The sequence below is a fragment of the Xiphophorus maculatus genome, chromosome 20 (assembly GCF_002775205.1).
Source record: "Xiphophorus maculatus strain JP 163 A chromosome 20, X_maculatus-5.0-male, whole genome shotgun sequence".
NCBI lineage: Eukaryota > Metazoa > Chordata > Actinopteri > Cyprinodontiformes > Poeciliidae > Xiphophorus > Xiphophorus maculatus.
In genome coordinates this window covers 16,649,362-16,720,775 of record NC_036462.1, presented here as the reverse complement: position 1 = coordinate 16,720,775, position 71,414 = coordinate 16,649,362, and the positions used below count along the sequence as shown (strand labels likewise).

Here is a 71,414-nt window from a genome sequence, read left to right as displayed (position 1 = left end):
TTACAAGTAATCAGTGTTTTATAGAATCACATTTTGCTTCAGGTCTAGAGACCCAAGGTTGAATGAAAGTTGTGTGTAAGCATGAATTTTCAAGTTTTCCTGTAGTACGATCCTTGATTAGGACAATCTAATCCATGAATATTATTGCACTCAAGTCTAATAGGTTCTCCTTCAGAATTTCCCTGTATTTAGCTCCGTCTTGCATCTCATCAACTCTGCTTTTGAAAAATGCATCTCCACAGAATGATACTTCCACTACAATTCCTTATGGCAAGGGATTGCGTTCAGGGTTTGTTAAAACTCTAAGTCCATTTGCTGCTTGGGCCTCCATGACAAGCTGCTAATCATGCTATTTTTTAGCTCAGCTGAACAACAGCCTTCCACTCAGAGATTTATAGTTTACACTCCAGCCTGTAAGAGGGCATTAATGTGTTAGCTAATATGTGTTTTCTACTATAATATTAACCTGTTTTTTGTATGCCTTGTCCACACAACAACAGATCACTCCTCACTGTATTTCTTTAAAGTAAATATCATTGTTGTTTTTTTTCTTCTGCTTATGATCTGACCCATGTCATGTTTTATATCTGCTATGGATTTGATGTCACTGCCTGACTGAGGTAATTACTATTCCTGCTGCCCCACATAGCCAGACTGTTGTGGACAGGTACAGATGAATTAGATGAGTGAGATTAATTTACGTGCCAGATGACGGAGCGAACAGGGCTGAATTAGGCTTTGGTTTTTATCCACACATCAGTTTTTGCCTGCAGGTCAAGCGGTTTAGTTTTATTCTCATCTGACCAAAGTACCTCCACATATTTTCTGTGTAGTAAACTTTAAACCAGACTTACGAAGACTTTCTTTCAACAATGACTTTGTGACTGCATTGTTTGTTAAGTTCTCTTTTCAACAGATTTAAAGTAAAAAGTCTTAATACAATAATATAACAAAGTTTGCTGCACTTGAAATGTTATTGCATGCAAAATGTTTGGTTTTATTGTTGTAAAATTGCCTGTTGGCCTATGAAAGTCATAGTGGTGAGAGGGAAATGGAGGTTGGTGCATTTAGGATGATAATGGCTTGTGGGAAGAAACTGTCCCTGAGTCTGTTTGTCCTGGTTCTAATGCCTGGCGGAGGGCAGCAGGTCAAACAGGTGGTAGGCGGGATGAGTGCTGTCTTGGATGATGCGCTTTGCTCTCCTGAAGCAACAAGAAGTATAAATGTCTTTCAAAGAAGGCAGAGGGCAGCCCACAATCTTCTGCACTGTCTTGATCACTCTCTGGAGCCTCTTCTAATCTGCCTCAGTTCAGTAGCTGAACCACGTCGAGGTACAGTAGGTTAGGATGCTCTCTGTGGAGGATCGGTGGAAGGTTATCAACAGCTTCTGGTAGATGCGATTCCCTCTAAGCAATCTCAGGAAATGCAAATGTTGTACCTTCTTGATGACAGACCAGGACAGAGGAAAGATTTTGGTACCCTGACTCACAGACGAGTAACATAAATGAGCTGCAGCGTCTGTGATCGACGCCATTAAGTAATGTCTTGGTATGTTGGTAATTGTGTTATTCTCTTTTCATTTGTGTAAGATGAAAGAGAAAAAAACTTTATGTTTGAAACTTGAAGTGTTATTCTTTTAATCTAACGGTTTAAACTTCTCCACAACTTTATCCCTGAGCTGTCTGACGTGTTCCTTGATCTTCATGTTGGTGTTTGATCACTAACATTATCTACAAAACCTTTGAGGCCTTCACAGAAAAACCTTAGTTATGCTGAGATTAAATTGCACACAAGAGGGCTCTATTTGCTATATAGGTACATTCTGAGGGCAGTTTAAGTTTAGGGCGCAGTATAAATATCCACACCACAATATTTTAGATTTTTATAAGAAAAAAGTTCAAATCATGAATCCTTTTCCTTCCACTGCAGTATTATGTGCCAAGTCCAGCACAAAAAAATCCCAATGAAATACATTGTAGTTTGTGATTGTAATGTGAAAAAGGGTGAAAAGGGGGTATGAATACTTTTCTAAAACACTATATATTGCTTCAAGGCTTTCCAATAATAGTCAAGCAGTCGATGTGAATGGTCTTTTTCCGACTTAATTATGAAATGGAGTCAAACAGGAAATGGCTACTTTAGCTGCCAAACTGTTTAATCATGTGGCATCTCATGGTTGTATTCAGACTATTTTTCCCACTGCTGTAAATAAAATACCAAATAATTGAATTTATTATGTAATATGGGTTCTTTTCTATCACAAATAGGTGAGAATGGAGTTGTAGAAAAGTTTGGCTATCTTAACATGATTAGTGGAAGTAAGTAATGACAATTCATATAACACATTTCAAATGTTGAGCTTTATTGAAGCTCCAAAGTTTCTTTTCTCTCCAAATTTTAATTCCATATCAGACTCGACAGACATCTTGGCATACCTGAAGGAGATAAAACCAGGAATGATTGTGCTGGTGGCCTCCTTTGATGATGCAGCAACAAAGTAAGCCTGAATCAAAACTTTCCAACATTTAAAAACGATCCAGTGTCACAGAACAGTAACCTTTTCTGCTCATTTGTTGCAGGATGACAGAGGAAATAAGGCAGATGTTTGTCGAGATGGGAAGCACTTTGATCGACTCTGTTAAGCAGAGAGACAACTGGGTGTTTGCTGGAAGAACGGGGATAAAAATCAAAAGCTTCTTTGAGCAGGTCAGTGGACCCTGTCTGTGTCACTTTATTTGTTGTATTTGTGCCAGAAAAGACTTTGAAAATATGCAGAAAAGCAGAGCAGAATACATAAAACAAGTGTTTTTTTCTCTTCCTGCCTCTGTTAGAGAGCTGAGAATGATAACAAAACAAACATTTTCGATGGATGGCCAGAGATGGTGGAGGTGGGCGGCTGTTTCCCAAGAACCACAAGTGTCTAAAAGTTTTCATAAATGGACTTTGAAGATTTTCTTGCAAAAGACTTGAAGCTATGGAAAGTATTTTATTCTGCAGAAGTAAACAAAACACTCTAAATGCATGCTTACCCTTTCTTACATAGTGGCCGCTGCAGTGGGCAACCACTCTAAGTCCACATAAACATTATTAAAAAACATAAAAACATAAACCAGGTGGAACGTAATGCTGGACACTTGGCGAATGTTTTGGCTGTCCCTCTGTTGTACAAAATCCTTATGGGCAAAAAAAATAAAATAAAATAAATAACAATATGAATATAATTGTCACATTTTTTCTTCTCATTTTATACTTGGAGGATTGGAATAAATTACCTGTCCAATGAGGTGGACATTATGCATCACTGGTTATGTTTACTGGTACTGGTAATGTCCTGTTCCTGGAAATACTTGAACAGCAGCACCTGATCCTGCCTGCATCCAAAAACAAAACCAAACAAGCATATTTTTGTTATTAGGCTGTACTTTTGAGATTAGTTCAGTTGTGCATGAAGCAGTTGGTGTATTTTACTTATTTTCTTTTTTTTCACTATGCAAGTCTGAAGACCTATAAGTGGCACAGTGGAGCTTGGTCAAGTGAGCAAAATGTTAGTACCCTAAAGATTCAGAATGAAGGATTAGGAAATAATAGACATCGTGATTCTCAGATGCTGAGTGAGATAAATAAAGTACATGAAAAAGTTGAGGATTTGACATCTGACAAAACTTAAGGACATTATAAAGCAAAATGTTGGATGATAAATAGGATGCTAAAAAAAACAACAATCTGTTGGTTCAGTGTGACTGCCTTGTGGATATGTTCCTTAGTCGTACCAATAGGTTGCTGATTTGGGTCATTTAGTGCTCAGAGGGGCAGGTAAAGCTGTAGAGCTCCAAGAGGAATGATTTGGAAGGGGTGAAAGGAGCATCTAGAAAGTCTCTGTAAACGCTAACACTGAGACCTCTTTCAACGTATTCAACAATACTAGAAAATGGAAAAATGTGTGTGATAGCAATATTTGCAATATTTTAGTTTTTTCCTATTAAATATTATTAGTGTTTTGTAACATTCAGCTAAATCCAAAATGTTTCATAACTTTGGCTGATTTAGGTTTTATAGCAACATTATCTTATTTAAACATTTCCCTACTGACTGTTAACATGACAAATGTTTCTGAGTGGAAAAATTAGAGTCTTGGCTTGAATCTGTGGCTTGAGCTAAAGATTAAGGTGATGACTGGAAGTCCTTCCAACCTCAAAGACTTGCTCTTCAGTATATGAAATCACAAAGTTGAGATTACTGTAATTAAAAGTTTCTTTCAAGTGATTGAGGACAAAAATCATTTTTGAAATTTCAGTTTGAATTAAAATGTAAATAAAAACAGTTACTTTGTTCAATTATCTTTTCTTAAATCATTTCGCACTCATGTGTACCTATTTTAAAACTAAAACACTTTTCTCACATGAGTGAAATGTGGGGACTTTTGAAAAGGCAAATATTTAAAAATGACATAGGAAGAAAGTATTTAATGTATGTTTGTGTCACAAAGACAAGTATTGGCAAATGTTTAACATGTTGAAACTTCATCTTAAAAAGTTTTCACTTTCACAACAGTGATGAGAAAATACAAGACTGCAAGGGACATTGAATCCCTTATGGAATAGTTGGCATTATTATCCAGAAAAGACAAAACTCATGTTTAGTGTAGATTGTGAAGAATCATCTCAGAAGGTTTTCGAACAGCTTCAGGCTGACCTGAGGCTGTCTCCACTGTCTGTCTGAGACTCACGATGAATCAGATGTGTACAGTGTGGAGTGGAAAACAGGAGAAGTTTTATGAGCAAAAGCCAAAGGAGACACCCCCTACTGTAACAGCAGCCCAGAAATGTGAAATTAATGTTTGTTTTAATGAGCCAGTCTTTCTGAAATGCCACAAAAATAGATCTCTTTGGGAATAAAGAGCATCAGTTTGTTTACAGTCAACAAAATGAAGTCCGTGTGGGAAAGCGTTGTCTGTCTTTTGATGCCCTGTGTGTTTTCTCCTCTAACTGTTTTTTGGATAGTCTCTGAGTCATACTTTGATCTTTTTGAATCGTCGTGACTTTGAACACTTATCTAGATGATCATTTTTGGACTTCTTTGAAGACAAATATCTTTGAGTGAATTTTTTACACTGTGTAACTGGGTTAGGGGTCTCAGCGAGACTTTTTGAAGGACCGTTTTGATGTCTTAGCAATGCCATGCAGTTTTTATGCTTATGAGATGTCAACACATCTTCAAAACCTAACTCTGAAAGATATTGCATGGCCTAAGTTTCCTTCTTTAATAAATTCAAAAGATCAAAGTCCATTTTCTTCTGAATTTATTCAGATTCTGACAGGATCCAATACTCCTGTATGTAACCTGTTTGTTTAGAGTGCTGCTTTCCTGGGAGGATAATTATTGGTTGAAAAAGTTTCTATTTATCTCTTTTGCTTGGCAACTGGAGCAAAGAAAGAATTGCCTCAAGTAAACTGTAGAAACTCACCTGCTGATACAAGTGTCTGAGAAAAGTTCAGTACAGAAATTTTTTTTTGTAATTTATTTATTTCATTTCTCCTTTAGTTGAAAAATGTAACTTTCTAGTAGTTGATCCATTCAGTAGGTTGGAGCAGAGACACTTTTTAGGCAGTTCCTTTCTTCTGCTGGATTTGTGGACATTCTGCAGGACGGAGATCCCGGGCCAGATCCAGAACATTTTGGATGGATTATTTTTCCCTTTTGGCCCTGAAACAGCAGGGCCTCCCCAGTGGAGAGGGATGTCTTGGTCTCCCCACCCGGACCTGTGGCTCCTGTGAACTGACCTCAGATAAGCAGACAAAGATGAATGGCTGAATGGACTCTCTCCACCCTGACACCCAGCAGGTCTCTGGCCAGTCACTGAGTTCCTGATTCATGCTGAGAACTTGGCAGTGACCCAGAGTGAGGTGAGTTTTCTCTTGACTTCCTCATGAAACACATCATGTGAGTCATTCTTCAGGAACATTAGGATAACCAAGCATAACCTATGTGACAAAACATCTTTCTCAAAGTTATAAAACAAGCTCTTTAGGTTTAACTCACATTTTCCTGTTTTCTGTGTCTCACTTCTACTTATTTCCCCAAAGGAAGTGAATAATCGGACCAAAAACAGGTCTTTATCAAACTGAAAAGATGCCTGCTGAACAGTGGGCCTCAGAGACTGTTTATGCTGTCATGTCCTATTAATTCCTCTCAGCACAATATCCTCTGTGTGAGACTGGCCAAACAGCAGGACTCCCCCTTCATCAACCAAACAGCTGCTGGCACTGATGCTACCATTAAAGACCTTCCTGCACTTTTATAGATTCTTTTTCTATTTAGATCATTTGCTGCTGTCTCGTGAAATCCAACTAATGATGTAAAGTAGACACTGCGGAGCATTTGTGATGGTAGCAAATTATAGAGAAAGAGGACTATTTTTTTGCGGCGTGTAACTCTCTTTGTAAGAAAGTTGCTGTTTATGTGCAGGCGTTTATAACCGCGTTTCATCATACCTTTCTTTAATAGCTCTTTGGAGCCATTTGGGAAGTCAGGAAGACAAACTTTTGCAGTCATGAAACTAAATGTTTTTCTTTAATTAGTTGATGATGCATCTCAGCTGCCCAGCAGTTCAGAACCTTCTCTCGTGCTTTGTTCTGTTTGTTTTCAGCACACAAATTAGTTCTGCAGTCATGTCTGTGTGACACCTAAACTGCCTTTCTATGAAGCTGTGTTGTTTTTTAAAAAGGGTCTTTGGCACTTTGAAGCACAGATTTTGTCATAAGTGTGTAGGACATGATTCATTAAACAGTTAGTGCACTGGTTTTGTTAAAATAAACCAAGTGAATAGATGAAACTGATAGAAAGAGAGTTTTAAATGATCTGAAGACTGATGACAGCCAGCTGAAGGTTATAGCTCCTGCTAGTAAGTAAGCACATACATTCTATTTATCAGACAGTTTTAAAAGAAAAAAGCACAAAATGCCTCACACAAAGCCAGAGGAAAATTAATAAAACATGATGAAAAAGACAAAAAACTTTTTCCGCAGAACCGATTTACATGATTTTCAGTTGAACTGTGTGTTATACACGTACAGCAGATCAAAGCTGAAAAAAGTGTTTATATCATTTATAATGATCTCATTAAATCCGACCGAAAATGTAGCATTTTATCAGGGAGTGTGGACACTTTTTATATCCACGACATAAGAATTTAAGAGTTGGTCAGGAATGACCGGGCTTAAGATCCTCTGGGATTTCTAGCAGCTGACCGCAGCCGCTGGGAAACCTTAAATGAAGCCGATGGTGATGGATGCAGCGATCTGAGCTGGCAGCAGTTTTGAGAAGTACGGAAAGAAGAAGTTTCAGAAACTCTAAGTGCTGAAAGGTGAAAAATGAATCAGAAATTGTGAAAAGTTAATGTCTCTGTGGTGGAAGGGCCATTAGATCTCTGGGGCCCGTGTCCCCTCAACCTGACTACAGACTGCAGGCTCTCGGATGTGAACTTCAGGACCAGGTTTGAGATGGAAATAAGAAGAGTTTTAGAAAAGATCTTCACATTTATAGATCTAATGATGCATCTATTAACATGTTTCTTCAAGTCTCCTGATTCTCTGAATAAAGCTCAGACAATTAAATGACAGATATTTTACAATTTTCTTTCAGGAACATTGTCTTAAAATGTCCCTTTACAGTCTTTAATTTGTAGCTGAAACCTTACTTCTCTCTCTTAATAATATTCATAAAATATCCCACTTTTTAAGCCTAAAACAGATTTTTCTTTCCTGTCAAATTTAAAATGAACACAATCAAAATGTTTCATTTTCAGAAATCAATAACTTGCTTTTCCAGTTACATTTTCCACAGTGCCCTGTCTCTTGCTTTTCCATTGTTACAGCACATTCAATGAATTTATTATCAGACAACAAAGGCAGAAGGAAACAGTTTATTCAGCTGTCCTGTCCGAGTCCCACAGGGAGAGTGATTCTTCTCTCGTCAATTAATTCTGCTCAAACTCCATCAAACGAGGATCTCAGTAGGAATCAGACTAGTTCTTGTTTGATCCCCTCATTAATGAGGTAGCTGTTCACCTTGAGGGCGCTCGCTTCACTGGACATGTAGAGCACCAATGGCTTCATTTGTATGTCATCATTAAAACATTGACATGTGCTGCTGTCGTGTGAAATTATTTATTTCTTTCATTAGTTAGTTTATTTAAAACATTTTTGCACACTAGAATTTTGAAATATCCAAAGATATTAAGTATGAGTGCCTGAGGTATTAGGCACTCAGGTGAAAAAAAGAAAGATATTTAATGTGTTTGTATTTTTAAGTAATTTAATATATGTTTTTTGCTAACATATGTAATATTTGATCATGAATACTATTATTAGCATCAATACTAATGTTGCTATTTAATTTATATATATACATTTGTAATAATTAAATTAGTTAATCATTAATTACTTAAATACTAAAATGGATGTTTCTATTTTGGCATGGTGTCAGCTGGACGTTTGGTTTGAAGAATCCAACAGAACCACATCGACTGCAAGAACCAAAGCTGGGATGCTGAGATTCCTAAACCAGACCCCCTCCTGTCCCTGATCTTACCTTGAGGTCCATAAACACCACAAACAGGATCGGTCACAGATAGACATTTTTCACATTTTCCAAAAAGCTGTTTCAGCCTGGCTTGTTAGGTGATTACATTGTTTTTCAGACTACTGTGTATCTGCATGTGGGGGAAAGATAATCGAGTGTCTTCATCCTGTTTTGTTGGTTTCATTTCCAGTTTTGTTTTTCTTTTTTATTAAATTAGTAATCATTGGAGATAGTTACTGACTGTGAATACTGGTTGTCTTGTTATTCTCTGAGCTATTTCCAAACTTACAATGATCAGACCTATCTGTCTTTAATTTCATATTACTTCATTTCTCCCATTTTGAAGGTCGGCTAAAAGAAATGAATCCCTGTGCCGAGTCACATTAGAACCACAATCAGCTTTATTGGCTGTGTCTGTCCAAACAGTCAGAACATTGACTTCAGTTCCTCTATGTAGTTAAAGTATTAATATCTAAATATAAGTATTATAATTTTCTTGGAAATTATTTTATTTTATTAAATAACTACATTTAAAGTGCTATTACAAAAAAGAGTGGATACAACATAAAAAAGTAAGTCACTGATTACTAAATATGTGTGCCTAGATACTAATATACCTAAAAAATGAAAACATTTAGAGGTAACAACAAGTGCAACATGGGATTTTTACCTCCACACTGAATAAATCTGCTTGAATTAAATGTTTTTTGTAAAACTTTCAGTGTGAGTTTGTGGTATTATAAAAAGATCATTGATTTTTTTTTTAACACATCTTAAAATATGGCACTAATAACTGCAATTCAAAATAACTTTGTTTCTAAATATGGGTACAATTATTGAGTGCAAAGAAATTAACATACGTTTCAGAGACTGGACATTTCTGCTCAAAATATCTATTTTTATTGCTCTTATCTGCTATTCCAATTTTCTGAATTGCTAACGTTTTGTTATCTGTAAGCCATACTCATCATTGAATTATTTAATTTCACATATATTGAATCTATGTAAGATATCGGTTTCACTTTGTGAAATAAATCTCAAAGTATAAATGTCCGTTAGGTAATATTCATATATTTAGATTTACCTATATGTAAATCTTTTTGTTTAAAGACAAAAAGAGCGTAATATCTTTCCCCATGAATAAATACCTCATGCATTAAACTGTGAAACAGTTTTACCTCTTGGCATTCTCTTTTGTTGTTTGTCATGATATTGACCTTGTAGCAAATTGAAACTAGGCCACCTTAATAAGTTTGTTAACAGTAGCTCCAACCTGAAAAGAAGGATTGCTTTGTTTTCATTCTCTTTTGGGTCACTTTAATCTGTACTTATCCCTAAAACTGCACCTCTCATCTAAATATCAAACTTCTTTGTTTTGACTTTAAACTTCACATTATAATACCAGCAGCTTGTTGAAGGATAACTCACCCACACAATTTTACTACTGCCTATTTTCAAAGACAAGAAAGGAAACCCAAAACAACTGCGAACTCATAATTTTTGACATCTTCTCCACTTGCTTTTTTTAAATTGAATCTGAAGAACCAAGATAAGAAACATGTCAACACTGCTTCGTCACAAAACTAAATCCTGCTCTGTCAACCAGCTTTATCTCCATTTTAGCATTCGAAAGAAAAAGTACAGTGACAGTGGGTGTTAATAAAGTCAATAAACATTTTAAATATTGTATTTGTCATAGGCATAAACTAGTTGTTAACTTTAAAGTATCACAGAAACTCCACTCAATGATTAATTTTTTTACTTTTCAAGATTATTCTCCTGGTGCACATATGGACACCCTTATGCTTGACACCCTAGGCCGCAGTTCGATGATCGACGTTGTCATCGTTTCATCGGATCTGCGGCCGTATGTCTTGGACACTCGGGTGAAGAGAGGTGCGGAGCTGTCCACTGACCACTACCTGGTGGTGAGTTGGCTCCGGTGGTGGGGGCGAAAGCCGGTCAGACCTGGCAGGCCCAAACGTGTTGTGAGGGTCTGCTGGGAACGTCTGGCGGAATCCCCTGTGAGACGGAGCTTTAACTCCCATCTCCGGCGAAACTTCGAACACGTCCCGGGGGAGGTGGGGGACATGGAGTCTGAGTGGACCGTGTTCCGTGCCTCCATTGTCGAGGCGGCCGATCGGAGCTGTGGCCGCAAGGTTGTCGGTGCCTGTCACGGCGGCAACCCTCGAACCCGCTGGTGGACACCTTCGGTGAGGGATGCCGTCAGGCTGAAGAAGGAGTCCTATCGGGCCTTTTTGGCCTGTGGGACTCCGGAAGCAGCTGATGGGTACCGGCGGGCGAAGCGGCATGCGGCTCGGGCGGTTGCTGAGGCAAAAACTCGGGCGTGGGAGGAGTTTGGAGAGGCCATGGAGAAAGACTTCCGTACGGCTTCGAGGCGATTCTGGTCCACCATCCGGCGTCTCAGGGGGGGGAAGCGGTGCAGCACCAACACTGTTTATAGTGGGGATGGTGTGCTGCTGACCTCTACTCGGGACGTTGTGGGCCGGTGGGCGGAGTACTTCGAAGACCTCCTCAATCCCACCAACATGCCTTCCACTGAGGAAGCGGAGCCTGGGGACTCTGGGTTGGGCTCTCCAATCTCTGGGGGCGAGGTCGCCGAGGTGGTTAAAAAGCTCCTCGGTGGCAAGGCCCCGGGGGTGGATGAGATCCGCCCGGAGTTCCTTAAGGCTCTGGATGTTGTAGGGTTGTGTTGGTTGACGCGACTCTGCAATGTCGCATGGACATCGGGGGCAGTTCCCCTGGATTGGCAGACTGGGGTGGTGGTCCCCCTGTTCAAAAAGGGGGACCGGAGGGTGTGCTCCAATTATAGAGGGGTCACACTCTTAAGCCTCCCTGGCAAGGTCTATTCAGGGGTCCTGGAGAGGAGGGTCCGTCGGATAGTCGAACCTCGGATTCAGGAAGAGCAGTGTGGTTTTCGTCCTGGTCGTGGAACACTGGACCAGCTCTACACCCTCGGCAGGGTCCTGGAGGGTGCATGGGAGTTCGCCCAACCAGTCTACATGTGTTTTGTGGACTTGGAGAAGGCGTTCGACCGTGTCCCTCGGGGAGCCCTGTGGGGGGTTCTCCGGGAGTATGGGGTACCGGGCCCTTTGATACGGGCTGTCAGGTCCCTGTATGACCGGTGTCAGAGTCTGGTCCGCATTGCCGGCAGTAAGTCGGGCTCGTTTCCGGTGAGAGTTGGACTCCGCCAGGGCTGCCCTTTGTCACCGATTCTGTTCATCACTTTCATGGACAGAATTTCTAGGCGCAGCCAAGGTGTTGAGGGGATCCGATTTGGTGGCCTTAGGATCTCATCTCTGCTTTTCGCAGACGATGTGGTCCTTTTGGCTTCATCAGATCGTGATCTGCAGCTCTCGCTGGAGCGGTTCGCAGCCGAGTGTGAAGCGGCCGGGATGGGGATCAGTGCCTCCAAATCCGAGGCCATGGTCTTGAGCCGGAAAAGGGTAGAGTGCCTTCTCCGGGTCAGGGGGGGTGTCCTGCCCCAAGTGGAGGAGTTTAAGTATCTCGGGATCTTGTTCACGAATGGGGGAAGAAGGGAGCTGGAGATCGACAGGCGGATTGGCGCAGCGTCTGCTGTCAAGCGGGCGCTGTACCGGTCCGTCGTGGTGAAGAGAGAGCTGAGCCAAAAAGCGAAGCTCTCGATTTACCGGTCGATCTACGTTCCCACCCTCATCTATGGTCATGAGCTTTGGGTCATGACCGAAAGAACGAGATCGCGGATACAAGCGGCCGAAATGGGTTTTCTCCGTAGGGTGGCTGGGCTCTCCCTTAGAGATAGGGTGAGAAGCTCAGTCATCCGGGAGGGACTCAGAGTAGAGCCGCTGCTCCTTCACATCGAGAGGAGCCAGTTGAGGTGGCTCGGGCATCTGGTCAGGATGCCTCCTGGACGCCTCCCTGGTGAGGTGTTCCGGGCACGTCCCACCGGGAGGAGGCCCCGGGGAAGACCCAGGACACGCTGGAGGGACTATGTCTCTCGGCTGGCCTGGGAACGCCTCGGGATTCCCCCGGAGGAGCTAGAAGAAGTGGCTGGGGAGAGGGAAGTCTGGGCCTCCCTTCTGAAGCTGCTACCCCCGCGACCCGACCTCGGATAAGCGGAAGAAGATGGATGGATGGATGGATGGATTATTCTCCCCTTCAAAACAGCTTCAAGAGGTATGTAAAAAAAATCTGTTTTAACAACAAGCCCAATATGATATTCATTACATAAAAAAACAATAATAGTGAACATATCGCATTATGGTGCAGATTCACCAATGTTAACATGTGGTTGAATACCAAGAGTTTTTGTCTCTTCTATCTCAGCTCCACTGTCAGGCAGAAAGCAGTGATCTTATCAGACCCCACAAACCTCCCTGTCATTTAACAACCTGCAGACACTCCACCAATAACCGTGGATGACCCACAAGAGGTTGGACAGATACACACTGAAAGTCATAAATACTCACAGCCAAGTTTTATTATTTGTATAAATCCTGGAATTTGCTGTCTTTTCAGAGAGGAGAATAGACCAGGAAGGACACTCTGGACACTTGAAAGCTTTGGAGAGGAAAAAACAGGAGGGAAGGGAAAGTGGAGGTCGTCATACCTCCGTGGAGGACTGTGGGAAAAGTAGAGATGGCTAAAAAAAGCAAGACTTTTTATGGAGGTCAACATTTGAAATTTGTGTAAGTATGTCCAATTATCTCAGTTATTTGAACTCACTGCTTACATTTAAGGGGCTAATTGCATGTTTGTGATGATTAAGACCTACAAACTTTTGTTATGCTCATTTATGACCCTTTTGAGACATTTTTTCTCCAGCTATACTTTAAATCCATGCAATTTATCCATATATTTTTTTCTAGTTTTTGTAATGATTCAGGTAGTATACCCATTAAACTATGTTTTCTTCCCTAACTTGTGCCATGACAAGGAAGAAAAATGCATATGTGGGCTGAACGAAGAAGAACTGGACACCGTGACAATGTGATAAGCAGGTGACCATCATCAGGAGGACCAGGCTGGTTGTGGTGTGTACGGTTCTTTCTTGCACTTCTGAGCCCCCTGCTTGTTCAATGAATGAATTGTCTTTATGTAGTACTGTGGGATGAAAGATTGTCCTGTGTTGTGTTTTGATACAGCTCTGACCTTCCTGGGATTCAGGATCTACACTATTTCGCATCCTGCAAATATTAAGCGGGTTTGAAAACTAAATTAATTGATACTTTGATTGTACAGCATGCATTGTAGTTCCGTATTCAGCCAGTGGAGGGCAGCCCAACCTAGTCTTTGTCAATGTACTGAATTTATTCATTCAAGACATGCTATATCTAATTTATTTCGTATAATACAGTTTCCACAGAAATTAACAGATATGCATCACATATAATGAATAAATATCTGTACTGTAACACAATTTTACTGCCTGTCTTGTTTTTATGAATTTTGCCTTTTCATTAAGCAGTCATTTAAAAAAAAAGTTTCAAAGAAAGTTTCATCTCAAGATCCCAAGATCTAAACACAATTACTTAAGTTTTGTTTCTACTGACAAAAAGACAAGGAATGGAAGAAAGTGCCTAACTCCAAATTAAATGTTGTTTAGGACCTCTGTTCTCAATAATAAAAAATACTATGAATCCTGTGTCTGTTTCTTTTAGATATTTTGCCAAACAGGATTAAGTTTGGCTAAATATCAAACATGTGTTATAGAAAAATACACAGTTAAAAGATTGTCAAGCTATAAAAAAATAGTTCTGTGTCATAGAATCAGCGTCAAAAACTTTCGGTTTAGATTTAAAAGCACTAAACAAGATGAGTTCAGTCAATCTGAAAGCTTCTTGTAACAAGTTTCATGAAAAGGAAGCAGAGTGAACGAAAACATTCTTCCCCAATTCAGTCTGAGCAAAAGGGACAGAAAGAAGCAGAAAATTGTGTGAGCGAAAAGTACATTTCTCAGTACAAATATATGCTGGCAGGAGTCCAAGTAGTGCTTTGTAAATAAAACTTAACCAATGTGATTTCCTTGGGGTAGCCAGACCAGGCCATCACACTCGTGAGTATAAATCACAGTGATATACAATATGTACTTATGTCCTTTTTATATCACCAAATTAATTACAAGGTTGCTTAAGGGTGAAAGGTCAATGTGTTGGAGTGACCATCACGAAGAAAATCTGTAGACTGAACAGAAAAGGTGTTTGTGAGAGAGACGGCCTATAAACTTGGCTCCATTTATAGACAGCCCATTCCTTCCTGTCAGGAGAAATGGGCCAAAATTACAACAATCCATTGTCCGCTAGTTAAGAGATTCACAAAAGATTTCATTAGTGTAATACAGTTTAAAAAGCAGCCCCACCCTATACAGAGGATGTGTTTAAGCCTCTGAATTTAAAGAGAAGGAAATCAAATTTCTCACATTATTAACTGAAAATAGGAAAGGTTTATGTAAAATGTATACAGTGTAAGCAAACATCTGTGTCTTCATGGTTCTGGTGAGGTGTGACAGCAATTTTCCCTATTAGTGGTTTAGTTTTATGTATTTCGCTCTCTGTGTAACATAATACCATGTCTTTGTTTATTTTCATTGGAATAATTAGTTTACATTCTCATCCTGCAAAAAAAAAACAAGTAGGTGAAATAGATATGCAGACAAATTTGTCTTTTGAGATGTGCAAAAAGTCTTAAAATTATTATTATTATTATTAGAATCTCATGGGGAAAAAAAATAGAAAAGTCTTTGTTTGAGTACAGTTAGACTGGAGTTGAAAAAATCCCTAATTAAAAAAGTTATTTTACTAAATCCACTAAATCTCCATTGGCATAATTATTCATCCCTCCACTTTTGAATTACATGCAATTCTGAATGTGTACTTCTTCAAATTTAAACATTATCATTCTATAAACATACAGCAATCTAAGATTTTCTGTTTCCAAACATAACATTTCTCAAATCCTCTGGCCACCTGGCTCGGTATGGACTCATGTCTGTCTTGCCAACACAAATAGAAGGATTCTCAGAGATGCAGCAGAGAGAGGCGTCTAAGTCTCTATCACAGCTGTTAGATTGTGTCGACATGACAACCAGTTAGTTGGGAGGCTGTCCTGATATGTTGAGTTTATCCAAAGTTATTTCAACCGGAGCAGTGTGTGTGAGTTAAATGGGACCATTTAATTTTTCAGCAAAAACACCGTTACACACTGGATTGGTACTGATGAAAAATTGGAAAAACTGCCTCTATTAGGTAAAGAGATCTGTAATGCTATGGATATGTTTCTCATCCAAAGGCACTGTGAACTTTGTTGAAGTACATGGTGTCATAAGTTCTTTGAAATACCAGGAACCATAAAAAAGACAATCTGATAGGCTTGATCAACAAATTTCTCTGCTATTTTCACAGCAATAAGATCCAAAACATTTATCTAAATGAAAAAGAATGGTTCATCAAATATAAAGTCAATGTCATCTGCAAGACCAAGAAATGTCTGCACATCTATAACTTTAAACCAAAGCACACTGTAAAGAATGTAAATAGTTATCTGTGACCTGAATTTGTTCACAACTGAATCTGTTTTCTCATTTTACTTTCCATTATAAAGATTGTCTCGTCTCATGACAATACAAACAATGCATAGACAAGGAAGTTTTATTTCATTTCCTGCAGTCATTTCTTTGTGGGTACAAATTGTATTTTCATACAACTTTTTCAATAACCCATGATGCATTGCATCCATACATTTGTAGCTCAAAACAGCTTTTACAAAAAAGGATATACAATATATACTTATATTTATATTTTATATATATATATATATTATATACATGTGTTTCTTTATGCATTTTAGTGTGTTTGTAACAGGTAACAGAAGCTTTAAAAAAAAACAAATAAAAAAAAAAAAACACAGCCGGGTTGAGATAAATCCCAACAGAAAGTCTTTACCAAACATATAATGGCCAGATTATCAAAGTCATCAACATTGGCTATAGTACACTCAACATGAAGCCCTTCAAACACAGTTTGCATATATTCCACATCTACAGCCATGTAAATCCAGAGTGATTTGCCTTTTTTTTTGTACTATGGACCCACACTAACAGCTACATATGAAACAAAACTCTTTAACGAAGAAGGATCAAGTTGATGGGTTAGTTCACTGAGTTTCTAAAGCTTTTTTTTTTCTTGAAACAGAATCCAACATATCATGGGATACATTCTTTTATACCAGTAATGATGTGAAGAATATCAGGATTGTAGGCCTTTTTAATTCAGTGGTGAAGTTGCAGTGATAACATTATGTGTTTTCAATCACTTGTAGAATTGGAGTGGTACAATAAGTAAACAAACAAAATAAATCATGTATCAATCTATGTATGGCTTCAGTGTCTTTTCCTTAAGAGGACAAATGTAAATAGTGCACTCCAGCAGCCAGTTGTTGCTACTTGTACATTTGTTTTTAAGACCTTGCTGAAAATAGATTTAAAAAAATACCAACTTAGTATGATAGCTGATATGTGTTTTTTTTTTCTTTAGTAGGGTCAAAGATGAGGGAAAAAAGCAAGCAGGAAAACAGCCGTAAATAAACATAGTACAGAAAAAAGATCACTCAGAAAGAGACTTGACTGTTCAAGTCAATGCAAATGATAAGTCCACTGTGCTGTGTTGTACTTTGTCAACATTACTTCAGGTGTTAATCACTTCACATTATATAGCTCAAAAATTACATCAGTTTTCAATACAACATAGTAATATTAAATTGTGTGTTTAGACTAATTGATCATCATTCATGTAAACATATTAAACCAGGTCATGCAAACAGTAGACCAAAACTTCTTCCACTAGAGGTGCACAGCACAGAGCAGGCAGAGCGCCCAGACTGAGATCCTCCCGACTCAACATGAGCCGGGTCTGGGCCAGGACAGGAGACTGACAGCCTGTGGATTTCTGTATTTTTATCACTTTATTTATTTTTTTATTGTTTATTTTATTTTTTGCTGAAAACAAAATGGTGAAAGTAAGCATGATGTTTCTGTATTCCACATGGCATAAGAGCTCATGGATATAAAGAGTGGGGATCTCAGTTTGAGCCTCTGATAACAAAACAGCCATAAAACAAACAAACAAAAATGTCTCCTTTTGGATATTCATACATTTCAATGGTTTTCCCCGACAGGAAGCATGCAGACACTTCAGGTCAAAACCACCCATTACTAACCCAGTCTGAGCCAGAATATAGAGTCCAAAAACCCCATGTTTTAATTGCTACTTTCAGATATCTCCATATTGTTTACACAAAGTGGTAATTAGTCAGGAGAAAAAAGAAAAAAATGATAGTTGACAAAATAAAAAAAAACCCTTAATTTTGCAATAATAAACACTCAGCCTTCAGACAGGCAGCTCTTTTATGATCACAAAACACATCTATTGTTAAATTAATTGTTAAATGTTATGTTATTATCCATCTGATCTGAACTTCTTTTTGCAGTGTTTTTATTTCTCATCCACATGAAAACAGCATTTGTTGGGGAAAATGACATTTTAAGGTTGGCATTTTGTATTTCTTCATGAATAGAATATCCAGCCACTAATGCCCACTACATACTTGATAGAAGTAAACTGTATCCAATAAAGAATTAGATTAAATTGGGCTTCACTGGACTGAAGTGCATTTCATTCAGTTAGAAAACGTTTGAGTAAATGAGATGTAAAAATGGGCTGAACTGTGAATCTGGTGGATTATATTGGGACTTAAATATACTGTTTTCAGTTAAAATTATTTAGTAAATTTTAGTCATTTTAGTGATAACTGAGATAAACCAGACTAGTTTTATAAGTAGGGTTTTTAGGTTGAACTGTGTTATGGTGGACTGAATTGGATTATATTTGGGGTTGAAAAAGCTAAAATAAATTAGAGTAAGTATTTACTTGAGCTATATTCAGCTGGAATGAACTGGAGTTAATCTGTCTATTTTTTAACTGAAGTGCATTATATTTAATTGTACATAACAAGTCTGTGTAAGCCTAAATGTTATTAGTCAGTTTACTTTGGTACATTTGGCGGCTTGGAGCTTTTTCTGTAAGCTACAAATGAATGAGCAGAGTTTGAATCCTCCCGTAGTTCTAAGAGCGGTCGTTTGGATCCTGCCAGAGCTTTTTACCGTGTGCGCGGTTCAATAGCAAACAATCATCAAAACTAGCCAGACCGCAGCACATGGTAGACCCAAAAACTTTGTCCTCCAGGTAAGGGATGTTTACTGTTTACTTCGGGGCAAATTTCAACAAACCCACTGAATTGATTGACAGGTGCCATCATACCCATTGAACAAGTGTGCGCGCCTGACATTCAAAGTGCATAACAGTGGTGACTAAACATCCTATGGCCCCCCGACCTCAAAAATGAATCTGATCAAAACACATTACAATAGAACTGCATTCAATTTAATTGAAATGGTTTACTTTATTTAAAATGTTCCCTGAGTGGACTTTTGTTTTGCAGAGGTTCCACACAAACTGAGTTGTTCAGTAGGCATTAAAACATAACTTGAGGGAGAAACAATGTTCAGCTACTTGACTAGAGTCACTTCTTGGATAGCGGCTGGCATTTCATTAAAGAATAAAGAGTAGAAAGACCTGCAGGACTCTCTTTAAGTACCGGTTCCCTTTAAATGGTATTTTCTCTGTAACCTGCCTGGCCAAATTTCTCAGGGAAAGCTGCCAGTATTGTAGAGTGTGTGGGCCAGATGGATGCAGACACAGAAATTATGATTAGAGGTAGATGTTTCACATAATGAGATAACAATTACGATAAAGGACACAGCTTTTAGAACTCCTCTTTGATTGAAACCCACTGTGAAGCTAACATGCTGAACCATTGGTAAAAAAAATTTAAAAACATGCTCTGTTATGGCTGCACAACAAAGATAATTTCATTATAAGGATGGGTTGCTGAGTTAGACCTTTTCAAACTGAAATAACCTCTGCATTCTCAAAGCAGCCTTACAGATTTTTTTCAGTTTTTGGTTTGTTGTCACAACAAATTGTTTCAGCTCACCTGAGTTGATACAAAATGCAGTTCTCAAATGGTAATTTCACTTACTAAAGGTAAAAACTATTCAAACAATGTATCCCTTTGTGAAAAAAGTATTTGGTTGCTAAATTTAACAATCCTTGGCAAAGACTGCCACCAAGCTCTTGGGTTAACCTGCAATGAGTCTTTTTATATCTCAGTAGAAGAATGTTATCTTACTCTACTTTGAAGAATTTTAATTCGGGCACATTGTAGCATTTGAACATTTTAAAAGCCTGATAACTGTTGTTTCACAGGATTTCTGACAGATTTAGGTCCAATCAGCAGTGATATTCACTTTAGATCTCTTATGGAGGACATTTTACTCAGGCATGTGAGGTGTGCAGTGCTCTACACATCAGAAGTGACTTTCTAGATGACAATTTTGGTTGTTTTTTTCTATTTGAGGATAATGACTCTTACTATGGTACAATGTAGGTCCTATAGCTTATGAAAGCTTTTGGACCCTTTACAAACTTAAACTTAGTAATTTTATTTCTCATCTGTTGTTTAATTCCTTTGAGATCTCTTAACCTATGTCACATTCCTTCCTGATTCAGATGGTCTGGTAGTAACTAGCCTTGTATGTGGCTGTAAAATTGAACAACAATGGGGTCAATTGCAGGCAAAGGCTGAGGTTATCCTTTCCCTGTAACTAACCTTGCTTTGGTTAGTTTACCTTAATAATTGAAATCATCACTTTAGAACTCCTTCTTGTATTTCCCCTTGTATCTTTGACAGTATAATTTGCTTAATGATGCAGCAAAACATTGAAGTGTGGCAAAAAAACAACAAAAAAAAAACAATTTGTAATTGGGCAAATACTTTTCTTAAAGAACTGAAGTAATGATTTATTTGAAAATAATAAAATAATTATATATATATATATATATATATATATATATATATATATATATATATATATATATATATATATATATATATATATATATATATATATATATATATATATATACTTGGTTCTTTAAAAAAAAAAGAAAGTAGAGGAGTACTGTTTTCTGGGTATGTGCTCTGGTGGACATTGACTAATATCTACTCTGCCTTACTGGCCAGACTGGGTGGGCGGGTTCTGGGTGCTCCAAAGACACTTAATCATCAGGACACCAGGAGGCTTTGCTCAGATGCGACTGGTTGGCCTGCAGCAGTAGGTGCAGCTTCTCAGGCTGTCCCGATCTGTGCTACCCTCGTTACTTCCACGACGACCATCCTCGTAGTGCGACACTGGGCGATGAAGAGCAGAGCAGCAGAGGAATTAAGAAAAACCCAAGGGTTAGTCATTACGAGTACAACATCAAAGTTAACATAATTTTTTCAGTATATTTAACATGAGAGTATCTGTTTGACTGTGACAGTGCTGCATAATTTAATATGTTGGCAAACCTGTCCAACTAATAAATAAGATTTATGAGTAGGAGGGAAGATATAAGATATGCAACAGAGCAGAATTAATGCAATAACAATTCAAGTCTAGCAACAGCACACAGGGAACAAGCCTTGTGCTTTCTGTAGCAGCAGGACCTTCATCTCACTCATTACCTTTAAAATTGTAATGCTTTACTTTACATCATACACAATCAGAAATTTTGAAAGTTGTAGTCAGGAGCTCATGGCAGGCTTGGATTTAAAGTGTCCCTATCCATTTGTAACAAAACTCTTATAATATGGCAATACTAAAACAAAGTATCACCTGCAACCATTTCTACATCTGTATGCTGCACATGACACACATGATGCTTTACAACTGCAGGTCTTGCAGAGATCTAAATCATTACTTTAGGAGTAACAAATGACAAGGGTTACAATATGTAACACAGTAGCTTGTCTTATAATAGAATACATTCATTCTCAACATGGTTTAAGGGAAACTTAGACTATGCAAATAGGAATAATGGAAGCAAAATACTAGTCTCCAAACAAATACATTACTTCTAAAGAGATACTGCGTGTTGTGAAAGAAAACACACAATCCCATCTGCACAAAAAATTATATAACTGCTTTTGGTGCTTTTTGTCAACATTTGCCAACAGCCTGGGCTGAGTCACAACCAGATCGTCTCTCAAAAATACGGCAGACGGGGCGTCCTGGCAACTAAAGGATTTGTAAATTTAAAAAAAAAATAATAATAATATATATATATATATATATATATATATATATATATATATATATATATATATATATATATATATATATATATATATATATATATATATATATATATATATATATATATATATATCTTACATTGCTCATCATTATTCTGTCCTGTAAACTACACAGTTGGGTAAAGAACTTTGTAAAATAAGCCTGAGATTTCTCTAAAGTTAATGTAGTATCTACCGTTTTCTGTAATCTTAAATATTTTTAAATTGTGATAACATACAATGACTCACTACTTCTATACACACCTGTCAAAATTCCAGATTTTTTGACCACAATGAATAACTTCCAGTCTTTTTTTACTTTCAGTGTCATCACATGTTTCCTTCCCAATTCAGCAGGTAAATAAACCAGATCAGAGGAAAATGCAAGGAGTAAAAAAAATTGTAATAACCTAATTGCATATCCTTAAACTAAAACTTAGTTTGATTTCAATCTTGTTGAGCTCTAAAGGAATGATGTGGTTATTTTGAAAATTAAATTTGGGTAAATATTTTTAAGTCAATGTGGGATGCCTAAAGACTCCAACCACATGAAATCAAAATGCTCAAATTAAATCAAAAGATATTTCAGCAAAGTATTAGTTTAAGGTTATTGCACGTTTGTTATTAATTTTTCCAGCCTACCATTTTTATTCATTGTAAAACAATGAATAAAATTAATTTATTAATTTACACAATATAAATGTAACTTTGAAAATGGTCAAAAGAAAATATGGACATTATTTATCATTTACTTAATTGAAATGTCAAAAAATGATTTCTACCTGAGGTGTGTACTCCACTGTGCAAAAGCAAAATTAAAGACTTCATCTAAAAAAGTCTTTGGGAGGTACCTTCACAAAGCACCTATTTTGCAAGATTTGTCTATTAACCACATACAGCACTGGCCGGTTTGAAGTTGTATTTGCTCGTTGACTATGAGTTGCTGACTTACAGCTCTCCTCCTCCTCGTTCCCCAGTTCATCCTCTTCTTCCTCCACCTCCTCCTCTGGGAGCAGATGTCCATGGCAGGGACTGGTGGGAGTAATCTGACTCGGTCCCTCGAGACTGGTGCCCAGCTGCAGCCTCCGCATGTGTCGCACCACCGCCGTAGCATTGAATGCTTGCTGCAGAAGCCAAAAATACAAGAAAAAAAACCCCAAATATATATATATATATATATATATATATATATATATATATATATATATATATATATATATATATATATATATATATATATATATATATATATACTGTATATATGCTTCCTGTAGGTCAAAGATTCCTCAATTTTTTTCCTTGTATGTTTTCTTCTTTTTGACAGTAATTTGAAATGTGAGTTGTAGAAATAAATATTTCTAATTTAAAATGTTTTTTTTAACAGGTTAACTGAAACATCATGCCAAATATACTCCAGTAAGGAAAATGTAAGAAAATTGTAATTTTTTACTTATTAAAATAAAGTTGGCCAACCAATTAGCAATAAGTGTCTTTGGAGAATTACATAAACAACTGAATAATAAATGTATACAAAAGTACATTCACAGAGTTGGAAAATTTATTTTTGACAGATGCTATCGTGCATATTTTGTAAATCAATTCAAATGACTAAATATCCTTTTATTAACATTGTTCTTACGGTGGCTCTGTTTTACCAGTGATTATGTTTTGCGTGTCTTTTCTAAGCTGTAAATGAAAAAATATTTTGCACATAAAAACTTTACCAGTAAATATGAAAAGATTCTTTAAACTGAACAGTGAAGTGAAAATTGCAAAAATCACAGATGGTGTAGCCCACTAGAGGTTACATTAAATTATTTATGACAAACTCCCACACAGTCATACTGATGTGTAGCAGAAAGTTGCCTCTCAACAAAAGATAAAAAAGAGGCATGTCAGTAAACTTCTGAATGTGTTACGGTTATAGCTGGGATGTTTAATCCTTTGTCACATGGAGAAAATTTGTTAACTTGAAAATCCTTTTTATTTTGTAATATTAATCTCATTATTTTTGCTGCTCAACAGTAAACTAAACACAAAAATAATTTCAGGAGACCAACAATATATTCTGATTTTGGTAGAAAAGTAATCTGTAGATCACTGAAGATCCGAAACATAAAGTAAGTCAGAAGCTGAGCCCAAACACACAGCAAAAAAAGGAACATTATGGGTCAGTTCATGAGCAAGTGAAGACGAATTATGGCCATGTTTGTTTTTAAGAAACATTAGGACCTCTGCTCTGTCCCAGCTTGTACTATTCAGTCCTTTTCTTAATTTCTTTCTCTGCAGAGACACCGTATAAACCAGGGCATCAACATCTCCCCCAGGAAGCTTTAGTAAAACTGTATATTTCTGGGGAGAAGATGGTTATACAGCTGACCTAAAAATAGTAGGAACAGGGCTCACATACAAGAACACAGAGAGATATGTCTACTTGAAAATACTTTCGGGATACAAAGATATAACATTTTTATAGTGGCAAGCCTTAGTCATAAGTTTATAGAAAATGCACTGACTGACAGAAAAAATAAGCAGCCAGACTTGGTTGCTTTGTCATCAGTGAGTGTCAGCTTTTATGTTGAGTCAATATTCCAAAACCAAAATAATTAAACTCAACTATTCTGCAATGGCCCCAAAGTTCCTTCTCTAGCCTGGCAGTGCCAGAGCAATTGTCTGCATGAGTTAAATTGTTTTCATTAACTGCACCAGGGGAGGTGTAGATTTTATGCATGCCTGCTTTGGGTTCAAGAGAAAGAGAGATAGATAAAGATTGACAGAGAGAGAGAAAGATATGTTATTGCTGCTACTTTTCATTCTTGTTTGTGCTGGGATCTCTTAGACCTTTTATCATAGGGAGGTTGTTTTCAATAATAAAAATCTGAGGAGAGATTGAGGGACATTTTAGGTCTGTCAAGGTCTGAAAATTTGCCAGGTGGTGACTAATTTCTGTAAATCCAAAGGAGTGTGTGCAGTGTTTTACTTCAATCTAAAACACTAAATGTATAACGCCATAGTGACGCAATGATTGCCAGTTTTAAAAAAATATATATATATCTAAGTGAGACAAACAGGCAAAGAAGAAAACATGTAATCCAACTCCTGCTGGACCTAAATCTGCTCCTTTCACAGTTTGTTGACTGACCTTCCATTTACTTTTGGCAAAGTTCTTCTTGATTTGAGCACTGACAGATTCATGTATATTCTTGTCCAGAGCTGTGTCACCACATATCCTGAAAAAAATAAAATAAAAATAGAACAGGACACATTAAAGGGACTTTTGCAACATGGTCGCTTGGAGTTTGCTCATCACAAGTGAATTTAACACAACAGACTATTGACACCTGTTTTAATAATCATTTAATTGTTTCACTTTTGGAGTTAAAAGGCTTCATAAATTTTTCTTGAGCTAATCTGAAGGCCGCATGAAGTTTGCAGGACTGCAGAAAATCTGAAATGTCTGTCACACGCCGAATAGTCATCTGACCCCATTGTGTGATTTTTCTCACTTTGTAGCTGAGTTATTGTTTTCACTAACTTCACTAACTTCCTGAGTCCTGTTTCCAAAAGTGTTTGTAGAAGCAGTCAGAATACCTCAGAGATAGAGTTTATATACCTGTGGCCACTGAAGGGATCACCTAAATTCAATGATTTTCATAAGTGTTGTCGATCAGCATATACTGTATCTCTGATTAATGTTACTTTTGTGGAAGACCAATCTAACTCTGAGAGGGGGAGAAGAATAGAGGTGAAACCATAATTTATGACTGTTCTTACTCTTTTCATTGTCTCTCACCATTGATCTCTTTGTAAGTGTTGATTTGTAATCTGCATACTGAACATGGATCTTTCAGTGCTTTATTAAGGTAACTTTGAAATCAGTTTGGGATTTTCAGCATCACAGTGAGGGTTCATTTCTTACCTGGCTCTATCACCACAGTAACATATGAGACAAACTTAATCTGCCCTTTAACAGATTAGGTTTGCAGATTAGAGCTCAAGAGCATAACATCACTTTTTCTCAACCAATGAATGCCAGGAAAAGAATAAATAAATAAATAAAACCTGGTAGTCTGTGAATAGTGTCTTCTTTGTTCTCCTACACATTCTGTCTTTGAACATAATTTGATGAGTTATCTACCTAAAACAGAGATTGTTAATTCTAAAGTTTGCTCCAATTAGAGGTTAATGGGTTAAAACTAATATTAGGGTTGTTTCTTAACTAAAATACCTTAATCTTAAACAATGTTCATGTCGAAACAAGTTCAATCTAATTGCCATCCAGAGTAGAGTTTGGATGGCACAAAATGACCTCAGACATTTGCAATATCTCCACTATTGCTGGGATGAATCCTTTTCATTTTTGTGACTCACTTAGTTCAAGGGGGATTTAGAACAGTCAGGACTGTGGCACATAGATTAAACCAGCAGCTTTTACAACATCAATGTATCAAAACCAACTCATATCCAAATTGAGTAACCCTTTTGTATCACAATTTGAGCAAAATGTTCTGTTTTGGGATTAGTAAGAGTAGATTTCTCAAAGAAAACCCTAATATATTTGAATAAACTTGTTCAGATTAGATTTTCAGCATTAGTCACTAAAGTGACCCTGAATTGAATCTAAAATGACCTCAAAAGGCCACAAATCCCACATTGTTGTCAAGGCTCATCTTAACCTTTTTCTTAATCTAATTTCCCCCAAAACAGAAAGCTTTAAATTTCATACTGAAATTAAAAATATAACTTAAAGCATATGCCATTGGCCTTCTTGCACAGAAAAGTTGCAGCATTATTTATAACAGATACCAAAAATTGTTTGAGTTTCCTACCAAGGATGTTGGAGAGCCTGCTCACAAGTATACCTCTTCATGGGGTCCTTTTCCATCATATGACAGATGAAGTCTTTGGCTGCCAACAAAATTTAGGTTCATGTTATTAAAAAGCACTTGTAATTGTTGTGTCCACTGTAAATATTCTGGAAGTACCTGAATCTGAGATGTCATCCCAGTATGGAGAGTCGAATTCATACTCTGCTTTCAGAATCTGCTCAAATAACTTGGCATCATTTTCGTCGTAAAACGGAGGATATCCACAGAGTCTGGGGGAACAAAGTTACAACTTGATTATTTTCTTTAAAAAAATGTTCATTTGAAAAATAAACAGAAAAGATCAACTCACAAAATGTAAGAAATAACTCCTATGGACCAACAATCCACAGCTTTACTGTATGGTTTCTGAGCGAGGACTTCGGGGGCTGTGAAGCAAACACAATACACAGAGTAAAAAATACACAAGATGTAAGTAATCCTGACCTTTCAGCAAAACTGTATGATCTAACAGGTCACTCTAAGCAAGAACAGAGCTCTTCTGAAGCACTTAGAACTGGCTCAGAAGTGGATAAAGAGCCTCTTACAGTCCATTGAGTAATGAGGAGATGTCAGCTGTAACAGCTCTCATAGAAATGAGAGGAGAAGGTGAAGAGAATCTGAATGACCAGAGAAAGAGCTCCTCACCCACATAACCAGGAGTACCACACGCTGTGGACATGACACTGCCCGCTCCCTCGATCTTCGACAGACCAAAGTCACTGATCATGATCTTGGAGTCCTCGTCCATACTGTAGTACAGTAAATTCTCTGGCTGCAAACAAAACAACGTAGGACCAGTATTATTGTTTGAAAATGGAAAGCAAAGGTAGTGCGTCTGTCTTTAATGAAAGAAGGTACCTTCAAATCTCTGTGGACGATTCCCATATCATGGAGATATTTTACAGCATCCAAGATCTGGTGGATGAGCTGGCTGGCATCCCTCTCCGTGTAGAACCCTTTCTCCACAATCCGGTCGAAAAGTTCCCCACCAGAAACTCTGTCAAAAAGAAAAATATGTAAAAAAACTTAATTAAATAAAAAAACTTACTTTTCTAAAATAACTTTTTAAACTTTTCTTCAGTGAGAAGAATTCATTTCTGAATGTTGTTGGATTAGTTTTTTTTTATTATTATTATTTTTCTGAGTAAACAAAAGTTATTTTTAAAATTTAAGTGTAAATACATTCATTTTGTTTCTAGAGAAAACGTTCCCTCTGCCTGTCCAAAACAATGAACTGTACACCAGCATATGAAGATATCTTGATGAATTGAATATTAATGTATGTCCTAATTTTTTCACATCAATTACATAAGCACTACATAAGGTTCATGAGTGGCATAAGTACGATAAGTTTAAATTTATCGTAGCTCTAAACATCAGCTGTAAAATAAAAAAAAAAGGTTATCTTATTGAAAAGTTTTGTGAAATTTTTTTTTTTAGCTCATTGTTAGTATCTTGTTGAAATCTGCACACAATCCTGTCTTCATGGAGACCCCTGGTCAAATTCATGCCTTTCCAATCATATTAAGTTTACAAAATGAAGAGGCTTCATCTCTTAACCATTAAAAATGAAAGTTTATTGTATGTGGAGTTTTGCCATAACAGATTGTTTAGCATTTACAAATAAATCAGAACTCAGCTTGCAGAGAGAAAAAGGGAGCTTTTTGATACTGTGATTTTTCTCCTCTGGCCATCATACTAGTGACTACAGCCAAATTAACAGGGCAGATGTCTTCAGATTATGTAAGTGGAGGATTACTGAGCTGATGTTTTGCCTAAATGAAATCGGGGTTTTAAATCAGCTTGAAGAGCTTTGAGGGCGACTGCAATCTAAAATGTGGTTTTAACGAGGCTCTATTTAAATTGAATCCCAGACTTTATTTACAGTCTGACAACAGAGGTGGAAAAATATATGAATGTGAGCTAGTTTATTGGGAAGATGGTTGAATGCATTATTTGTGAACACAGATTGTAACAAAGACCAGAGTAGTTGTAGAAAAGCTGACACAGACAGTTTTTGGAAAATAAATTGACATAATTAATTTGCAAAGTGACATACTGTATGTATACTTTCTTCAGTACTCTGAAAAAGCATTTATCCATTTACAGATTGCTTCTGATTTAGCTGTTTACTGGTCTCATTTACATCATTCAGATCATCAAACAACATTTTATATTTTATATACAGACATAGAGTCAAATCAAAAAGGGTTCTCAAATGTGGATTTTATTAATTAAAAAAGATTCTGAACAGTCCTGATCTGAGAAAGTAATTACTTTTCTGGATAAATCCCAAACTTTGTCTTTTTTGAAAAGGTCCTTTTAGAAGAACATCTTGTAACCTCTAGTCCGCTTTGAAATTTTAAATAACTAAAGGAAATCCAAAATAGTTTAGTATATGACTACATTTTTTTTTTACACCTACCAAAAACTTTTGCACTGTGATACATTTCTGAGCATCTCCACTGTTTTGGCTGCATTTTGTTGCTATTTTTCACATGTGTGGGTGTCTATGATGGCTAAATGCCTGGATTTTTCTGTGTATGTTTCCCAAGCAGGACAAGACACAGCCTCTTAAATAATTCCAGTTCTCACAAGGCAAAAAGGGAAAAAATACAAAAATATATATCCTTATATGGGTATTTCTCAATCAAGTAGTAGGACTAAGTCTTATTTTAATTGCTTCTACAGTCATCCAGTCATTTGCAGAGAAATGATGGATAATCTTTGATTTAGAACACGGATAGATGGAAAAGAGGAAAAGGCTACTCACAGTTGCATGACAAGATATAGATGAGACATACTCTCAAAGATGTCCTCCAGTGAAACAATGTTTGGGTGCTTGATTCTAGAGGAGATATATGACAGAAATCTTACTAAAACAAGCCAGATCTCACCACAAGTTGGTCAACAGATGTATCTGTGATGAACAGATCACATGAAGAAAAGTCTGCTCTCTCATTTTTATAGAAAGCAAAACTGGAAAAGCAATTACGTTACACAGAAAATACATAAAAGTTAAAAATAAACCAGTTCACTGAAAAATGACAACAGTTAAGGAGGGTTGACATTCAGAACAACAGCTTGAAACACTAAAAGAAATGATGCAGAACTTAACAAAAAAAAACTATAATAAATGCTAATCTCATCTCATTCATAGAAGGGATTGATCTGGACAAAGTGGCCATCAAAGTCGAGTTGAGAGCGTATGAGCTAACACCACTTCAACAAAAAGAGCCAAAAAACGTTTAACTATTAACAGACTGTTTCACATCTTTCACTGGTCTCCCTGTTACTTTATTGCTTTAAATATTTCCAAAACTCCACACTCCCATACACTTCTCTTCTTCTTCTATCAAAGCCTCCCGCACACACCCCCTCACCACTCTCCACACTCCCACCCTCTCCGTGCCTCTTTCTCTTTCTTCAGTACACTGCTGCGGGGAACTCCACACCATCTCCGCCTCTGTGTGCTGTTGCCCTAGAAACAGGGACACTAAAAATAGGCCTATCTTCTTTACTCCTGACATTTCCGGTGCACAATCCTACTGTTTCTACTGACACTATACATTCAGTCATCTTTTCTGTTGACCCCTATGCTGGATCTACACGTGCATGTGGTGTGAGACGCTGTGCTGACTAATTCCTGAGCCCACGGCGGATGCATGGCAGGTACCTCACCTGTGCAGAACAGCGATCTCGTTTTCAATGTTGTTCTCTTTTCCTTCCAGGGCTTTCTTAGGGATGCACTTGATGGCCACTAGCCTCTGAGTCCTCTTCTCCTCTGCGAGAACCACCTCGGAGAAAGCCCCCCTGCAACATATCATCACATATATATATTATAAACTTAACAGTGTGGGAAAAAAATTGTTTTTTCTAATTTTTCTGCTTGTAAAATCTGGTTTTCCCAACAACTTCATATCTTCCATTCTTTTTTGTAACCATTGGTTTGCGTGTACGCTAGTGTTTGCGTACAGATGAAAAATTCAAAGTGGTGACATTCCTAAGTGATTTGGAAGGGGCTGGAGCAAAAGCTCCAGAGTTGAAGCATATTTGTAGGAAGAAGAAAAAAACGCAGCTGCTGTTAAGAAATGAAACTATTTTTAAACCATTCAATAATAAATAGTGTAAATGTAGTGGAGTCGCATCTGAGGGAGACCAGACTGCATTATGGATTATGGTCTGGTAATGATGAGAGGGAGAATTGTGTGTATTTACACAGTCTACCCACCAAAGCGTGGGCGGAGGCTCAGAAGGAGGCCTAAATGCCTGAACATTGTAAGTAACCACAGGGATCCGATCCATGAGCGAAAAAGCGATGACAAGACGATCATAATAGATCACCACTCAAAAACCTGTTCTCCTGGGTTTTAAAGGGATGCATCTAAATAGAGATGTTTTTTTATATATTTTGTCAAATCAATCTGCAGCCTTCTCAACATCAGAAACCAACAAATTCCAATATTCATGTTCAGCTTCTTATTTGATTCCAGGTGTCTCTCTCTGATGTGGATTTCTGTTCCCATCTGGCTTCATAGAATGAATCCCCGCTTTGCTCCGTTACATCCTGCAATCATGAAAACAGTGCGGAAAAAGTCTAAAGCTGTCAAGAGAGGGGCCACTTTTCACACTCGTCTCCAGTTTCTTTTTTAAACTGTCCTAAAATAATCCCCTCAACAAAATCACATAAGGCTCCTGTTCTCATCGACCCATAAAAGCGTCTTAATGCGTTTATGTCTGCAGCATCTTTAGCCATGGATTCATCAGAGAGACCAGAACTCTAAACCTCAATTATCCGCCAGTTAAAAGTTTTTGTTTAGGAAGTTGAATGGGAAACCACAAGAAAAAATAGAAGAGGCTGAAACTTGATATTTCTATTTCTATAAAGAACTGGTGTATGCTGCTTTGCTATACTAATCGTTTTAGCTCTGGTCACAATGTTTGTTTTGTTTAATGAATGACCAAGTAATCTTAATCTGCGAAGAAGCTTTAAATTAGTTTGTGGTGAAACTTTGAAATTGTACCAATTATTTTAGGATCTTATATTTTACAATCCTAAAATATAAAAAATTTGGAAGTTAATGCATATAACGTATATTCATATTGCACCTTATTATATTCATATACTGACTTCAAATATAGATTACACTTGCTTCTTTTTGTTGTTCTATCCATCCATCCATTCATCCATCCATTTCTTCTCCCTTATCTATCTAATGAAGGGTAGATTTCTGAGGAAAATGCCATGTCAAAGCTGTTCTATGACATTTATATTCATGGTCACAGAAACTGCCAAGCTGACAGATGAATTAGCTATGAGTCTCTGAGACCAGTGAGTCATGCAAAACTTTTATTTATAATTTTTTTTAACATGGAGTTAAAGTAAGGGCAAGAATTGGTTACTGGCATTAAATTTGTTTTTGCTGTACCAGGGTTTGACTGCATTATTTAAATATTTAAATCCATGAGGCCTGACTGTAGCACAAACCACCCATTTATCTATTTTTATGACTGTCAGGCATTACTGTACAAAGTGCACATTAACTCTTCACAAAATCTCATTAGTAGAGAGCAGTTGCGACAGTAGCTTCCTCTCCTCCTTTGCATTTCTCTCACAAATCCACTGAGAGCCCACACCTACTACGTCTCCAAGGAGAAACGAGCAAGTGGATGGTTAATTACACAGTGTCTAATGGCAACAGAAGATACGTCTATATGTGTGTATACTTCCTGATTTAGTGTCAGGCTTTTTGACTCTCACAAGGATTTCAGAGAATGATACTGCTTATAAAACTAGTTTGGTTTATTTAGAAGAACAAACACAGTTACTCTAAGTATTATACATCATGTATTCATGGTTGATTTAGTTTATGACCACATTTGTGCTACATTATGCAATCTACCTGGAAACAGTAGCAATTTTGTGCTAAGAGCAACATTTTAGTTTGTGTAGTCATTTTAAAAAATATAACACAGCAATAAATACTCAGCTTAGTTTATTTTAAAAAAAAATCGCATTTAATTTTTTTTAATCTCTGGAAATTAAATTAAACACAATAATTACAAATAAATACCAAAAAGTCATAATTTTTCTAATTAATCAAAAATGGATTAACAAAATAGTTGTTCTGAGGAAAAGTTAGGACACTCACACCCTGACAAGAAAAGAAAAAAAACAAATGTCAGGAAATTCCATCTAATCATGTTTACAGTGAGATAAACATGTTCTTTTCTTAAAGTGCACACACCCCATTTCAGTCAAATTTCTTCTGTCCTTTTCTGATTGTACAGGAATTAATATTTATATCCACTTCAGCAAGTAGGTCCTGTGATGACATTTTCGAGTTTTGGAAACTTTTTTAAGCATCTTGTGGAAAGTCTTCAGGCAATATTGACTGTATTAATTAACTATAACTAATATAACTAATTATAGATAAACGATAAGATATAGCTAATTACAGATAGATAATAAAATATAAGTAGTTATAGATAGACAGACAGATACCACCAGTCCCACAGCCATCGGCACATTATGAACACATGCAGCACAGCATGGGTCCCTGTCTGACACACTCTCACGCTCACCCCCACCCACAAACAGGCACACACATACAAGTTGGTGAAGACATTGTAATCCCAGCTGCCTATATGGGCAAATATTGATTCACACATTCTCAATTTGCTGAGTGTCTCAGTGTTCGAGGTATGAGCTGTGTCTTCAAGACTTCCCAAAGGGGTGGTTTAATTATATTAAATAAACACAAACATAAACAATGTTGATAACTGTATCAATTATTATGCTTTTAATTCTGGCTCCATCACCCATCTTAAAATATCAAAATGATCAGCAGGGACAAAGTTATTTGTTTTCAATCCAATAGCACATGGAAGATTGCAGCCAAATCACTCCAAATGAGTCCAAACACAATTTGCCTACATCAAAAGCACTGACTGTGAGTAAAAGATGAACACAACCACTAATTTCACCTTTTGGTTTGTGAAATTCAGCTTAAAGCATGCATATTAAAAACTTCAACCAACATATTCACAAGGGTGAATATGTTTGTTTTTCTTCTGTGTTTGGTGCAAAATTGTTCCTCAAACGGACACAAAATCTGTTTTCTTCCTGAACTATCAATCTGCTGGATAAGATAAATATGGCACCTTCAGGTCTCTGGAAAACTAGTTTGGTTTATTTATTAGCACAAGCACAGCTAGTCTAAATATTATTAAATGTATGTCATATGTTCAAGGTAAATTGAGTTCATCACTACATTTCTATTGTGTTATGTAATCCACATGGAAACAGTAACAATATTGTGCTAAGAGCAACATTTCAATTTGTGTAGTCATTTAAAAAAATGAGTAAATCAGTAAATGGTTTGTACTTGTGTAGTGCTAAGCATTCAGTTATTCCTGCACACATTCACACACTGGTGGTGGCAAACTGGTGGAGAGTAGCCACAGTTGCACTACCAGGCAAGGCGGATGATGTGACTTGCACAAGGACACAACAGAGACGGACAGAGCGGGAATCTAACCAGCAACCCACAGATTGCTAAACTCCTACCATCGACGCCATGCATGTAAAGAGCCTCGATTTTTTTTTCTTATACTTGATTTGCCTGCCTTTAAATGTGTCCGCAGGTTTCCTTCCATTTAACTCAAACATTGTTAATTAATCTGTCGAATACTTATACAGTCATGACACAAGCATCTGTGCTTCCACTGTTTAAAGGGCTTGTTCTCTTAGTGTATGTAAATTTCTGACTCGGAGGGAAGTAGTAAATTGATTTCCCTCATTATTCTCCTGTTTAGAAATAAGGGGTTATTTTGTTAATCCTAAAACAGGAAAGGTTTAGTTTGTGCTGCTTTACGCAGGATCTAGGTTCAATTGTAATTTAGTCTATGTAAATCATACATGTTTGTTTATGATGTAGCTGTAATTTTTAAATTAACTATAAAACAAGTTACAATTAATTTTCCATTTCACCATTTTACTTCACCATAAGTAATGATATGTTTGAATCTGTGTCGTTTGCTAAATGAAAATTAGAATTAATTGTAAAACATGCTAGAGACCAGCTCATGTCTAGATTAAAGCCAAGAATTGACAGAAGTTGTGCTTTCTTTTTAGCATTACTGAAACAAACAAACAAACAAAACAGAAATAAAAAACGCAGAAATCTTCTAATTGACATCAAGATCTGTGCAACATAAACTCTGTCATCTATGCCTGATGGTGAGTGTCTGCTATGGGTTTTGAGTCAAATTAAGTGGATGAAAAATAACAAGGGCAGGAGATAAAGTTTGAAAAATAAGTTGAACCAATATAGTCTGAAAAAGTGCATATGTAACTTGGCAAGGCTCTAACACATTGCTCAATAAGGAACTGACGAGCATAATTGATCTTGCATTCGTTAAGTTTCCAGTCAATACTGACACCTGCTAAATCTTCCATGCAGTGTCTGAACTGGACAGGTTGCCAGTCCATCAAATCGCCTACAAAATTATACATAATTCAAATATCTCCAACTTTTATAAAGGATGTCTTCACAAAATTCCCCCATCATATAACAACCGTGCAACTTGTCCTCTGACTCCTCTTAAATCATGAGTTGGTGAAGCCTCTTACCTCCACAGACAATCTGACAAGCACAAGTGCTTTGTAGCAGTGTTAAGAGGTACATAGGAACATAGTTTAAGCTCTTACTGGATATCCACCTGAAGAGTACAGGTAACTCTTAAAACCGACCCATTCTGTAATTTACAACCCTGTACTTGTTTTTAAGAAAAGATGATGAAATGAAACCCTGTGTTTGAAAACATGGTCCCTGCATTTAAACCATATACAGTATAAACTCCCAAAATATTTTCATCCATCAATAAACATCTGAAATTACACCTAAAAGGAAAAGTTAGAATATAATCTCTATACATCTCTATCTACACATCTGCCTATATTACTATTCTTCAGTAAAATTAATACTGGTTTAAATGTAATAATCTAACCAGGGTCAGAGTAAGACCAGTGGAAAGTAAAGTTCAGCAGTACTCAAAGAATATCTTGCATCTTTGGGTAGTTTTTAGTGTTTTTGTATAAATTAAAACATTTTTAGAATGCATGGTGTTTTTTAATGAAAATATGCTGTAACAGCAACATTTTACAAAGGATGAGTAAACCCTTTGTGAATATTTGTGCAAGACTGAGCGTCTCTGCCTCAAATTTAGATTCATTGAATTGGGGATTCATTTATTTAAGTTTGAATACATTTTACTGTTCACAGAAAAATTGTTCATTAGAAGAATAAACACAATTGGAAAAAATGTCTCTACTCACAGTCTAACATAACAGATGAAAATGGGAAATTTCTCTCCCATCTGCTAACCCTCCTAGGAGGACAGTTTGTCCTAAAGTGGATTCCAAACAGAAGTAGAACTGTGGGGATTAGCCGGATCTGAAAATAATATTTCAACATAAATCAATTAACTTCACACACTAAATTCCTGGATAAAGCTCCTCAGTAATCATTTCTCTGAGCATAAGGAGCTTTTCATCTATGTGTTTAATTCTGCTCTCAGTCAGGTCCTACAGCGACAGGAGGGAAAAATATTACTGCAGCTTATTTTCCCTCTTTCTTTCCTATTAAAATAAGGAAACAAGGTATCCCAGCCAAACACATTGTTATATAACTTTGTAGGTCCTCATTTAAATTACAGACATTTAAATGAGTTTTTGTCAAATATTTGTTGAAGAAATCAACAGAAATTCTCAACTTTAGAGTTTGTTAAAGTTAAACTGTGAATATCCATATCTGGCACGTGGATGACTTACGTATTATCTGCTGTGCTCTTTCAACATTGGGAAAAACAGTTTAATTTGAATCACTGCTGTTTCACTTTCCTGGAGCTGAACCAGTGTTTTGCGGGAATTAATGTCCAATGCTGTCCAGCCTCTCCGGGGGAAGCAGGTGTGATTCCAAAATGAGAAAAAACGGTCTCACCACATATGGCGGCATCATGTCATGACAGGTGGGCATGTGCTGGGGTCACCTGTACACAGACTGAGAGTGGGGAGTTGTTCCCTGACCATCTGGGCTCAGTCCTGTCCCTTTTGGACAGTGAAAACCCGAGCCCAGCTCTTAACTTTACTTACTTTATGCCACTGATTTGTGATTAATATAGCAATTCTTTTAAAAAATTGGATGAATAAATCAAGGTATAATTTGAATTTCAAAATTCAGTAGCAATAAAATAATCTAACCAGGGTCAGAGTAAGAGCAGTGGAAAGTAAAGTTCAGCAGTAGATTATGTATCTGAAATATTTGTCAGGGTTAATGGCAGCAGTTTCATTAATGTCATCCATTGGTCATGATTACCCTAAAGAGTTTTTGCGTCGATCCATCATATTCAGTTGGCTCTTTAGAGTAAGATGGAACACAGATGCATCCGATTCCCCCTGACACTTGGAAAAAGCAAAGAAGGCGTTAAACAGATTTACAAACTCTATTCTGCTTTGTAGTGTGTTCTAAAATCTAAAGTATATATTGTTTTAGACTTCATAAACTGATATGCCACTGCAAACAAAGCCCAGTTTTAACAATGAAAAGTGATTTCCTTTAGTGTCTCTCTGAGCTATGGGCGCAAATCAGACTATAATAAAAGTAAAACTCGACTTATCTTCCCAGGAAACTCAAAGTGTCTGTTGTAAAGTACAATTCTTTAACTCCATAGCTGAAAGGCTTACAACTGTTTTAAAAAAGTAAGTGCTGTTTTTGCAACAGCATGGCTAGAACACCAACAACCAGCAAAAGTGTGGAAGAAGCTGCTTGGATCAGATTAAATCAAATGTGAACAAAAAACAAATCCATGTGTGGCAGAAAACTAGTCCTGCCCATCATTCTGGACTTGACAGGAACACAAAGTGGCTCATATGTAGTGGCAGCATCATGCTGTGGGAATGCTTTTCTTCAGCAGGTACAGGGAAGCTGATTAGAGTTGAAGGAGCTAAATACAGGAGAATACTGGAAGAAAGAATGTCGAAAGCTGGAATAAAAAAAATTCAGACAAGGGCAGAAATTTACCTTCCAACAGGACAATAATCATAAACACACAACCAGAGCAACATGAACTGGTTTTGATCAGAGGATGGTAGAACAGCCTAGTCTGTAAAGTCTGGAAGCTTAAAGTTTGTGGCAAGACATGAAAATAGATTTTCACAGACACTCTCCATCCAAATTGGCTGAGCGTGAGCTATTTGGCAAAGAAAAATGGACCAAACAAAATCTGCTTGTAAATGTGCAAAATGAGTAGAAATATACACAAAAGAACATTGTGGCAGAAATTATTCTCTGAATACAAATTCTTGCCAAACTCTTCAGACTTAATTGTAAAACAAAAAAAATCCCTCTTTGAGAACCAAATGTTCTTTCCCCTTCACTTCACTTGAGATTTATGTGCAACAACTCACTGGAGTCAGGTGGCTTTCAATGCCTGTAAACCTGAGGACTAAATTTCTAAAAGCATAAACTCTGGTCGATTCACAGCTGCAATGAAGCCTAAAACCAAAACTTTCACCGCACAACATTCTGAGTTTATGGCACTTTCTTTTTTATACACTAACCAAACTATAAAAGTTAACTGTACTTCAGGGAAGGAAAACAGTTGGTGGGAGTGGAAGGAGTGATGTGTGGGTTTATATGAGAAACAGCAAAGTCAGCTTTAAGCTGTGGCCAAGAACAAGAGATGTTTGACCCAAAATCTCCAGTGTCCCAGCTCAACTCCTACAGCACAAACAGCAAGGATTGATGGGATGAATACATTCTCTTTGTTCCTTCATCTGCAAGCCTGTGTGCGTGTTGAATATGCACTTGTTTTGGTATCCAGTTATGAAGATTGTTTAGGATTAGTTTTGGAAATGCTTTGAGCAAATCTCCTTCTGCAGAGGCCTCTGTAGAAACAGTGCACTGGACATAAATAACTCTTTCTCTCTGGACAGTAGATACACTGATCCAAAGTCTGTGCATCTGTAAATTTGCACTTGTTTTAATTGATGGACAAATTTATGTACACTCAGCTCACTATATATATATTATTACACCTTTAAACTACTGAGATCAAAAGATGCTCATTTGGCAGGTTGTGTTAAAAAAAACAGAATTGAACTGCTACATTACTTACGTTCCCAGCACTTCTTTGAAGTCATAATGTTCTTTGATGTCTGATGTCTTCTTCTTCCATCCGTTTCCATCCTCTCCAAGAGGCATCCTACAACGCTGATTGGATTCGCCACACTAAAGCTTAAGGTCAGAAAGAACATATTGCGTACAGTCAAGTTTTAAGCAGCCACACTAGGAGCAGATCACGATTACAGTAAGAGGCACATGCTAAATGTTACCAATAAAGGAACAGGAACTGAATGAGGATTTGTCAAACAGTTTTTAAATGCTTAAAGGTAAAAGTCTTAACCTTTAAGTGAGACACACGCAACTTCTGTTTTTGAAAATGTTCCTCTGGAGCTGGTTTGCCTCACATGGATAGAAAAATTTCATTTTTGGCTTACTTTATTGGAAGTATTTTTACCCCTCAAAAGTAGAAAACCTCACTAATTTTCCTCTTTGCAACTAGAATGCACACAAATCAAGTGAGACATCATGTTTTAATCTGAACTCTAACATCCAAGACAACATGTATTCTATTCTATTTCAATGTGAGCTCATAGAAGGATGCTTAATTCAGTATTTTGTCCAGTGACGGTGGAGCAGAAATGAGGACAAATTTTGTTTGAGAGGCAGCAGCTTCAAGACGTCATGGTGACTAACAAGGCGGATGTCGTGACCAAAGCGGGAGATAGACAGTGAAGTAATACACAGAACAAAATGCAAAAGATTTAGTTGCGTTTATGTTTTTTATCTTCTTTAATAACTATCATTTTCTCATGTAGTATTGGTAGTGTTGTGCTCAGGCTCCTTCAAATGCCTGCATTTGGGAGTGTTAAAACTTTTGTGAACTTTAACTTTAAAGAGGTTGTTTTGTCAATAAGTGAAGGGCTGCGGCAAAGATTTGTAGGTTAACCTCTTGCTATTTGATGGAAGAACAAGAATAGTTGGATACTGCATAACAGTTAGACTATAAATATGATAAAATACAAAATGGAAAAAGGGGACACCATATGAACATTACTTTTTCACCTGTTTAGCAAAGCAACTTTCAAATCTTCCTAGTCTCTGACCTGACTCTTGTCTATGTTTTAAGTTTAATATCTACATCTATATCTACTGCATAGATCTCTTCATATTTCTAAATCCACAATATTCACTACTTGTGATTTCTGAATGAATGCTACCAGAGTTAGCCCCTCCTTGCATACTCTATATACAGAAATATGTTAATCTTAATATAAGTTTGGCTTGAAAAAAGCATTGCATTGCCACTAGCACTAGTTTTTGTATTTTATTTTTTTACATAAGTCTTTTTCAATTGGACATTTAAGACAACTCATCTAATATCTCATGCAGATTACACAAGTGAGCTGTGGTTCACTAAAAAGTTAATCATTGTGTGGTTTAGTGAGACAGCAAACAGACTATCTAGCAAACCAAAAACAGAAGGGAAAGAGATTTCCTATTCTGCCCATAATGGGCAGCTCCTCATGTTAGTGTCCCAAAGAAGAGCTCTGTAACAGCATAGTGTGGTACAGTTGGTTTTGTCTGATTTTAAAAAGTGCAGTGTGAAACTGTACCAAACCAAATAAAGGTGTGACATGTTTTGGCATATGACAACTAATTGAAATGAGTTCCCTGGACTATTCCAGTGTGAAAACGTCCAAAGAGTTTTGGAATTTTTGATTTTTTTGGCTCTAGCTGCCTTTATTTGACAGAGTGGGCAGGAAAGTGGGTTGTGAGAGCGAGGGAAGACATGCATCAAAGGTCAAATGGCCGGGACTTGCACCTGTGATGGTCACATAGAGGGCTGAAGCCTCCATACATGGGTCATATGCTTTACCCCTGCACTACTGCCATGCCCAAAATGTTCCAAGAGTTTAATAAACCTCAATCTGCATACTAAAGACTCTACCATTGGTTAGAGTCTGACCAATGGTATTAATTTTGAACTACGGGTATGAAATGCAGTCCAATTTTCTTACAAAAAAAAGAAGTTACAAATCAGACTCCAACTTGTGTTGTTAGTGTAGTTCTTCAGGAGTGTCATACAGATATGTTTTCTAATGGTGCCTACACTGTGCACGACACAAGAAGATCATTTCTTTAATGAAAGGACAGAGAAATAAAGCAATAGAAAACATGGCACAACTGACATACATTTTTAAAGACTTTGTGCTGCTTTTTGACAGAATGGTGCACAAGGTAGTGAGCCATGTGGCATAGGTTCATATAAACATCAGATTTCTATATTATTGTCGACTACAGCTATAAGCTGCCCGGCTACCGTTCCATAGGATAAATCTTCATTCCTTATATTGTAATGTCATTTCAGTTTTAGGAAGACGTTAAAAGTTTTTTTTAATACGTTTTCTGAAACAGAAACATATGAACATGTGTCCTTATATCAACTGCAAAGAGAAAAAATGTAAAAGAATTAAGTAAATGTATCGTTAAAATTATGTATGTTCTTAGGGATCTTAAACTTGCAAAACTGAATCCTTTGTATACCAAACAAATCAAGCAGCTAGAAAGAGTCTTTAGGTTACCTAAACTATTTATCATTTAGATTGATTATCATTATCAAATGCTTTCTTTGCAGAATTTTGGATAAAACGATACATATTAGGCCTGTGATCCTTTCTTTGTTAATTGTTTGGTATTCATTATTTGCCTAAATTAAAGGAAAAATCTAAAGGTTAACATTTTGGGATAATGAAGACATGCCAAAAAACAAAGCGCTCAATTCTCAATTAGTAACGCCTCAAAGTGGCACAACTGCAGATCTTTCTGCTGACATTCCGCTTTCATCAATAAATAGCAACTAATAATAGCGTTTTAAGCATGGCCAATAGAGGAGCAGGCTGCACGAAAGAGACCGTATACCGTCGCAAAAACAAACGCATGGTCAGTAGAGGCGGACACAAACTGGAGGACCTGTGCTATATTTAACATCTAAAGCTTCAAACAGTTCCCCTTGCCTGAGGGGGGAAAATTATCAAAATATGAGGAAAAATCATACAGATATATGCATTCTAGGAGCTCTTGTCAAGTGGAAACTGAATTCTTCTGAGTAACATTTACCAACCTGTTCTGCATTAAGCCTGCAGGGCGTGAATGACATGTAAGTGAGGGAGTTTGCATGCAATGAAACCGTTCGCAGGTGCCATGACCAATACTCAAGTCTACCTATTTTTTAGGATGGTAATCATGAAATAACCCCCTTTTAAATAGAAAGAATAGGCGGTGTGGGTGTGCAACCTGCATACTGCAGCGTTCAAGGGTATGGCAGTCAAATGTAAGCAACATCTTTAGGTTAAATCAGGAGGCTGCGGACATGGAAGCGCACCAAATGCGCTTTGTTTTACGCAAAAAGGAAAGTACATTAAAAACCGGATAGTGCATTTGAATAAATCTGCAGCTGGAAAGGAACGTACCTAAATGGCGAGCTGCAGCTGTGCGGTGTCCTGCTTTCCTCTGGGAAAGATGTGGTTGCTGAGCTTGTGCGCAGCGCTGGATGCGCTCAGACTTCTTTTGACGTCAAGAAATCCAGACGTCTACGGACGTAGTGTACCATAAAATCACTAACTGTTCTCTCAACAACACGGATCTGCAAAATTTAGTTTCTGGTCGTCGAGCCACCTTCTCTTAATATGGGAGGTGCTTTCTTTTTTTCTCAGACATCTGCTTGTGCAGAGTGTGTAGGTTCTGCACAGTTTTTAGGTGGATTTCAAAACAGGCACAGCGTGTCACTGTGAATAATGCATCAAACAGCAGCAGCAAAAGCAGCAGAAGCCACTGAGCAGAGAATTTTTTTTTTCAGAAGAACATATTCCAGAATAGCCTAAATGCATTTCTCTTGATTAAACGGAATGAAAACCCCGATCTTAAGGTAACGCCTACTTTCCTTTTTTAACTAATCCAGACACTCCCACTCGTTTCTCTAAGTTAGAAAAGCCTGGGCACACACTGTTAAAGCTAACTTTGCATAAAGGGTGTGGACAGGCAAAAAGTCTGATGCCAGTAAATGAATACAGAAAATGATAGATTATTGTTTAAAAATAATTAAATAATAAGTAAATAATTTGACAGCATGGTTAACTCTAATATGTGGAGGACTATAATAAATCAGAAATAAACAAAATTAATAATAAAAACTTCAACGTGACAAACCTCTGCTATATCTGCACAGTTTATCGTTATGTTGGTCGAAAAGAATTGTAATTTTTTCGTTATTTTTGGTCTTTTGGACAGTAAATGTCCTGGACTAACAAACAAACGTTAATGGCAAAATATTGTCAAAAAATTACAAACATATTTAGTAGTTTACCAGTGCAGTTAATGGCTTCTGTGGTAAAGATGTCTAAACACACTTATTGCAGCAACATAATGTCACATTTCAATGTGAGGGGATATTTTTTCGGTGTTTCTACGTAGAGATTACCTTTACTCACCATGGATGCGGGCGGAGAAGTTTTCTTCTGTACTCCAACAGCTGGTTGGTTGGTCTCGGTCTCACTTAATTGCTCGAGCCTCTAGGTATTGAGAGTGTGCAAAATCCTCCTGTATGTCCTTACGTTGCTCTTTGTACTGATCAGGGTGTAACACACTGACTGAAAAAATAAATCTGTTCACTTTCAGCTTTAGATCAATTTAAAACCTCAGTAAACAGTGTTTACAGAGTAACTTCAACCCCTTTACAGATGATACTAGCCAAGAAAATCTACCTATAGATTTTAATGGTGTTATTTGGTTAGTGAGTAAAATAACTACTTTTCTTTTTGCAGTAAAACACTCAGTCTTCGGTATTTGCGCTTGTATTCTTTTAGATGTAGTACCCCCTCTACACTCAAGAGGTCAGCACCTCCCACTGACAAACATAAGACATTTTCAACTTCCGGACAGGAGTTTTCAAAGAACGCTAAGCTAGCAATATAGCTAGCTTTGACTGTTTTTCTTTTTTGCTCAGGGAATTAAAGTGACATTTTCCGAACTTCGGTAAGATATGTATCAAAAACATAATAGTTTTTTAGTTTTGGACTTCTTTATCTTTTGTGGAACTTTTGTTTAATTAACGTTCGTTTTCATAAAAGTAGCAAGATAACTAGAATGGGATGCTAGTAGCCGCTCGTCGGTTTGCTTTGTTTCATTCTAGCCGTAGCAACCCGTTGAGTGGTAGTTCCTTCTTTAACTTTGTTCTTGGTGGGGGCGTTAACAACTGATGGTCTCTTGAATTAATCTGGTAACAGATTTTCATTCTTATTATATTATTTGTTTGTTTTTCTGGATCTTGTTTTTAGCTAGCGGGCTAGACTGTTAAAGCAGTCGGCGATGTCAGCGAACTCTAAGAGGAGAAGAGCCACCTCTCCCTGCAGCAGTGTCAGCGGAGGAGGAGATCCTGAGGATGCGTCTTCGACGGCTGGAAGCGGCAGGAAGAAAAGGAAGATCTCCAATGTTCCCCCTGTTGACACGGTGAGTGCGCCTTTTCATTGCACGATTACACTTAATCTGACGGGACTTGGTTTATTGTAAATCCCGGTCTCAACGGCTGAGTGTGTTTTCCTTTTGTCCTCCAGATCGCTGTGTGCCATGAGCTGTTTAATGCTGTTAAAGACTACAAGGATGATCAAGGGAGGCAACTTTGTGAAGTTTTCCTTAGGGTACCAAAGAGGAGGTAATATTTAGAAGACCAGCGCCTACTACTATAAACCTACACTCTAAATTTATTGGTTCAATCTAAGCAGTTTATTAAAATTTGCCTTGGTGACGTATATAGCAGCCTGTAAAATATAGCTAACGTTTCACTTTAACTGTGTTTTACTTCACAAAATAAAAGATAAAACATTAGTAGGTATTTTAATCTTATTTTTAAGGTAAGGCGATTGAAAGTGCTTTACTTGATGAAAACATGAAGCAACAAAAACCAAGAAACATTGCAACATTTTTTTTTTTTTTTTGCCAGTTTGTTGATTCTTGCGTTGTGTGTGAATTGTGAGACAGTTATTTTTTGTTTTTGGGCATGTGCACCGACTGATGGCACCCTTTGAATTTCGTTGTCCTTGTGACAATGACAATAAAGATTTATCTTATCTTATCAATGGCAAAATAAAGGAATGTTGGAATATGGACTGAGATTAATGAAGTTTCGGTTATTAATAAAAGCAGCTCTAAACAAATTGATTTTTAGACTTGATTTTAAGGAACTAAGTGTTTCAGTCTTTTTGGAATTTCTGGAAATTTCTCCTTTAATAGCATAATTTAAAATAATACTATAACTAAAAAGACAAATGATTATTGAGATGGAAATAGCCTGAGGATTGGCAATATTTTTTATCCTTATTTTTAAAAGAAGTTGATCATAGGGTCAAAAACTAGGTTTTCCCAATTTTGATTTTACTCTGAATTACTGCATCAATTTGAAATTGATTCAGGTCCTTTGATCCTATTATAATACATCAGAAGGCTTGAAATATGAGTTGACAGATCATCTAACATTGCGTTTGCAATATACTTATGACAAAACATGTGATGACACATAATGAGAAACTATGAGGAGCATTTTAAAATACCATTCACTCAGTTATGGTAATAGTGTGAGTGTTGCAAGGTTAATACACAAACAATGGATTACACACAATGTAATGTACAAATGGTTAGACTTCATTTTCTTTTTCTTCTTTTTCAGGAATCAGCCTGATTACTATGACGTTGTCTCCCAGCCAATTGATATGACGAAAATCCAGTACAAACTGAAGTCAGAAGAATACAATGATGTGGAGCAGCTTACTGCGGATTTTCAGCTCATGTTTAATAATGCTAGAAATTTCTACAAGGTATATTTAATTTGTGATTCTCATCAGCAGTAAATTTGTACCATAAACCTTGCTGCTACATAGGCTGTAAACAGCATTTGCTCTTAATATGAGCATGAATTTAGTTTTATTTTAAAATTTAAAAAATAGTCAAATTTAGCCCGTAAACTTCTTTTCTTGGTAAAAGCCCAACTATACTGCTAGATCGGAACAGAGATTGGTAACATCCAATTTGATTACAATATATTCTTAATCATAAAGAGGCCATTTTATAACAGAATGACATTTGGGGAAGGGATTGACTATGGTTATTAATGTAATCAAGACTTTGTGTGGGCATAGATATAGGGACATTGGAGATTTATAATTAACTCTCTGCTCTGTACCAAATAGTCAGCATGATTTAAATATCTGTTGTGGTGCAAAAAAGAATAAAGTAAAATACACAGTGCTGTTTACAAAGAAGCCAGCATATAGACAATCATTTATAACCATTTTAGCTAAATAAATAGTCCATGTAAATAGAAAACATGAAATACGGTAAAGCATCAGAAGACAGTGTTCTTGAGTCTATTTTGTTATGCATTTAGTAGAGCTTCACTGCCTTCTAAAGGTAGGGAGTTTAAACAAATACCATCTAGGATGGAAGGGGTCAGAGGACATTTTTGTTACCAGGCTAAGGAAGGTGGCAACATAGTCCAAGAATGGCGGCAGACTGTTGATGTGCTGGGCATTTTTATTCGCTCTCTGCGATGCCTTTCTGTCAGTAGCTGAGCAGCCACTGTGCCTCTCTCATTACCATGTGTGGGATAATGCCAGTAAACACAGCCTGTGCAAAAGAATTTTGACAGTTTTGATCTCTAATTTTTAAGTGTGACTAGTGTGGCTGCACATCTGATGTCCCACCTTATGCTTGTGTCTAATCAGAGTGACAGTGAGGAGTATCAAACAGCGAGCAAGCTGTGGGAAGTGTATTTGCAAACAAGGAATGAATTTGTGCAGCCTGGAGATGGAGATGAGGACGATGAAGAAGGTGACGACATGATGACTAATTCAGGACTGTCAAATGAATATGAGGTAGGTGTTTGTATTCAGATATTGTTAAATTGCTAATGTTTATCTGATTGTAACACAGCGACTTTGACAGACATACTGTATTATTTATATTGTTGAACCTCTAACTTGCTTATTTATATTTTAGACATCGGGTAGCAGTCTGAAAGAAGTCCTGGAGCAACTCTTGGAGGCCATAGTGTCACACACCGACCCCTCAGGCCACCTCGTCAGTGAACTATTCCAAAAACTGCCTTCCAAAGTGGTTAGTATTCAAACTTGTAATAATACCAGTTAATTTATCACACTTACTTTCATACTTATAAAAGTACAATAAACATGAGTTGACACATTAAGCGTTTTGTATTCTTCTAATCTCTTTGTGTAGACTTGATTCCAAATTAAAGCCCCAAAGTATTATTTCATTTATTTCTTTTAATACTGACATGTTTGATTGTTTTGTTTCACACCTTGTCTGTCCTTCATAGCAATACCCAGACTACTATGCTATTATAAAAGAGCCAATCGATCTCAGAACGATTGCTCAGAGAATACAGGTAACCTACTTACTCCTTTTCTGTTATTCTTTTCAAACAAACTTGTTTCACAATTTTAGATCTTTGTACTGGTACTTGACTGTTTTACTTTACGTCAACAGACTGGATACTATAAAAGTGTTCATGCTATGGCCAAGGACATTGACTTGATGACCAAAAATGCCAAAACGTACAATGAACCAGGATCTCAGGTTTTCAAGGTGAAATCTTTTCTCTTTTTTGTTTTTGATATTTTTGTTGTTCCTAAAATAATCTAATCATGTTTTCCTATTTTACAGGATGCAAACACCATAAAAAAAGTCTTCATCCAACGCAAGACTGAACTCGAACATGCTGAGCCTACTAAATCTAGCATTCGTATCAGGTACTCAGATAGTTGCACTTCTTAAGACCACCGAATTATTCAGACAAATATGTTTTTAAATTTATGGCTCTCCTGCAGAAACCGCAAATCAGGACAAGTGGATCGCTTTTCCGGTGTCAGCGTTGCTCTTCATTATGGTTCAGAGAGTGAGGATGACCCTGTGCTTTCTGGTAAAATTCAGCAATTATTTTGGATATGGAAAAAAAGAATAGCTACATTCAAAAATAACTGTTCAAACTTTAAATTCTTACAGGCTCTGTCTGCTATGATGAGGGCGAGTCAGAGGCAGAGAGCCAGAGTTCAAGCATGGAGATGAGCAATCCAATCTTCCAGCTGTACGAAGCCGTGCGGGGGGCCCGGAACAGCCAGGGCCAGGTTTTCTCCGAACCTTTCCAGCAACTCCCGTCCCGCAGGGAGTATCCTGATTACTATCAACAGATAAAACAGCCCATCTCGCTGCAGCAAATAAGGTTTATTACATTTCAATTGACTTCATCGACTTTTCTTCAAATGATTGTTCTACTGGAAGTGTGCATGGGCAAAAGGAGTTAAAATCAAGGTGCTACATTTACATTTTTAGGGCAAAGATGAAGAATGGCGAGTATGACAGCGTGGAACAGATAGATGCCGACCTCAATTTGATGTTTGAGAACGCGAAGCGCTACAACATGCCCAATTCCAGCATATACAAACGAGCCTTCAGGCTGCAGCAGATTATGCAGGTAGTAATTTGTTGTTAAATGTGATATTAGTCCAAAACAACAAAAAATATTGAATAGATAACTTATTGTTATGTGTTTGTTTCTGTTGTTTGTTTAGGCAAAGAAAAGGGAGCTTCTGAGGAAAGATGAGGAAGATGGAGATAGCATTTTGTCATCTGATGCAGGAAGCGTAAAGAGGAAAAGGTTGTAGAATCTTAATGTTAAGCATTCTTTAATAATTTTAAGTTGTTTATATCCTTACAGTTTGTTGTTTTTCTACGTGTGTCCAGCCACAAGAAAAATATCAAAAAGAACCGAATGAAAGCGTTGTACGCAGCAGTGAGTGAAGCCAGGGAGGCAGCTACCAGCAGACGTCTGTGTGATCTTTTCATGGTCAAACCATCCAAGAAAGACTACCCTGACTACTATAACGTCATCCTCGAACCAATGGACCTGAAAACCATTGAGCACAAGATTAAAAATGAACGCTACGGGAACGAGGAGGAGCTCATAGAGGACATGAAGCTTATGTTTCGTAACGCTCGGCATTATAACGAGGAGGGATCTCAGGTCTGCAGCAAGACTTCTTTTATAAAATATTAAACATGTATTTAGGGAGTTGCAGTTGCATTTAAAAACTCATTTTGAAATGCAATACACTTTTCTGATTCTAGTTTTTGGGTTTATGCAGGTGTATAATGATGCAGATGTTTTGGAGAAGATACTAAAAGATAAGCGGAAGGAGTTGGGGCCACCACCAGAGGAGGAGGATGTGGGATCACCTAAATTGAAATTACGTAGGTGTTGTCAGTGTTTGCTGTGTTTTAATTGACCTAGATAGACTGGATGTGCTGCAGTCAAATATACTCAATTTATACATACCCTTTGATATATTTTGCTAGTTGCAAATTTACAATTTTGTTTTCATTGCAAATATTTTTTTCTTCAGTTTCTGTATTAGCTTAGCCCATTTACAGTACATTCCAGCGGTGGAAAACCTGGACTATTTTTTTATTCAAAGTTGACGCTTAGTCAGCAGTTTGGGGACGAAATTATCATCAGCGAATCCTGTCTTCTTGGACGGAGGTGTTATTGGCACCCTTAGTAAGGAACTGTAAAATATCTTAAAATAAATCCCTCCTTTACTTTGATCTTATAATGTTGAAGAATTGTTTTAATGTCAAACAAGAACACTTGTTCAGTGTCAATATGATGTCACAGAAATAACTTTGTTACTAACTCATTGGTTAATCAATTGAGTGTCTTATATGTCCCTTTAAATTTAACTGAAACAATTTTTTTTAATTCATAGTTTACATTTTTGCGTGCATCAGAGTTTCTAGATAATTCTAATTAGTAAGCTGTCTGAAGTAAAACTGTTAGTCAAAAGTATACTAAGATGGAACTTTTCTACTAGAAAATAGTCAGATAGGAAAAGCATGAAGGAAGATATAATTATGTGGTTTAACACCTTCCTATTGTTAAGTATGATGGAGCAGCTAAGATGCTTTGGGCTGGTTTCTCTTTTAAAAGCCGCATTTTGCTAAATGAAATCATTAAAAGTAGTGGGACATAGAAAAAAAAATCTAGAGTCTTTGCCAGTAATTTAAAGTGGGTCATCTTTGGGTCTTTTACAACCCCCACCAAAATAATGACCAAATGTACTATCTAATCTTAACATGTTGAGATATTACTCTTTCAACAAAAGAGGTTATTTTTGGGCTTTTTACACATCTTTATAAGGTGTGCCATCATATTTTGCAGAAGTTTGTGACCTGCTTTGTGATTTCATAACGTTTTATCCAACTTGTCATTGTTTTACAATGACAAGTTGCAGTTTTAATACAGAGTTAAATTTTCTATCCCCAGGAAAAAGTGGCATTTCTCCAAAGAAGTCCAAATACCTCACCCCTCTCCAGCAGAAATTAAATGAGCTCTACGATGCCGTCCGAAACTTCACAGACCGCCGAGGTCGCCGTTTAAGCACAATCTTTCTCCGGCTGCCGTCTCGCTCCGAGCTGCCTGACTACTACGCCACAATTAAAAGACCCATCGATATGGAGCGCATCCGAAGCCACATGTTAACAGGCCGCTATCAGGATGTTGAAGCTCTGTTCGAGGATTTTGCTCTCATGTTCAACAACGCTTGCATCTACAATGAGCCAGAGTCACTGATCTACAGGGACGCTCTGGTGTTGCACAGAGTGCTATTGGAGACGCGAAAGCAGCAGGAACGAGGGGAGGACTCCGGCCCCCCTCCTGTGGGACCTCTGGTGCGAGAGCTGATCAGGAATCTGTTTGTGTCGGTAATGGGCCACCAGGATGAAGAGGGCCGATGTTACAGTGACTCTCTGGCTGAGATTCCTGCTGTGGATCCAAGTGCCCCTGAGAGGCCGATGCTTAACTTTGACATCATCAGGAATAATGTGGAGCGGGGTCTTTACCGGAGACTGGACATTTTCCAGGAGCATGTGTTTGAGGTGCTGGAGAAGGCAAGAAGGCTGAACAGGTATGGAAACTTAAATAAAAAAAACATAAAATGTAGGTCCCTCTGAAAATACCTTTAATTTCAGTATGTAAAAAAACATTTGTTTTGAATACCAAAAAGAGTTTTAAGTAAAACAGATGTTTTTTGCAAAGATGATTGTAATTGAGTAATTGGTATCTTTCACCACAATTTCAAAAGTTTACATTCACTCACTGATATGATCAACTTTAGTTGATAAATAAAACATTTGTTTATAGTTGTAGTGATCTTGTTTGTAAATATCAGAATGAAATTTAACTAATCCATTATAATGTTTGTACTTACTTGATTCCAAATAGTTTTTAGTTCAAAATAGTGATTCTTATTTACAATAAATTGGCCACATTGTCTTGGATCATAAGACAAATACGGAAATCAGCTTAAATGTTTTCTGATATTTAGTGTTGTCCATAGTTGTATATATTTTCATTGATCTATTTAATTTAGCTGGTTGTTTTGACTCATTTTTTCCTCTGCTTTACTTTTGGAAGCTGTGTCTTGCGGTTGAAGATACTTTTTTTTCACTTTACAGGACTGACTCTGAGGTGTTTGAGGATGCTGTTGAGCTTCATCAGTTTTTTATAAAGATCAGGGATGAGCTATGCAAGAATGGAGAGATCTTACTCTCTATTGCCCTCAATTACACGTTAAAGCACCTGCACAATGACGTGGAGCAGGATAAGAGGGAGAAAATCCCTAAAGAGATTGAGGAAGATAAGCAAAAAACACAGGAAGAGGAGGAAAACAAAGGTTTGTACAGTATATGTTTCTCAGTATGGTGGTGATGCACCAATATTCCATTTCCTGGTTGTAACCAGTTTCTGGCTTGATAGAAAGAATGACTACAAGAAAAAAAATGTTATTTGACTTGGTGATCACAAATTAGAGCAAATTAAGAAAAATGTCAAATTCTGATCCCAGCCAGTTGATTGCTGCAAAGCTTCATCACAATGATGTGAATAAGACTAAACATTTTTTCAGCCCATTTAAATCATTCTTCGGGTTTTCATTTACAGAGGCGAAGAAAGCAGAAGACTTGCAGAAAGAGGGATGGCAGTCTGAATCAGAATCAAAGATTGTTTACAGGGAAGAATGCAGCTTTGAGAACAGAACTTACCATGTGGGCGAGTTTGTTTATGTGGAGCCATCAGAACCAAACCTGAAGCCTCATGTTGTCTGCATCGAACGTTTGTGGGAAGATGAAACGGGTAAAAATTCAACTTTTTACCACTTAATCGGCTCTTGGGAAATAAACCATTGATATCCTTGTTTCAGTTTACTGAACAAGGATTTTGGAAAACTCTGTGTGTTTTATTCTTTCTTTACTTTTGTGTCGGAAGGTGGAAAATGGCTCCACGGCTGCTGGTTTTATAGACCCAGCGAAACTTTTCATTTGGCCACTCGCAAGTTTCTGGAAAAAGAGGTCTTCAAGAGCGACTACTACAACAAGGTTTCCATTAGTAAAGTTCTTGACAAATGTATGGTCATTTTTGTGAAGGTAAGACTACTCTAAAATGAAAACAGTAATGAAAACCAGATGTTTTATTCAATTATCAAATTTATTTATTAGCAACCTTCTGCTTTGTGTAGGATTATTTCAAGATGCAGCCTGAGGGCTTTAAACCAGAGGATGTGTATGTGTGTGAATCACGTTATGCTGCCAGAACCAAGTCCTTCAAGAAGATCAAAGTTTGGGCCATGCCGGAGAGTTCTGTGAAACTCGTACCCCGAGAAGTTCCTCTTCCTGTTGTGCGTGTAGCGTCAATGTTTGCCAAACCCGACCTGGAAAAAATGGCAATGTCATACACTGGCCATGGCAATTTTATTGAAAAGGTCAGACGATGTCATGTTTTCCTGAATTAAATACTTGACATTAGGGTTTAAAGATTTTATATACATTTATTTGCAATAGCAAAATTAGATTTTTTTTGTAAACTTTAAAGAACAACAGTTATTTAGTGTACCTCATTATTATGAATTATGAAACTGGAGTACTTGCTCTGCAGGGAATCTCACTTTAAAGTATAATCGTGTAGCTGACGTCACGAGAAAAAGGAAAATTGATTTCCCTCATGTATTGTTACTCAGCAAAAACATTTATTATTTTTCATGTCCTACTGAGGATTAATTAACTCCTAAGGTGGCTACCCACTTCCTGACATGGGACAGGGTGACTAAGGAGTTGTCATTTCTGTGTACAAAACATTATGAAAGTATAAACATCTCTTCTGTGTACATTCATGAATTAACTTAGGAGAGAGAAGATGTCCCTATGGAGATGAGTGCAACTGAACCAAGCTGCCAGTACTATGAGCAATTACGTTTCAACAACTTGTGGTTTAAAGTGGGAGACTTTGTTTACATCCAATCACATGGTCTGTCAAAACCTCGGGTTGCCAGGTTGGTGAAAGTTCATCATTCAAGCAATTGTTAAGGAAATAATGTTTTAAATAATGCTGATCCTGTTTAAAGATGATATAGTTATTGATTGATTATATTTGATGACTCCTCTGGTTGCCCTGCAGGTTAGAAAAGCTGTGGGTACAGAATGGAACTACCTTTCTCTTTGGACCCATTTTTATTCATCCAGAGGAAACGGAGCATGAGCCTACAAAAATGTTCTACAAGAGAGAAGTGTTTCTGAGTCACCGGGAGGAGACCCTGCCCATGTCTTGTGTCATGGGTACTTTTTTGAAAAACTCTTTCTGAAACTTTTGTTCAGTCATTTTTGTGCCATCATTCAGACCATTAGTTTTCTGATTCCTCAGCCACTTGCTTAGATTAAGAAGCCAATTGACTGATTACAGGCAGTCCCCTTTTTTCCCCCCCGCATATTTTTTTCACTTTGTAGTGTATGTGAAGTATGTGATCCCCAAAATAGTGGGGATAAAGCTTACATTTAAGTGTTAGTATAATTCAGTAAAAATATTTCTTTCTCTCTGTCAGGTAAATGCATGGTGTCCTCTTTTAAGGACTACCTGTCCAACAGACCCACTGAGTTTGCAGAGGAAGATATCCTACTGTGTGAGAGCCGTTACATTGAGACGGAGAAGACAATGAAAAAATTCAAGGGTTTGAAACGGTTCTCGTACACCTCCAAAGTGGTGGAGGATGAGGTGTATTATTTCAGGTTTGGGAACTAAATTACGTATATTATTTGATTTCCTAATGGAGCCAATTTGTTCCCATCTGTTTTATCTTTCGTTTGTTTTGATATCTTTTATAGGAAACTGATAGTGCCGCAAAAGGAAGCTTCACCCTTCTTGGACAAAAAAATAGATGAGCTTGAGGTGAAGCTGGAGGATGCAGATGACGACATGGATGACATGGATGAAGATGAAGACGCTCCAACAACACCCTCTATGCCTCAGATGCAATCCTCTCTTACAAGTGACATGGACATTTTGTCCTACACACCTCAGGTATTCATACACTTGTAAAATAAAACTGCATTTTATTTTACAATCAGAAGCTTCAATTTCTTACTGCGGATATTACAATGGATTAATTTTTTTTTATTTATTATTAAGGCAACTCCTAAGGTAAAAGGGTTGGCAAAGAAGGAGGGAGCCAAGAGAAAGATCAACATGAGTGGCTACATCCTGTTCAGCAGTGAAGTGCGAGCAATCATCAAAGCTCGACACCCCGATTATTCTTTCGGGGAGCTGAGTCGTCTTGTTGGCACGGAGTGGAGAAACCTTGAAGCTTCTAAGAAAGCTGAATATGAAGGTGAATCATTAGGACCTGCAAGCTGGATCAGGGTCTCTGTGTTAGCAGATGTCAACCAAGAAACTGTTTTCATGTTTCAGAGCGTGCCGCCAGGATAGTGGAGCAACAAGAACGTGACAGGCCCTTCAAGCAAGGTTCCCCTAGAGCAGGTACCCCCGTAGGGGCACTGATGGGGGTGGTGCCTTCGCCTAGCACTATGGGAATGATAAACCAGTCCATGACACCTGTGTCAGGTAACCCCTCTCAGAGACAGCACGAGTGTTTGACAACAAGGCAGCAGGAAAATGAGGCTGGACTGTTTGAAAACCTTGACCTTCCTTTAACATTGTAGGCCTTTTTTGACATAAAACCACATTCTGGAAGCATTTCATTTCTTCTTTTGCTTCTGTTACATATTTTATATTGTCATCATCTCCAGTTTCATGTGTGATTTTGCATGACAGTGACTGCATGATTGACTTTTTAACCAGGAATGTTTTATCAAGTTTTCCATTTAATATACAGTTTTTTTAACATTTGTTCATTTTCAAACATGTGCATTGTCAGCCCCTTTCACACACTGCATCTTCAGCATTACCAGTTTTTGCAAATTAAGTGCAATTTTATTTTCTAATAGTTCACACAAAGCTTTTCCTTATTCCTCACTCATGCATGTATGCATGTTGTTTTTTTTTTGAAGATGTAGACCCAATGAGAGACGATCATTTGTCAGCCTACTTGAAATGATAAGTTTGGATTAAATGAAGGAACTTTATGCTCACAAACAATTCCTAAGGTCATATCGATGTTATGGCTTTTTACTCCCTGCTTAAGCTACACTGCCGGTCCAGGAAAGGTTACACACACCAATATTTTGTTGACCACCTTTAGCTCTGATTACATCGTACATTCACTATGGCAACGGAGTGATAATGTTGCTAAATCTAGATCAGACCAACTGCAGTGACAGGAGATCATAGTATTGCTACACATGCTTTTGTTCTGTTAATGTTAAGCATTATGCTCCCTGGTAAATTAAAGCCTTTTGTTGTGATTAGCCTCACTAATCAGTTTTTCTTTAGACTACACAACTGTCCAGAGTTCCTTTTCACATTGTGCAAGTGGAGACAGGCTTAATGTCACTATTGAAAACTTGGCAAAATCTGTCTTCTTTGCCTTTTTACCTTCATAGAACTCATCCATGTTGCTTGCATATAAACTGAAGTGCTCAACATATATATATAATAAACTGCCACACTTCCATTCAGTGTAATTTTTAAATAGGGAGGAAACTTGACTGAAACATGAACATATGGTCTGAAGGTGCATGTGTGAAAAGGGCAAATGTGTGTAGTAGCAGTAGTGCATGTTGTTTTAGAGACAGCTGCATGTAACTTATGCATGAATGTGTTGTGCTCTCCTCGCCTTCTTCCCAAAGGCATGATGGGAGCTTACGGTCCACCTTACATGCCCATGCAGGGCCCCCACGAGGGTTTGCTGAGTGTGGCCCCAATGCCACCTCACCCTGCAGGGGGTCCTAACCTGCTTCCTCACCATCTCCTCCAAGGCATGCCAGGGTATCCGAGCATGCCACATCAGGGTAAGGGCCCGACTGTCCTAGCCACACCTGCTCAGTCACATGCGGTGGTGTCTCTCCTGCTGGAGGGGTTTACCTGGTCCACAGGCTGCAAAGCCTGAGCTACACACATCTGAGCTGAGAAAGCTCCCCGCTCTCAAACAGCCAACATTCACTCACTTAACGCACCTAATGTACAACATCCATATTCATACACATATTGCATGATAGAGCTGATACCAGATAACTAACATTTAACTGATATTGATAGACTAACAATTTTAGAAGTTGTTGTAAGTCCTAATGTAAAGGAAATCCAGCAATAAGAACCAACTCAGGCCTTCTTAAATCTAATGCCAGTTATGTCTTAAATTAGGTATGATGGGAGCTGGTATCAATGGCATGGCAGGAAGTCCTGGGCAAAGCAACTTCATTCAACAGGTGAGTGATTTTTTATTTTATTTAATATCTTAGTAAATAATCATATTGAGTGTGTTTATAGTCATATTGATTCCTCATTAGCTGCACTTAAATGGAGAAGGCAGTTATTGTAGTGATGCAACAATGTTGTGATTAACATTCAGCTTTGATTTATTTTCTATTTCTTCCAAGCCTGGCATGTTCAGTCCAGGACAGCATGCTCCTCCACCATATCCAGGACAGGGCCAGCCGTCTCACTTGCAGCCGACTACTCCGATGTTTGTGGCACCACCACCAAAAACACAGAGGGTGCTCCACTCAGAGGCCTACCTGAAGTATATAGAGGGATTAAATTCTGAGTCAAACACTGTCAGCAAGTGGGACCAAATGCTGAAAGGTGCTTCTTTCTGCTCCCTTTAGGCTTATTAGTGTGAATGCTGTAGGCATTCATTATTAGTGTGAATGCTGTAGGCATGTATTTATCAGAAGGAATAGGGGAAAGTTTCTGTCCTTTTCAAATTTTAGGGTTCACATGAGTTTTTTTTTTTTTTTTTTTAACATTTCATGGAATATATTACTGTAACCCAGCATACTAGTGGTAGCCTATTTGCTATCATTAGTGTTTTAGCTTTTTAGCTAATTTTGGCTTTTATGTGGGTTTTTTACACTGCATGGACTATTTCTTACCTTTCTGCAAGTCTTCAGCAGTTGGCTTTAGATGCTTTTGCCATTTTCACCAAAAGCATTCAGCATTGAGAATTCACACTTGCATTTTCATAGGAAATGCACACTTTCTAGTATTCTAAGGTTTTTGCAAAATCAATATGTATAATGGTTTAATTTAAAGCCTTCTGCTATTTTTAAGTGTTGATTTTCTGAAGACTTTATATTTCAATTGGCCAGTATGAGGATTGCACCCAGGACCTTGGCATTATTAGCGCCACGCTCTGACCAGCTGAGCTAATGTTGAAACTACATAATGTTTAGTTTCCATTGATTTAAGAAAATCTTACATGATCTTGACAAAAGTGCTTATATTCTTATTTTTTTCAAAATCAACATGCATAGAGGTATATTTTCCAGCTTTCTTTTATTTTGAAGTGTTGATTTTATTTTCCAGCCATTTTTTATTTTGAAGTGTTGATTTTATTTTCCAGCATTTTTTATTGTGGAGTGTTGATTTTATTTTCCAGCCATTTTTAAGTTTGAAGTGTTGATTGTATTTCAGAGCCATTTTTTATTTTGAAGTGTTGATTTTGTTTTTCAGCCTTTTTTTAGTTTGAAGTGTTGATTGTCTGAAAGACTTTAGATTTCAATTGGCCAGTTTGGGGGATTGAACCCATGACCTCAGCATTATTAGCACCATGCTCTGACCTGCTGAGCTAACATACCTTACATAATGATGAGTTTTCATGGATTTAAAAAAAAACTTACATGATCTTACCACAATGAAGATTTGAGAAAAGTGCTCATTAGAGTGAATGCTTTAGGCATTCACACTAATGAGTTCCACTTTTCTGGTTGCTCCATAAATTTCACCGCGCTTCTTCTCCTGCATACTTTGTGCCATTTTCACCATTCAACTTTTATACTATTCAGCTTGCTCTCCTAATGCCGGCTATTTCTCTTGGTATCCAAAATCTTTATACTTCTTATAATAATCAGCTTTTTGTAAATTTTTCTCCCCATGGGGGAAACCGCTGTGGCAGAATTGAGAATTACAATATAAAATGTCCGTTGTGTTTTACAGTGGATGTTTCAGGTCCTGCCTATTAATTGCATTGAATCATCCAGTTTCAAGCTGTCATGGAGGGAAAAAGGCAGTGGCCATTTTAAAGTTGGGCATTTTAACAGCTTTTATGCTGTTTAACACCTGGGAATAATTTGAGCTTTTGACATTGCTTTTTTTCATACTGCATGTAGCATGTTGTTTGTAGTCACCGTGCTAAACAATGCTTCCAAGCAAATGTTGATATCTCAAGAACCATGAAAGGTATGGATTTCATTCACCCACTGTTTTTATCAGAAGGAATGAGGGGAAGTTTCTGTCCTTTTCAAATTTTAGGGTTCACATGAGTTTTTTTTTTTTTTTTTTGCTTTGTTTATTTTACATTTCATGGAATATATTACAGTAATCTAGTGGTAGCCTATTTGCTACCACTAGTAGCAAATACCAATAATTAGTATTTTAGCTAGTTTTAGCTTTTTAGCTAATTTTGGCTTTTACGTGGGTTTTTCACACTGCATGGAGTATTTCTTACCTTTCCGCAAGTCTTCAGCAGTTGGCTTCAAACGCTTTTGCCATTTTCACCAAAGCATTCAGCATTGAACATTCACACTTGCATTTTCATAGGAAATGCACACTTTCTAGTATCTGTTTGTTTTTGTAAATTCAATGAATTAAGTTTCAAGATCTACATTTTTAGTATTTTTTTCTGGATCAACAAAACTTACAATATGTCATTTTCATGTTTTTACACACTTCAAAAAACATGTGTATGTGGTTCTGCTTGCTTAGTTTTCACAAGTTTCATTCCCCTTGATTTTTCCACATTTTATCAGGCTGCAATCACAAATTTAAAAATAAAGTTGTGTGTAATCCTTAAATTCAAGGAGATAGATACAAGGTTTTCAGTTTTTTCCCCTCATAAAAATATGAAAATTGATGTGTACATTTGTATTCAGGCCCCCTATGTTAGTATTGTGGAAACCACTTAACTCAATTACCAGCTGCAAATCTTTTGGAGTCTGTGTTTATGGGCCCTGCTCATATAGAGAATAAAACGGTTGTATGTTAAGTCATTGTCCTATTAGAATGTGAATCTCTCCCACAGTCTCAAATATTTGCTGACTTCAAAAAGGTTTTATTCTAGATATGCCTTGTACATATCTGCATCCAATTTTCCATCAACTATGAACAACGTTCCTCTCTCTCATGAAAATACTGTTTCCATCACCATAAGTGGTTGTAGGAATGATGTATTGAAGTTGTTGGTTTTCCATGAAAACGTAGCACCTGCATGTAAGCCAGAAAGCAAAGTTTTAGTCTCATCTGACCAGAACACATTTTCCTACATATTTGTGATTGCGTCACTCTCTTTGGATTTACAAATGATTGGTGTACAGTGCTCCATGAGATGTTCAAAGCTTGGATAATATACTTCTTTGTGTTGGTCTACGACATAAAATCTCAGTGAAACGATTTGAAGGCTGTTGCGGTAAAACAAAATGTGGAGAGGTTCAGGCAGTTTGAATATATTTGCAAAGCATTGTTTAAATCAGTAAATTATTTTCTTTACAGCTCAAAGACGTGATGCCCACCTGACCAAAGAGCAGGAGAGTCGGCTTCCAGCACACTGGCTGAAGAGCAAAGGAGCTCACACAACCATGGTGGACGCATTGTGGCGTTTGCGTGACCTAATGTTGAGAGATTCTCTGAATATCTGTCAGGCGTACAACCTGTAACCTCCCACATAGAACCACTCACCTCAGTAACGACTCTTTATCCTCATGTTCTTAAACTGCTAGACTATAGAAGCAATATTTTATAGTGAGTAATGACCACTTTTATATTTATCAGCTTAAAAAAAATTGTGTGTTTTTTAATACAATTTGGAATAATAGTGACGCTAAGCCTGTAATTTTATTTTAAGTTTTTCTTTTTTGATGTACTTGTGCAACCAAAATAAAATTATGATCTCCTTTTACCTGCTGTAGGTTTAATTTGAATGCGTTTCTAAATTATTTTGGAATTTATTTGAAGTACTTCCTGTCTGCTGTTGTCATATCCTGGAGAGAATTAAGTCTGTGCCATTCTCTTTAGTGTTTGCCCTGTCCTCCCAATGTTCTCCTCTTAGCTGCCCGCATTTTGACAATAAAAATAACACACCGACGCTAGAAACTGGAACCAAGAAAAACAAATCACTTTAAGCTGTCAGTTCGTATGGATTGATTTAAAATCTGAAGACAAGGAGCGACTAGGTGAGGTTGATTTTCTGCTCGGAGTTGTCGGCATTAGCCAGATGGCTAGCGGCTTTGATTCACTGCTGTAGGAGTCGCCGGTAAATTAAACACCAGACTTAATTAGTAGCGCAATGTCAAGCTTTTTTGCTCGTCTGTTATGGGTTTTTCGTCATATCTACACAATTTTTTGGAAATGATAGCTTTTGATTCTGCGAAAATTAAATCACTAGTGGCTTTGCAGCGAGAAAACTGCTTTGCTAACATTGTTTTAGTAGCAAACCGGCGGCCTGATTTATTTTGGGAACTGAAATATGTTCTTAGCTGACAGTAGTATTTTCTAAGGACAGGTTTCGTAATCACTCAAAATAATGTAGTTGACCTTTATTATGTTTCTGCAAGTGCTTTGCGTGCTTGTATGCGTCAGCTAACTGGCTAGCATACAGGTTAATCTCTTAGGAACAGAAACATTTAAGGTGACATTTCATCTGCAAGTCGGGTGAGGTTCGGCAGACTGATATTTGTGAATTAACGCGCTAAATGTGACTGAAATCGGAGTTTTAACGCCCAAATATACCTATTTAGACCGCAACAGCATCAGCGCGCACATGATTCGTGACAAAAGAAAATTAATGTATGGAGGATAGACTGAAATCCAGTTACACAGTAAAAAGCTTATAAGTCTCTTTGCTCATATTTTTCATCATTATGGCAGGAGGAGAGCTTTCACCTCTACAAAAGGTTCATGTCATCTACTGTAGCTTTTATTCATTGGGTAATTTAGATTAATGCAGCATTTAAACAATTTTAGAAACTATAGGACTGTAATCCGTCAACAACCCTCATTGTAATAGTATCTAGAAGTACTGGATCAGCTATACAGGTAACTGAATTCAGGTGTTTCAATCACTATCGTGGCCACAGGTGTATAGAGTCAATCACCGACTAGGGATGTCAAACTCTGATCCCTGCAACTTTGAGATGTGTAGTTGAACACTTCTGAATCAAATGCTTAAAATGACCTACTCAATATGCAGTCAAGTTCTCCAGAGTCTTGCTAATGAACCTCATTATTTTAAACAGGCGTGTTGAAGGAGAAACTCATCTAAAGGTTGCAGGACACCGACCCTTGAGGACTGGAGTTTGACACCTATGAGTCCTGGGCCTGTATTCTCAAGGAGTAATTGGACTAAATGTAGCTCCTAATACTTTAATTGTGGAATTCTAAGATTTTTCTTAGAATTGTACTTCAGTTAGATTAAAATTATTCACAAAACACCTTAGGCCTTACCATAGCTATTAATGTGACACTATTTCCTGTTGAAGCGTGTCTTCAACAGGAAAGACTGACAAAGAATGAAAGATGTTTTCTGTAAAATAGATAGAGCTGATGCTGTGTGGCAATGCATTTTAAATTTGCGTATTTTTATCATGATTTCATTATATGCTTGGTTAATGTCTATCAGCTGATTACTAAGAGTGTATTTGCTTTCTTTTTTTCTCAAGTTGTTTATCAACCAATCGCAGTCAAAACTTGACCTTATTGATTTCAGAAAAATTCAAGAAGTAGATTGATTGCAATGCAAATCATCAGCTGGAGAGATGCACACATCCACTGGTCTGTAGAGGATCATGTCTCCCTGTCTGGTAATCCAATTAGAGTCTGGATTGCTAAGAGAACCGACCATTTCATCCTGCATTTTGCAAAGTAGGATGCTTCATAGACAGATGATTATTTGTTTTTGTTTTTTATTATATTTTTTTGGAAATAATTAAGATACCAGATTTCCTGGTATCTTAGAGTTTGTAAATGAACTTGATTGGCTTGTAAAAAGTCCTTATCTCAGCCTGTTGAAACATTTTTAGCATGATTTGAAGTGCTCTGAATGCAGTGCTACGTTTTTCTGGAAGATGTTGTATATTTCCCACTGCAGATTTCTCATCTTGACTTCAGCATCAGAGCAAAAGAATGTCTCAGCTCCAGTTTCAGTGTCCGCCTACCGCCATTCCTGCTGCCTCTGCCCCGCTGCAGCTAGGGCAGCTGCAGCCTGGCTACAGCATCCCGTGTGCTACAGGTGCCCTTCCATCAGAGAGCGCCAGCCAGCCAATCAGAAGCTCTGCTCTGCCTGCAGGCTCCGCCACTCCCTATAACACCACCACAGGTTTGTTTGCCTTAAAATGTATTTTAGTCTCCTGAAGGATGCTGATGCATCTCGAAACGCATTGTTTTACCATTTGGGGCTCCTTTTAATGTTGCAGCTTTTTATGGAGGTGATAAGAAAACCCAAGTTAGTCACAAAGTCTCCTTTTCCTCTTTGAAATTTCTGCACTTAATTTTTTTTTTTCTCTTATGCAATATTCAAAATTTTTACAGAACTAATTTTGTTTTTTGTTTGCTTTAAGCCATGATCATCAAAGCTAACATTAAACTCTTGAAACAAATAACTCTTTATGTACTCAGATTTTCTGAATTGAATTATTTAAATAAAGGAATCTTTTAAGTGTTTAGGACCATGTTAGGTTGTTGGTTGTGAGTGACGTATTTTGTTTTGTTATAGTTTATAACATGGCAAACCCTAAAGAGAAGACTCCCATGTGTTTGGTGAATGAGTTAGCCCGTTTCAACAAGATCCAACCTGAATACAAGCTTCTTTCTGAGCAAGGACCAGCTCACTCCAAGGTACACACGTCTCATACCAGAATTCAGTTCTCTGACTTGTTTTGTGCCTTTTATTCAAATGAAGCGATTTTTCCCTTCAGATTTTCTCGGTGAGACTCACACTGGGAGATCAGTACTGGGAGGCCGAAGGAACCAGTATAAAGAAAGCCCAGCATTCTGCTGCAGCATCTGCCCTTGCCGAAACGACGCTTCCCAAACCCACAGTGAGGACACCCCGCAACACCGGCAGGAACCCAGGTGGGCCGCTCAAACTTGCTCTGGCCCAATCCGAGTAATCATTTTCATAGAGGAAAATGAACACATGAATTTTATCTTAGAGGAGTTTTCTGCTCTTTGCTTTACAGTAGATGGCAGCACACACACCATGGAGTTGAATGCACTTTGTTTGAAACTTGGTAAAAAACCTAACTTTAAACCCATCGACCCATACCCGGGTATGCGACCACCAAGCTATAACTACAGTGTCCGTGCTCCAGGACCTTACCAGCGCTCTATGCAACAGTGAGTTAAATCACAAAGGGGGAAAAAAAAAAGTCAATAAAATGTTTCAGTAATTGTCATTTGCAGTTGGTGTAAACTCTCTCATTGTGTCCAGGTACTACTATCCATTTCCTCCAGTGGGACCAATAATTTACCACATGGAGCTTTCCGTCGGGAGCCAGCAGTTCATTGGGAAGGGACGGACGCGGCAGCAGGCCAAACACGACGCCGCTGCCAAAGCCTTGAAAGTGCTGCAGAAGGAGCCAATGCTGCAGCAGTTGCCAGTGGTGAGAAAGAAGAGCAGCTCAGCATGAAAAGGCTTTTATGCAGCACTAGATAAGAGACTCACAACTTTTCTATTTTTAATGTTGTTTTTGACAGTTAACCGGAGAGCCCGAGGAGGAGAACTTGAACAAATCAGAAATAAGTCAAGTGTTTGAAATTGCTCTAAAAAGGAACCTACCCGTCAACTTTGAGGTTCGAATGGATTTGCTGTTCTCAAAGATCCAGCTACATAGGAATAAGAAGGGATTGCGTGTCAAATATATATTGTTACATGGAGGATCACTGTTTTTCCCACACAGATTTTAAAGGAAGAAGGGCCTCCACACATGAAGAGTTTTCTAGTGCGTGTTATAGTCGGGGAGTTTGTGGGAGAGGGTGAGGGCAAAAGCAAAAAGATTGCAAAGAAGCTGGCAGCTGCTGCAGCGCTGGTGGAGTTAAAGAGGCTCCCCCACATACCCAGTGTGGAGAAGAAGCTGCCACGCATCAAAAAGAAAACAAAATCTATAATCAAGGTGATGCAACTTTTAACGCTGGTTGGGATTAGTCAGAAGAGACCTAAAGGTTGTTCATAAGGTAATGATTTGTCCATCGTGTCAACAGCTGCAGACCAGCCCTGAGTATGGCCAGGGGATGAATCCCATCAGCCGCTTGGCTCAGATCCAGCAGGCCAAGAAGGAGAAGGAGCCGGAGTACAGCATGGTGACAGAAAGAGGTCTGCCGCGGCGTAGAGAGTTCGTCATGCAGGTGAATCATCTGCAGTTTGAGGCATGCTGGCAGTCATGCTTCTGTTTGCCCTTCTTTGCTTGTTTATTCTTTGTGGGATTTTTGGTGACTTCCATCTTCTGTTGCAGGTGACTGTGTGCGGCCAGACTGCAGAGGGGCTGGGGCCGAGTAAGAAGGTGGCCAAGAGGAATGCCGCTGAGAAAATGCTGGAACTGTTGGGATATAAAGTGCCTCAGCCTCAACCTCCCAAACCAGCACTCAAATCTGATGAAAAGGTACTGCTCAATTTTCAAAAAAAGTTTAATGAATGTATTAATTTTAAAGGAAATGCAGCACAACTTTTACAACATCTCCTTTTCAGTTGCTGAATTAGTTTTATTAATATCCCAAATGGAAAATGTTTGAAACGGAGAGAAATCAAAGCCAATGCAGCTCAGTACTTGGCCAAAGTGATGACATCACCTACAAAAACCTAGGCTTGTTCATTGAGCACCTAAAAAACAGTGATGGTAAAGGCCTAAATGTTAATGTAACTTAAGTGTGGAACTCACCTTCTGTGAGTTTAACATGTGAAAATGTATCCGATGAGGAAAAGGAACAACAAGCTGGCAATACTCTGTGAACAAAAAATATGTATCCAAAAAACATTTCTGTTGACATTAAGATGAGAGTAATTTGTACTGTAATTACAACCAGGGTTGTTTTTGAGTTGCACACAAGATTCAGCACTGATTTCTCTGAGCTTTGCTGTGATTATGAAACATATTGGCAATAAATGGAAGGAGCAGAACGGCTCACTTTTCTCCACTTAATCACTTTGAGTTTTACTCGCGAGCTGAATTGCCCTAGTGCAGCTGTCAAGACATTTTTAGGCTGTCATCTGGACCCTCGGAACTGTTTAAATCTGCCTACAGCTGGTTTTCTCTTAATGGTTTTTCATTTTGCCCGGAAAAGTCACTTCAAGCTAAAGCTGCACATTTGGTGGTTGAAATACTCGTATTATGCATTCTGCTCATACACTTGGAGCAGCTGGCAATTATTACAGGTAATTTTATTTTATAAAATAAAATTGAACTACGCAATTCGTGACTGTTGGCAGATATTTCGTAGTGACAGAGAACTCAAAAAATAAGTCGGGCTTAAGTAGCACATTTTCTGAGGTACCTGTGGTTATCTCTGGGATGGCTGCTGAATCCACACCATAAGAGCTTTCCCTTATCACCATGACATGATCTGTAATGTTTTCTCATCCCTCAGCTTTGGGTAGGTTCTTTCCTAAAAGCAAAGACTCCTCATTGTTTCATATTGCTGTATGAAAAGGGTTTTGAATGGGGAATTTTTTTTGTGTTGGATGACAAGAAATCCATCCTTTTCATTCATTGGCATTTTGATATTTTAATGTTGCTTTAGGCAACTTTCCCTTTTACAAGGGCATGTCTCCAAAAGGCTCTTTGTTTTTGTTAGAAAAGTGTTGTAAAATTACCCACGTTATTTGAAACCAGGTCAATTTTTTTTTTTTTTCGCTTTAAATATTTTTAACTCTCCTGGCTCTAAAATGACATTTGCAATTTAATGTTATAAATCCCAGTAAAACATATTTATGTGACTTGATATCTTTTCATTCAGACGCCAGTGAAAAAGTCGTGTGATGGGCGCAAAGTGACCTTCTTTGAACCAGGTTCTGCAGAGGAGGTGTCTGTGGGTAAGTCTCCATTAGAGTCACCTTGAATGGGTTAAAAAAAACATCACAAGCATCTTCTCACATGGGTGTTCATGTCAGGCTCCAAGGAGGAGGACTTCCGCTTGCCTTACCTCAGCCACCAGCAGCTGCCTGCAGGTATCCTGCCCATGGTGCCTGAGGTGGCGCAAGCAGTCGGGGTCTGCCAAGGATCCCAGGTCAAGGACTACAGCCGAGTTGTGCCCAACCCAGGCAAGACCACCATCACTGCCACCATCGCCAACGAGCTGCTGTATGCCGGCACGTCCCTGACCGCTGTGACGATACTAAAGAACACAAACAACATGATCCAGGTTCCCCACGGACCGCTCACCAGACCCTCGGAACAGCTTGGCTATCTTGCGTCTGTACAGGGTCTGCAGGTAAACAGCACTTCGCCTTCATTAAAGCATGGATTTTATAGTTGCTGTATATTTTTTTTTCTATAAGTATGTGATTTGCTTGCAGGTGGAATACAAGGATTTCCCAAAAAACAATAAGAATGAATTTGTATCGCTGATTAACTGCTCCTCCCAGCCTCCGCTCATCAGTCATGGCATTGGAAAAGACATAGAGTCCTGTCATGATATGGTAAGTAACTTAAATATAACTACTATAAAACTATTTATGATTTCAGAAAATATTCAGAGTCCATTTATAGCCACTAATAAAACCAAAATTAGCGGGAAAGATGTCTATTATATTTAAATATGTTTATTTTAAAATACGACGCAAAAAAATCATGATCACAAGAAAACAAAGCTTTGACTTTCATAGTACTAGTTTAGAATGGATCATAGTTAACAAGAACAAAATTAAACATGACTTCTGGTGGATAAAAGGACACTCAGTGTTCAGTTATCCCCAGTTATCAACATGAAAAAAATAACGCAACGTATACATATTTAGTCTTAGAAAAGTACATTTTATTTGTATAGCAACTTTCATTAATAAAATTCTCAGTCTTTCACAATAAGAATGCATAAAAAATTTAAACAGGATTCAAAAGGCTAAACAAATTAAGATACAGATTATTAACAGATAAGCATTTAAAATGGTTTTAAGGAAACGCATGTTCGGATAAAAATGCCAGCTTTTGAAATGAGAAATGCTCTTCCTTCAAACTGATGGGGCTGGACATGTTTTACAAAAATGAATTGAAATATCTTTAGACGTGTAAAGCCATTGGAGAAATGCAGGTTTTTGTTTGCAAAACATTTTGAAAACCATGCATTTCTTTCTTTTTTTCCTATTTCACAAATGTGCCCTGCTTTAAATAATAATAAAATACAGTTTGGTTTGTAGTTGTTGCATCAAACAATGTGATGAAATTCAAGAAATATCAATATTTTGCAAGTAGTTTTGCAGATTCATGCACACAGCATCTTTTCAGCTACTTTTTTTGAGATGACACAGTTGCAGATTAATACCTAGCAATAGAAAAATGGGACAAATGTCTATTAGTGGGTGAAATATTTACTTTGCTGAGTATTAAAACTCTTCAATGGTTTGGATCTCTGAGTTACTGTAATGCAAGACAAAAGGCATTGTTAAAGCTGGTGCTGATGGGCTTCAGCCTAATAAATGTTATTCCTTTATCTCTGCAGGCTGCTCTGAATATATTGAAGTTGCTGTCAGAGTTAGACCAGCAGCCAAACGAAAGGACGGGGAATGGACCAGCCTCAGGGTAAGATGTGAAGAAATGCCAAGTTGACATTTAGTTAAGCATTTATTTACCCATGAAATATTCAGCATGCTTATAATTAAACTTAGTATTTTTATTGGAGGTGAATTTTTAAAAAAAAAAATTTTTGCATTTGTGCAAAACTAATGCGCAAATGCATTAGTTGGTTATTGAATTACTTTATATTCAAATGAAAATTAAAAACAAAATTACAACTTATTTAAAATAGGCTGGATGTAATGTCTAATAAAACTTTATATTTGAAGAAATTCAAGCCAAACTTTAGGCTCTCATGTTGAAATATCTCCAGCCTTTTTTTTTTTTTTTTTGAGAGGACACAATCACTTTTAGAATATTTTACTCTGCGTTTCTCGTTCTACTCTGCATTTCCCCCTATTTGATCAGCCTTACAGCAAAACTGAATCTGTCCTTTTTGCTGCAGGTGTGGCAAGCAGGAAATGGAGGGTGACCTGCACCTCAAACAGGCTAACTCAAGCACATTGGCACAGACGCTGGATAGCACGGCTTAGATCAGGTTTGGTTGTCTGTGAAAGCACTAGAGAAAACTCACCCCACAGTGTTCTTAGTCTTGTTTTGGCTTGCTACAGAGAGCTTCACCCACTGTGGGCCCTGAAGTGTTAAGCTTACTGTTACAAAATGTTCACAGTTAAACAAGATTGATAGGAAAATAGCTTCTCCTCCTTGATGTTGTTTAATTGTAGACATTATTTATTTTTCTTTTCAATATAGAAACAATAGCTGCATCCTAGTCAATGATTTTTGAGTGTATGTGATTAAAAATAACCCTTAAGTGATGAACTGTGAACATTGTTTTGTTTTGGATAGAAATTGTTTCTTATATTTTTATGTGTTTTTATGTTTTATTCTCGCCAAGCTAGTTGATAAAGAAAATGTTAAGTTCGGGCCTCTTCTTTGTCTAGGGTGCAGCTGACGATGTTTGTTGATTTTCCTAGAGTGCTTTCTATAAACAACCAAAAATTATTTACTAAATGTAGCGTGTGATGTAATGTGATTGTCACTGCTGTGTGTGGCAGTGACGTTCCTCATGACCCCTTTTTCTCCCTCATGTCATCTTCCCTTCTCTATCCATAACCCATAATGGTAATTAAACTTCTGTGTCTACAGGCACAAAACAAATACTTCTACTGTCTTGCACTTTTTTTCCCGCATCTACTGATACCTGATATGGATAGGATAGACTTTCAGCGAGCCTGATGCCAGCCTTTTTATTTATTTATTTATTTATTTATTTATGTAGCTGAGATGCTAAAACTCAGTGGTGGAAAAATTGTAAAGAAGTAAAAGAAAGAAGGAAAGTGTTAAGCTTCTAGTTCTTTTTAACCATTAGTTACAAATTTTAATTAGAAAAATATGGTAGATTTTGTATTTGTAAAGATTTGGATAATTTGAGTTGCAATGTTGTAATATTATAGACTGGAAAACGTTTAAGTCAAAATGAAAAACAGAAATTTAGGGCACAAACAATATTTTGCGGCACGTGACTTTAGATATTTATTATGCAACTCGACGCTTTAGGAAATTCATTAGTCACGCTTACTCCCTTCCATGAAAATAAATTTGGGCATTGATTTTGATTCACTGCAGCACTGCTGTATTCTGAGAATGGCAAGTCTTGTTCTTCCAATGTTGGAGCTCAGTGACTTCCTGGTGCAGTAATTCGAGCAAAGCGAGGAATTCTCAGTTTTTAAAAAACTCATGGATATTGCACATTTTCCTCCATGTAGCTATGCACCTTACATTTAGGGTTGGATTATATCAAACCCTTGAAGTTTTGCATCTTTTTGCTTTTTTAACATTACAATTTGTAAGAGAGTAGCTGAAACAAATGTTTCATTTTTTTCTCTCATATATGTTGCAATATCCAGCTACATAAAGTTGCAAATGAAAAAAATTGTAACATTTTTGATCTGCTGATACCTATGAAATGATGTTGGAATTCCATAGCAACAAACTGAAATTAGATGTTTAGCTAAAGAATATCAATAGGAAAGCCAATTCTCATTTGTTGTGGAGTTAATGTGATGCTCATGCCCTAGACAGGAAAGGCAAGCAGGAGAGGCGGTGGATTCACACTAATGGTTGGTCTGTCAGGATGGGATTCATGGCTTGTCAAAGTGTCGAGATACATAAAACAATGGTAAGTGCAATCATACATTAAACACTGATAAAACACCAAACGCTAGAGCAAAGCGAAGGGAGGGATGGATGATAAAACATCCCTCCCTGTGTCCACGATGTAGGAACAAGTGGTCTTCACCTCTTCAACCTTGTCAGTCAGCGACTCATAGAAGAGAAACATAAGAAAGCTCACAACAGCAGGATGACTACACTTACCGGTATAGTCATCCTGCCATGTGCAACAGCCACTCATCAGCTGTAGGTACTTGATATACATTTGATTTTTATTTTTGTCCTGTCTTTGGAATGGAATTGCAGTATTTTGCCCCCCAGTATTTTGCTTCACCTCCACTCAAGTTTCACCTCCACTCAAGCCAGCATCCTCTGCCTGCTCAACAGGCAGAGGATGCTGGCAACAGCCCTTGACTCTGGGCCTTCATTTGAGGCAGGATACCCTTCGCCGATACAGACATAAATTGTCATTCAACTGTTGATGAAACTGAGGGGGTACTCATTGGATCTGAATAAGTCTAATATATTTAAATAATTTCAAACTACAGGGGAGACTGTTTCCTAAGCAGCTCTTTATTCAGAGGATCAGTGTGAGAAACTGCAGTGTGAGCCAGATGTAATGCTACTGATGTAACGCGTTTCACATGTGTGTATGAATACATTGTGCATTTATCACACAGCATATACACAATAACATGTTTAGTGGAATTCAGCAGATTTAGTTTGAGGTTAGGTTTTTTTGTTTGTTTTTCTTTCCCCTACAATTGTTGTTTTCCTACCAAACGCATGAGTAGTTTGTACATGCAAGTCACATTTGCAGGATTGTTTCATGCATATTTAATGAGCTAAACAGAAGCTATCACATTGGCAAAGACTCAAACTTGCACCAAAAAAAAAAAATCTTCCAGCTTCTTTGTAAGCACTTTAAAGAACACAATTTTAAGTCCAAATAGTTCCCCTTATTAGAAACAAGATGTGGCTTATTCTGATAAGCTTAAATGTGATTAATAATCTGGATCAGCAGGTTTATGGACATAAAATATCCAAATCCACACACAGATACGAGGCTGTGTTGCACGGACCTTTTCATGTGGTGTTAATTAAAAGGCATCTGGACTTTTAGTTTGATCTTAAGGATGGTTATGTTTTTCATTTG

The 71,414-nt window shown here is 37.6% G+C and overlaps 4 protein-coding genes across 5 annotated transcripts in view; 3 read left to right on the top strand and 1 right to left on the bottom strand.

The window, feature by feature from the left end:
• The window catches only part of LOC102217406 (protein FAM3C-like), a 4,239-nt gene extending 1,069 nt beyond the window's left edge, over positions 1-3,170 (top strand). Inside the window, exons 6-9 of the mRNA XM_014475903.2 lie at positions 2,268-2,318; positions 2,413-2,497; positions 2,580-2,706; positions 2,832-3,170. Coding sequence (XP_014331389.1) covers positions 2,268-2,318; positions 2,413-2,497; positions 2,580-2,706; positions 2,832-2,924 — 356 coding nt within the window. The 3' untranslated portion in view covers positions 2,925-3,170. The remainder of the gene's footprint in view (positions 1-2,267; positions 2,319-2,412; positions 2,498-2,579; positions 2,707-2,831) is intronic.
• Positions 3,171-20,626: 17,456 nt separating this feature from the next.
• On the bottom strand, positions 20,627-42,549 carry LOC102217660 (calcium/calmodulin-dependent protein kinase type 1-like). The gene is made up of 12 exons (XM_005796999.3): positions 42,277-42,549; positions 38,859-38,977; positions 30,360-30,491; positions 29,452-29,526; positions 27,537-27,675; positions 27,324-27,450; positions 26,989-27,064; positions 26,796-26,908; positions 26,640-26,718; positions 24,953-25,040; positions 22,763-22,934; positions 20,627-20,886 (listed from the first exon to the last, which is right to left on the bottom strand). Exons 2-12 carry the CDS (start codon positions 38,942-38,944, stop codon positions 20,783-20,785), a joined length of 1,191 nt encoding a protein of 396 aa, XP_005797056.1. The 5' UTR covers positions 38,945-38,977; positions 42,277-42,549; the 3' UTR covers positions 20,627-20,782.
• Positions 42,550-43,739: 1,190 nt separating this feature from the next.
• On the top strand, positions 43,740-60,224 carry LOC102217911 (protein polybromo-1-like). Its single transcript, XM_023324468.1, has 30 exons — positions 43,740-43,837; positions 44,140-44,311; positions 44,416-44,513; positions 45,525-45,672; positions 46,579-46,728; positions 46,853-46,969; positions 47,193-47,261; positions 47,363-47,461; positions 47,540-47,625; positions 47,704-47,795; positions 47,879-48,095; positions 48,206-48,347; positions 48,445-48,530; positions 48,617-48,896; positions 49,018-49,123; positions 50,196-50,835; positions 51,386-51,603; positions 51,870-52,061; positions 52,194-52,351; positions 52,444-52,686; positions 53,108-53,253; positions 53,379-53,536; positions 53,800-53,983; positions 54,080-54,275; positions 54,384-54,582; positions 54,663-54,815; positions 56,000-56,161; positions 56,514-56,578; positions 56,750-56,954; positions 59,859-60,224. Exons 2-30 carry the CDS (start codon positions 44,171-44,173, stop codon positions 60,020-60,022), a joined length of 4,914 nt encoding a protein of 1,637 aa, XP_023180236.1. The 5' UTR covers positions 43,740-43,837; positions 44,140-44,170; the 3' UTR covers positions 60,023-60,224.
• A 132-nt stretch (positions 60,225-60,356) lies between these two features.
• On the top strand, positions 60,357-69,246 carry stau1 (staufen double-stranded RNA binding protein 1). 2 transcript variants are annotated; one of them, XM_023324469.1, is made up of 15 exons: positions 60,357-60,538; positions 62,452-62,679; positions 63,076-63,197; positions 63,278-63,434; positions 63,545-63,698; positions 63,793-63,964; positions 64,059-64,154; positions 64,262-64,474; positions 64,563-64,706; positions 64,814-64,960; positions 66,312-66,387; positions 66,466-66,785; positions 66,871-66,993; positions 68,010-68,089; positions 68,529-69,246. In XM_023324469.1, exons 2-15 carry the CDS (start codon positions 62,487-62,489, stop codon positions 68,614-68,616), a joined length of 2,085 nt encoding a protein of 694 aa, XP_023180237.1. In that variant the 5' UTR covers positions 60,357-60,538; positions 62,452-62,486; the 3' UTR covers positions 68,617-69,246. The 2 variants fall into 2 exon arrangements, with proteins under 2 accessions (XP_023180237.1, XP_005796966.1); XM_005796909.3 differs by having other exon boundaries at positions 63,542-63,698.
• The last annotated feature ends 2,168 nt before the right edge of the window (positions 69,247-71,414 follow it).

Excerpts from the sequence above, each read along its gene's own strand:
- LOC102217660 (XM_005796999.3), bottom strand. The coding sequence starts at position 38,944 with ATGCCTCTTGGAGAGGATGGAAACGGATGGAAGAAGAAGACATCAGAC. Across the intron at positions 29,527-30,359 it reads GAGATCGCTGTTCTGCACAG|AATCAAGCACCCAAACATTG; the intron begins GTGAGGTACCTG and ends TATCTCCTCTAG. Across the intron at positions 22,935-24,952 it reads TTGCCAAAAGTAAATGGAAG|CAAGCATTCAATGCTACGGC; the intron begins GTCAGTCAACAA and ends TGGCTTCTGCAG.
- stau1 (XM_005796909.3), top strand. The coding sequence starts at position 62,487 with ATGTCTCAGCTCCAGTTTCAGTGTCCGCCTACCGCCATTCCTGCTGCC. Across the intron at positions 63,965-64,058 it reads TGCTGCAGCAGTTGCCAGTG|TTAACCGGAGAGCCCGAGGA; the intron begins GTGAGAAAGAAG and ends TGTTTTTGACAG. Across the intron at positions 64,475-64,562 it reads AAACAAAATCTATAATCAAG|CTGCAGACCAGCCCTGAGTA; the intron begins GTGATGCAACTT and ends TCGTGTCAACAG.
- LOC102217911 (XM_023324468.1), top strand. The coding sequence starts at position 44,171 with ATGTCAGCGAACTCTAAGAGGAGAAGAGCCACCTCTCCCTGCAGCAGT. Across the intron at positions 48,348-48,444 it reads GGCTGCAGCAGATTATGCAG|GCAAAGAAAAGGGAGCTTCT; the intron begins GTAGTAATTTGT and ends TTGTTTGTTTAG. Across the intron at positions 53,537-53,799 it reads GCCCATGTCTTGTGTCATGG|GTAAATGCATGGTGTCCTCT; the intron begins GTACTTTTTTGA and ends TCTCTCTGTCAG.